We start from the raw sequence: 72,089 nt of genomic DNA on the forward strand, positions 1-72,089 counted from the left end.
ATCTTTCTGTACCTCCTTCGTTCATTAGCTCCCAACTGGAAAAATCCCGTCTGGGCGTGTCTTTAGGGGTGTTGGAAATGTACTTTATATATTACCATGTTGTCTGACTGGATTCCGCTTGAGTGTATGATGAAGAACTCGGTAATTTTCGCTCTCAGGGAATACTTACTAATATAATAAGAACTTGGCACAGACTCTGAAAATATGAAAAAGACATGTTTATTAAACACAATTAAGTGAGGCTACGTCACCCAACTGCCTTAGCAATTGAATGAGGCAGTCTGCTGAATGGTCTCAGCACAGACCTTTTATACCATTTATTATGCCCTAGGCACACATTTTCTCTTAGAAGTACATTATTGTTGGTCACTCCCAGGACGTGCACACAAAGCACGGTATGATGACAAACCCACTTTTCACTTTGTCAAACCCAAAATTAATCATCAAACAAACCCATAATAAACATTCTTCTTTAGACAAGCTGGACAAGACCCATAATGAAAGGGCCCGCAGCCCACATCATAAATAGACCATAAAGAAGGAACAGAAGCAGATAGGCGCAAGAAAAAGGGGTGTGTGCGTGTACAATAAACATTGCAATGTCCTGCTCTTTGATCTCTATCTGACCAGATGCCTAACAAGGAACTGGCTCAACAAGGTCAGCCTCGGGCAAGGGAGTCAGCTTTCGCCAGGTCATGCAGGAGTCAGCACAAACCCATGCTAAGGTTATGTACTTAAATACTTGTTCTGCCACAGTGAGGGCCTACTGTAAGGGCAATCCACAAAATGGCTGCCGTTCACAAAATGGAAGCCAAGGGTTCAGTACGAAAATGACGATTTCGAGGTGAAATCGTTACTGGAATATGACGAAAATGCTTGTACATAGTGTACTAGCCATTCTCGGTCTTTTGATATAAAAATCGTCATGCTAAGACAACGTTTATTACACGAGTCCAGAATTTTCAGTACCACAATGACTACTAAATCACTTTGGTTTGTATTCTCTACTGTCTGACGACTCTTCATTTGTGTGGAAGGCTGAGAGGTGGTCGTGAGTGACCCGGGTGGACCTAATCGGCCACTTCCTTCACCATATGCTTCATCTTTCAGGTTTTATTCCATGATTACAAATTTGATCACAGGCATAGTAACCAATCCTGGGCAACGTCTGAATTATAGGCACATAATCACACAACTTTCACGATTTTTGGATAACATAGATGAAGCATCGGTGTTCTAATAATTTCTGCACATCTTGCACAACTACACTGAGTGGCATGCTTGGCATAAGATCTATATTAATTCCATGTACTTAGGCATGCAGTTTCTGATATAGTGACCAAAATCAATGTAATTTGAATACGTTTCGGTTGATGTCTATATTTGACATTGTTATAATTCAAAGTCGCATGACTCACCAGCATGACGGCACTGAGCCACTTATGTTCCTCTCTCTTTTTCCATGATATCAGGCTCAACCATATTGGCTTTTGGTTGCTTATGGCACTTTTGGTCTCTGTCAATTGCATTTTTTTGTGAAATGCAACCATTGTTTGTGGTGTACCTTTATACATCAGTGACAAGGTGTTGCGTGTATTGATTGTTTTACTTTTAGGCTTTGGATCCTTTGTCTTCCTAGTCCTGAGGAGGCTTTGAATGGTTATAGGCTTAAACAAGTCGGCCTTTGTTTAGGAGGAGCCCCTCAAGATATAATGTGACATAACTAGTTCGGTGACAAGGAGCTAAAGATAGAAGCAGGTGCCCCAGGACTCTTTGTTTTGGCTTGCTTGTTACCTCCCAGTAGATTAAAAACGTGTACTTTTTATGTAACTAGCTTTCTGAAAGCAAAATGGAAGCAAGGAGGAATGAAAGGACAATGTGCTCCCCTGCAATATGCCAACTTGGGAAGCACATAGCACGTTCAAGTTGTACAATGTGTTGTTTATAATATGGTGCATATAATTGTATTTTTTTACCTCTATTTTGCGTGTTATGGACTAAAACAAAAAGACAATAACACGGAGTGTAGTCAAATGTGCAGACAGTTTATGAAATTGATTATAAATTGAGCAAGGTGTGATTTAATTCATAATCCAGTGACAATGTATTGTTTCATTGTAGATCAAATGTGTTGTACATGAATTTGTTCCTATGGTATAACACAGTTTCATATTTGACACATTATCCAAACAGCATTTAGGACTCTTCATGTTATTTTATGTTATGTTAAATTAAGTTTATATAGCGCACGGCTACTCTAAAAGAGTGTCCCGGCGCTTTCCACATGCAGCTCGAAGTAAAATAACACAACACGGAATAAACAGATACAAAGAAAAAAGAAAAAGAACCCACCAGAAAAACGCCTAAAGATTAAAAAGCCAGGTCTTCAGGCTCTTCCTGAACTGAAGCAGATTGGAGGTGCTGCGGAGCGCCAGCGGGAGCGAGTTCCATAGCTGGAGGGCCTTGAAGCTGAAGGAGCGCCCCCCAGTGCGGGCCTTCCTCACACGCGGAACCACAGCCTTAAAGAGAGATTCAGACCGCAGTGAGCGGACTGGGCGATAAAAGGCCAATCTTCGCCGCAAGTATCCAGCACCTAAACCAAACAGTGCTTTATGCATCAGCGTCAGGGAATTAAACATAATCCGCTTCCGGATAGGCAGCAAGTGAAGCGTGTGCAGCAACCCAGAAGCTCGTGCTCGCCTATGCAGGCCAAAAATGGCACGGGCAGCAGAGTTTTGTGCCACCGGCAGGCGCTGGACCAAGTAGTCCGGAAGGCCAAGGAAAAGGGCGTTGGCGTAATCCAACCTGGATCCGATGAGCGCCTGCACAGTAATCCGCCTATGCTCCACAGACAGCAGTGGTAAAAACTTGCGAAGCATCTTCAGAATACCGAAACAGGTGCCAGCCAGCCCCAGGACATGAGCTCTTAGTGAGAGCCTGTTATCCAGCTTAACACCAAGGTTTTTAGCAACCTGTGATGACTGTGCAGGAGGACACATATCAGAGGGCCACCATTGCCGCCAGTCAGGGTCAGTGGCACAACCAAAGAATAAGACCTCCGACTTGCTGGAGTTGGCCTTTAAACTGTTCCGCTGGAACCAGTCGAAGACCATTCCCAGACAGCCCCGAATACTCTCACCATCAAATGCCTGATCTTTACCGCAAGTGAAGAGGAGTTGCGTGTCGTCGGCGTAGGACACGATCTGGGCCCCATAAGCCTCCACCGCCGCCGCCAAAGGGGACATGAAGATGTTAAACAATGACGGGCTCAACACCGAACCCTGTGGAACCCCGACTCCCAATGGCGGCATCTCGGCGGAGCTCTGGGAGACCCAGATCGTCTGGCGGCGGCCTTCAAGAAAAGATGTAAACCATTTGAACACCGTCCCCCTAATGCCGATGTCATAAAGCCTGGCGAGGAGCGCCTCATGGGGGACGGTGTCAAAGGCCGCCGACAGGTCCAACATAACTAACATGGCCTTGCCGCCCACATCCAAAGTCTCCCTGATGATCTCCGAGACCTCCAACAACGCCGTTTCCGTGCTAAAATTAGGGCGGAATCCGGATTGGGATGGATGGAGCAGATTGTTGGCTTCTAAAAAGCTCGACAAGACGCCATGGACATGTTTCTCTGTGATCTTGGCCAGAGCCGGAAGAAGTGAGATTGGCCTATAATTGGCCAGAACCGTGGCATCAAGACCAGGCTTTTTCAGGAGGGGGATTACCATCGCCCTTTTCCAGGTGTGTGGGACACCCCCCTCCCTCAAGGAGGCATTGAGGATAGGGTTGACCAGGGGGTTCACCACCGCCGCCATCCCGGCCAAAAATTTGGCAGGGCATGGGTCCAGTGGCGAGCCTGATTTAAGACTGGCCAACAGCACCCGGGACGCGTCGCTGGGAACAGCTGAAAAGTCTGACAACACAGCGGCCGGCATGGATGGTAACCCATGACCCGTCCCGGGGCCGCAACAACCCTCCTCCGAGCTCTCCGAGAAGGAGGCCTGAATTGCCTTGATCTTGTTGGTACAAAAACTGGCAAGATCACACGCCCACGCATCCGATGATACTGGCAGGGGTGAGTGGGAGCTAGGGGTCGTGAACTCCTTCACGATCGTGAAGATCTCCTTACAGGAGTTCGCCGACGCCTCAATCCTCCTAGCAAGATATTCTTTCTTAGCGCCTAGGATGTCCCGGTGGTATGCCTTCACAACCGCCCTGTAGGCACTTTTAGCCTCCCCGTCGTACTGAAGGCGCCAGGCCCGCTCAGCAACCGTGCATTGGCTGCGAGCCACACGCAGCGCCTCCGTGAACCACGGCGCAGATTGCCGTATTACCGTGGACCGGGGGGCTGACTTAGGGGCGAGATCCTCCAACCTCTCAGACAGCCACAGCTGCAGAGCCTCGGTGTCTCTTTCCAGATCCCCCGAGAGGTGGCAGGGATGTTCCATAAGCGCCTGCTCCAACATATCAGGCGACACTCTATGCAACGCTCTCGAGGCTGGTGGCGCTGTTGTCCGGCCGCCCATTCTCCAGCACGGAGAACCTAATCAGCCTATGGTCCGTCCAGAGCACCGGCAAGGTTTCAATATCGGCAATCGGGACTGATGAAAACACTTGATCGAGGGTATGCCCTTTATCATGTGTAGGTCCCGACACAAACGGTACGAGGCCCAGCGGAGATGTAATATCCAGCAATTTAATAGCATCCGGGTCATCTATCACATCAAGGTGAAAATTAAAGTCACCTGCTACCACACAATGCTGTGTAGATAGCACCAGCTCAGAGATCGCGATCTGCAGATCCTCAAAAAAAGAGCCCATGGGGCCTGGTGGCCTATAAACCAGCAGCCCCTTGAACGCTTGGCCCGGGGATAATCTCAGTGTAAAAGCAAGAGACTCAGAGCCCCCAATTGGATTCAAGGGGAGAACAGAGCAGAAGACGTTTTTCTTCACCACCATAGCTACTCCGCCACCCCTTCCCTTGGCTCTGTCCTGCCGGAAAATGTTATACGTCGGAGGAATGGCAGAGAAAATGTCTGGATTGGACACCTCTCCCAACCAAGTTTCGGTCAGGAGGAGACATAGAGGATTTTCCCTAACAAGGAGATCATGTATGTGCAGAGCATGGCTGCCTAGTGACCTCGTATTGAGTAGCAGGCATAGATGTTTAGCGCGGGCCTCGACTAGCCTATGGGCATTGGCTGGTATCCAAGTAGGCGACCAACCGCAGCCCGGGCAGCGCCGTTTACCCTTGAAGCGCCCCGGAAAGACCACGCGACAGGAGCAGGAATAAAACTGCAGAGCGCGCAGCGTCGCCGAGGTGTAGCGAATCATCCTCACCCACGCCTGGCCGAGCCGTAGTATACCGCCGCCCCGCCGCCTCCGGGACGCTGACGGGCAGGACTCCGGCACGACTCAGGCTAAGCGAAGGCGTCCACCTGCGCGTCCCGCTGCACGTAGGGGAGCGACTCTAAATAGGCGCTCCAGTCAGCCCTGAGCGCGCGAGTCCGCTCCAAGATGGCTGCCGCCGCTGATGAAATGCCCCAATCTAAAATGGCGCCCAAAGTTGACCCCCAGGACCAGGACCCACCAAAGTGGTGGTGCTTTGTCAGCAGATGAAATGCCTTTTAAATGCGGTGAGGGGCGTGAGGGGCGCAAGCTGCAGGCAAGGAGACTAAAAGCAGGGGTAAGATGAAATAAAGAACAAACCAAAATACAAAACGAGGGGGTCTAAAAATACACAGCGCTAGTGCCAGCGCGAGCGCAGCAGTGTGGCAGGTAGTAGAGACCGCCGCCACACAAGGGATCGCCTTAAATAGGCGCTCCAGTCAGCCCTGAGCGCGCGAGTCCGCTCCAAGATGGCTGCCGCCGCTGATGAAATGCCCCAATCTAAAATGGCGCCCAAAGTTGACCCCCAGGACCAGGACCCACCAAAGTGGTGGTGCTTTGTCAGCAGATGAAATGCCTTTTAAATGCGGTGAGGGGCGTGAGGGGCGCGAGCTGCAGGCAAGGAGACTAAAAGCAGGGGTAAGATGAAATAAAGAACAAACCAAAATACAAAACGAGGAGATCTAAAAATACACAGCGCTAGTGCCAGCGCGAGCGCAGCAGTGTGGCAGGTAGTATTATGAAAATACATTGGGCCTTATTCAGAAGGGTGCACTTTTGGTGTAATGTTACTGTTTTTTTGCTATTCACAAACTATGAGTGTAGTTTTACGTATAGTATCTTTACAACAGAGGGAACACCACTGTAGGAGGTTGGCTTAGTGTATGGTGCTCACATATGTAAGTGTAGCACCCTGCATTAATCCAGACAACCCTTATGGTGATTTTAGTGGTCTTAGACAACCTACAAAGCTTTCTACGTGGTAGCTATGGAGAGCAGCCGCCAGGCTTAGTCCAGAAGGAGTGTAAAGCACCTTGTTTTACCAGAACACAATCTTATTGATATCGATTAAGTGAAAAAGAATCTCACAGTGTATTTATAGAAAATATGTATTTATTATAAGACACTCACTAACACATAAAAATATTTCCTACGTGGAATATATACAAAATGCACACACTACTTTGCAAAGAAAACAGGTAAGTAGCACAAATACACAGTGTTCGCCAGAGGGAGACCAAACCATATGCTAAAATAGTGGGATGCGAACCACGACTCAAATCAAGACTACACTCAGAAGATGTAGAAGTGCTGGGGACACAAGGAATCATCTGAGGTAAGTAACCAGCAACCCCACGGATACCGTGTGCAGAGTGGGAACACAACCGTGTGCTCAATTCAAGTCAATAGGTAAGTTGAGGTTGCAATTTTAAAGGCAAAGGTCCGTTCCCAGTGGACCCTGAAGAAACCCCATGGAAGGTAGAAGGCTGGACAGCCACCCCACTCATGGATACCCTAGGAACCAGGGTGCCTACACCAGGGAAGCCTGGTGCATAGGTGCGAAATGGCATCGGAAACCACCGTCAAACTCATTGGAGGACTTCAGGAAGATGTCGCTGGCAAAGAAGTTGAAAGTGTCCGGTCGAACCCATAGGTGGATTCAAGATGAGAAGTACCTGAAAGCAGAAGAGACAGAGTCTAGGTCACTCTGGAGTGACCAGGAGGCATGGAAGACAAATGCACACTGATGTCGGGTGTTGCAGGAGAGTTGACGGTGACCTTGGAGCTGCAGGTGTGTGGAGCCATTCACGAGCTGTCCCACATCGGATGTCGAGAGCTGAGGGGTCGGTGTTTGCCTGGAGCACCAACAAGCCTTGGCAACTGCAACCAACATGGAAAGCAAAAAAGGTGCAGTGTCAGGATCAGCAAGGTCCAGGTGACTCACCACAAGCAGGGGACTCAGAGCAGCCCCCGAGCAGTCAGGTAAAAGTAAAAGAAGACCCTTGAGAGGACCCACAGGCCAGAGGTACAGGATTCACAAAAAAACCTAGAGCAGCTCACCAAAGATGCGGGCTCACGGTGCAAGAGATGCAGTGAGGTCAAAGATCTTGGTCACAGGAGATGCTTGAGGTTGGGGCTATCTGGAGATCAAAGATCTCTGAGGAAGACAGCCAACAAGCCTTTGCAATGACAAGTAGACACTGTGCACAGGGGTACAGTTCCTGCGGTTCCGATGAGGGATACTGGCCTCAAACTTGGTGAGAAGACAGTGCAGGCGTGGAGGGAGATGAAGAACCACCACCTGTGTTGTTGAGTATTTCGGAGTATTTCTGAGTCTGTAGGATGCCCAGGATCAGCCGACTGGTCAGATGCAGGGAAATGACTTCTTCACTTCAAGGGAGAGTCCTTCAGGTGTCTTGGATGTCCACAGGCCTTGGAAAGATCCTGTATGGAGCACAGGCACATACGTCACAGCAGACTTGCGGATGACGAGACCAGGAGCAGCAAGAGTCTTTACAGTTGCAGTCTTGGTGTCCAGAGCAAAGGCCAGCGTAGTCCAGAGTGCCCAGACGGTCGATGATGAAGTGGTGTCTTGCTATGAATCTTGTACCACACCGAATCTTGGGACCCACCCATAGGGACGATTCAGGGGTCCCTCCCAGAGGAGGGGCAGGACAGTGGGGAGGATTCTCCCATGTCCTTTGCCCAGTTTCACACCAGAGCGGGAGCCAACGGCTCCCTGAGCTGGTATGATCTGGAGTATGCATGGAGGGCACCAAATGTGCCCTTCAAGCAGACTGTGTGGCACTGGTAAGGGACCCCACCCTGTCCTAATACACTAAGTCCTGTCTGGGAGGTGGTCCCACCTCCCTGTGACAGGATACCTATTGTCCAGCCTTCCTCTGCTCGAGCTTGGCTCAGCAGCAGGAGGGCAGAAGCGTGTCTCTGGTTGGCAGCAGCCATAGTTTGCTGTCCAGGTCTAGAAGACTGTTACCGGAAGCACTGAGGGCCTCCCAGAGGAGATTTACAGTGAATGGAATCCTACCTCCCACACCGTTTACGGTGTGGGAGGTAGGATTCCAACATGTTTTGCATTGTATCATACCTCCCATACCATGAGGGGTATGATTCAAACATGTTTGATGCCAAACACGACAGAGTTCGTTTCAGCTAGTTTAGAGATGGTCATCGCATAATGACGCATGGCCCCTCTATATATCGTAATGGCTGATGCACTTACAACCCAGGAGAATGGACTCCGAAGGTTATAGGGGTGTCCCGCTCATGCAGGGGCACCCTCACACTTAGAACCGAGCACCCTGCCTTCAGGATAGAAAGGTTTTATAGATTTTAAGAGCAGTGACCTCAGATATAAGCAAACTCGTATCTGTCATAAGTGGTCCTAGCACCAGCTTACACAGACTGTAATAGCAGGTCTGCAGTAACAGTTTGAGTGGTCTCCCATGGGTGGCATAATAAATGCTTCAGCTCATGGAGGACCCCTGGTGTACCTATGCTCTGGGTACCTCAGTACCGTATACTAGGGACTTACAAGGGTACACCAGTTGCCAATCTAGAATGTACCTAAGTACTCACCATTTCCAATTTAGGGGAGAAGGCACAGAGACTGGGGTCCTGATTATCAGGATCTCATTCAGACTAGTCAGAAACAGCTTAACACCAGGCAAAAAGTAAGGGTAACCATTAAAGCAGCTCTTACTTTCCTACATCTACACATAAAAAGATAGGTAAGTCTCTGCAGTCATGAAGATACCACACGTAAAACTACACTTGTTGTTTATGAATAGAAAAGAAATAGTAAACTTACATCAAAAGTGTTGGTTTACCTTTGTGAGAAAGGCCAGTTGATTTTAGCTGAAAAGATAGACTGTACATAATGAAAAGATTATGTTTCTTTAGATTCACTGGCAACTAAAAGTTCCGTAGCACTTAAGGGAAGCATCCTTTGTAGCTATAGGAGGCAGTATGAATCTTCCTGAAATGTTGCATAGTATTTCAAGGACCCTGTGACTAACAGAGGCTGATGTTACCATCATATTCCTATAAATCCCTCTTTAGATGTGATGTTCTTCCTTTCACAACCTTGCATAGGCAGACATCACATCTGAATATATTTAACCCAAATAAGACCTGTTGTAATTTGTATATGTTCTCAAGGCTTAATGCAGTTATCCCCAAATAAAAGACTCAATATGGTCCAATAATGGCATATAAATAACAGAAGAGAATACATGGTGAATGGTGGAGTGCACAAAGGCATACAACTGGAATAATAATGGGACAAATATTTGCTATCTACTACATTCCATAACTTAAAAAAATTCAGCATAAGCCATTTTACAGTTTTAGGACTAGATGGCGTAGACATCAAAGGCCCATTGTTCAAAAGTGAACACCACTGTCATTTTAGTAGTTTGACGGTAGACGATTCCCAGAACAAATGTCCAAAGATGGACCAATATAATCTAATTGATGTTCCCAGTGATAAAGTTGGAACTGAGGAGCGATAACTAAGCTTTTTCTGTGGGGAATGGGAGTGTCTAAAAGTTTCATTAGGGATTTCTTCCTGTCAAAAGAAAGGAGAATACATGATCGTCTATTTTAATATAAATGCATCTAATAAATGAATGAGATAGTGGCCAAAAGAAAATTAAAATTATGAAGAATTACCCATTTAATACCATTAACTTTCCCTGTCAAGGTTAATTGTATGGTGCACCACCTTTGGAAAATATTAGCATTTTTAACAATAGATTAAGGAAAATATTTAGGCAGCATTTAATTAAATCTGACAGTGAATGTTATCCATAAATACTTTTCGAAATATGGTAGGGAGGATGGTAGTTGTATCGTGCTAAGGGCTTTCTTCCAGACTATGATTTCACTGTTGGCATGGCTGATCTTGTATACTTTGCAAAAACCTGATTTGTGATGTTTCCTCACCAAAATACAAAATGATGTTATGAACCTACAGTTTAATACATAAGGGATTATGTATAACATACAATTGGATTATTTGATTGTCCTCCCTGCCCAGTCCAGATAGTAGCTTAGGATAAATATTAAATAATTGTGTCATCGCCAGGAAGGCATGCACAGGGATCCGTTTGCTAAAACAGCCCATGTGTTATTTAAAGGACTTGGACTGCATGAATAAAATTCATGCAAAACTGCATCATAACCTGTTGAATGCTTTCTGAACATCAATAGTTGCAATGATGACGAGTTATGCTTACCAATGTCTGTACAATTATGAGTTTTCAGTCATTTTGCTAGAATATAGCTATATAATTTATTTTCCTCAATGAGGAGTGAGATCAACCTGGATGAGTCACAGTCTCTCGGATCTTCCCAGGCCTCAAATGACCACATGGTGTTGGTTTTAAAGATAAATGAGAACTAACAGAGCTTAAAATATGATTATGGCCATTTTCCTGATGATGATTAAGAATTTTCATCAATAGCCTGTATTAATATCCATATAGTCCAGCCAGACCTGGAGACTTTACCCTGCTAATATTGTTAAGAGCTCTCACATCCCAGCGTATCCGCAAACACCTGAGGAAAATGTTCAAAACATTCCTCTCCACAAGTCACAAAGTCAACCAACATGACCTGATCTTTAGGGTCACTGGCACCAGGATTCAAAATAATACCTAAATCACGTTGATGCCTCCACCCCAACAAGTTTTCACAATTTTCAGCCATGTATACCTTCTCAATGGTATGTCTGCCTATATATTGAATTTAGGCTAGAACATATCCAAGAACATTAATGCATGAACCTCCATTACTAACTGGAATAATATTGGGAGGCAGAACAGTGGGGATTATTTGATAGATGTGAAAAACTTCCACATCTATAACACCTTGTTTTTTGAGAGTCATTGGTACCCTTGTCATGAAAATTACGATAAGAACTTCTCTGTCAGGTGTCACACTGAGGACATGATTGAGCATCCCTGTTAGAGTTGTGCACGGCACTTATGTCCTTCTCAGACCCTTTCCCTATTCATTGGAAGAAACTTTAGCAACATTGTATGAAAACACTTGACAATTGTCAAAGACTGACAAAGCATGAACGTCACCTTGACCTTCTTTCTTATCCTCAAGGTTTTTCCTCATTTCTTTTACCCAAGTAGTTGTGTTTTCCACTCCTTCAACAATACCTATAGCTTCTGCTAAAGACGGATTCTTAGATAGCAGCTACTCTTGTACCCTGGTGCTGTTGGTGCATCTCACCAGCTGATCTCTCACTAAGGAATCTGATAATTCACCAAACTCACACGTTCGCGCAAGAGTCTTTAGTGACATCACATAACTACCCACTCGATCACCTGGCCCTTGAACGCTGGTGAGAAATCTGTGACGTTCAAGGACTACACTAATGCAAGGACAAAAATACCTTTCCAGCATTGTCATTGACATTTCATAGACATCAGCAGGTTCTCCATCACCATTGCCAACAAGTATTAGATCCATACGGGCATACATGTTCCTCCCCTCTACACCTAAATTGTACAAAAGAATGGCCTGCTTTCTAAAAGCAGAAAATGTTTCCCCGCCAATTGCTACAATATATGAATCAAAGAGGTTCCTCCACCTCTTTCATGGAAGAATGGGATCCCCTTCTCTGAAAAGAATGAAGGGGGTTGCAAGCTGCTGGTTGTAGTGGCCATGATAGTAAAAAGGTATAAAGTGGGAAGTTATTTGGTAAAGTAAAGTGAAATGGCACCATACAATGTGTTTTAGTTGGGAAGTCTTGCCGTTGTAAAAACAAAGTATAAATCCTTTGTTTGTTTGAAGATATAATCCTTAGTTTACTGAAATGTCTCAGTCTCAGTCACAGTTAAAACAAACACAATCCTTGCTTGATTTGAAATGTTGCCAGTACAATCCATTGTTCAACGTTTTTTAAAATCTCACCGTATGAGTTAAAAAAAATGCCTTTCCGCCGACATCGGAGGTTAATCCAGTGTTTACTGTGTCAGCAGCCACCAAGATGGCCGAATATTGTGTAACACAATGACGTAATGACGTGTATGTTGGCGTTAGCGTACGTTGTGTGTCAAAGCCAGAGATGCCAGAGGACTTGAGAAACAGCCGCGTGAGCTTGCGAGCTGGCAGTTGAACAGAGGTAAGCCTCGCGCGAGTGAAAACAACAGTTATTTTCCAAGTACTCCCAAATATGAAGAAAAATATGTGATGAAGGACGGAAATCTGGCTCGTTCTTTGGCCCAATGGACGCAAGAAAAAATCCGGTTTACACAAACCTCAAATGCATTTTCCAGGTTAAAATCCATATGGTTGATCGGAATCTTCCAGGTTTCCGTTGTGGGTCCACATAAGCACGGGAATCGGTAGTCAGATCGCTTGTTCCCAATCAGGCAAAGTCACTCGTTGTCAGAATTAAATCCACGATATTGTAGGTTTCAAAATAGTTTTATTCATTAGAGAAAACCACCGACATGTCCGCTGGCCAGCTATGCATACAACGAATGATCCATGACATTCTCATGAGATCACTTCATTCCATTGCATGAGCTGCCATTCCAAATACGATCATGAACAAGTAGATTATAGCATAGGACATGTAGAAATGTAATGCTAGTTTGTCCTTATAGTGACTAGCACTAAAAAGCGATTTTTCTCTGTGATCGGCCTACCTGTCCTTTATAGAAAACCAGAGTACAGATTAAAAATCATAATACTGTATTTTGGGACTGGGACTAGCTAGAAAAATAATTTAACAACTATTTTTCATAGTTATTCAAAATCCAATTTAAAGGTGAATTTATGCCTTTAACCCCCTGGCTGCGGCCGGAATTCTGCGCCTGTGCTGCACATTCCGATCGCGGCGTGGTCATGACAGCTCCCGCCCGTCATCAGCACACGCCCACCGTAACTAATGACGACCGGGAGCCGTCATCAGCACCGAAGGGGTTAATAACTAATAGGAAAAAGTAACTTGTAGAAAGTTACCTTTTCCGTGCCTGAAGTTCTTGGAGACCAATTTACATTTGCTCTCAGACTTCACCCAGCCACTGATCAGCATTGGATTATGTATGACTCAAGAGTGAAATGCTTCCAAGGAGCAAACAATTGGCTGACCTGAATTATTAGTGATGACACTTCTGAACCTTGCAGAATATGCTGGGTGGGGGCTATGAGCATCCTTTTGCCATTGCAGTGTCAAATCCTGCTTGAGTGTCAAAGATTTCTTGATAGGTATGCTGTGTTTTACACATAACACTGGAGGCGCACTTGGAAGGACAGGAACAGGCTGGCAAGACAACTCATATGTATCCACTGTCTGGTTGCTGATAAACTCTGTTTTGTTCTACCAGAATTCTGTCTCTGAATGTATTGTGGATAAGTAAAATGGCTGTCCCAAACTGGATTTTTATGTTAGATGTGAGAGAAAAATAGGATAAATATAGTGCACTCCCCTCACACACCCCCAGCTCTCAGAGCCCAAATATTTTGATGTTCTCTGTTTTAGATTCAGCCTGCCCTTCCTCGTAATATGTTACCACTAGGCGGACCTGCGTGACATGGCTGTATGTCAATTTCATTTATAGGTTTTATACATTGGCTGGGATTTAAGGGATAAGGATACCCATAAGATCTTGATAAGAAAGTATAAATTGGAGGTTATCAGGGTAAAACAAGAATACTTTACTGACCTGACTTCCTCACTTTCTTCTCCTGAAGAGCTCTTTAGGATAGCGGATTCCCTTACCACTCTTCAGATCCCTGACCCGGTGATTGCGTCCCAGGAGCTCTGTAACAACATAGCGTCTTTTTTCCAGACTAAGATCCTGGACATTTATACTGCTTTAGAGTTACTGAGACCGGTTACCGCTAAGCCTGTTGTTCCTGTTGCTCCGGACCCTGCTCTTTCGGAGAGACCTCAGGCATTTTACCTGGAATCCTTCCCTTCCCTCTCCTTATATGATGCAGAGACACTTCTTGATAAAATTAAATCTGCCTCTCCTCTGGATGTTTGCCCGCTTAAGATTTTGAAGCAGTGTAGGAATTCTCTCTTACCCCCTCTGGTAGACATCATGAATAGGGCCATGAGGGAGGGTATTTTTCCTCAACAGTGGAAAAATGCAGTAGTAAGACCTCTGCTCAAGAAACCCTCTCTCGACCCTGGGGTACTAAAGAATTTCCGTCCCATCTCACTGCTCCAAGCCCCTGCGAAGATGCTAGAAATCCATTTGAACAAACATCTTGTTGCCTTCATGGAAAATTCTGGCTGTTTAGATCCTTCCCAGCATGGCTTCAGGAGGGAACATAGCGCCGAGTCTGCCCTCACCATAGTACTGGATAATATCCGTATGTGTGTGGATAGGGGACAGACCTCCCTCCTGATCCTTTTAGATCTTACAGCCGCCTTCGATACCCTTTCTCCCTCAGTCTTAACATCTCGTCTGAGGGAGATTGGGATTCAAGGGGAGGCACTAGCTCTTCTTACCTCTTTTCTCGATCAACGAGAGCAACGAGTGAAGCTGGGTTCCTTTCTATCTCCATCCCTGTCTGTGCAATGTGGGGTCCCTCAAGGGTCGGCGCTAAGTCCGACCCTTTTTAACATCTATGTGACCCCCCTTGCCAGACTAATTAGATCTTTTGGGATGGAGGTAGTCTCCTATGCGGATGACACCCAGATCCTCGTCTCTCTCTCCCAGCCAGGCTGTCGGACAGTGGATGATTCACAATTCGCTAAAACTGAATGGGGAGAAGACGGAGGTGATGGTGTTTGGAGGTAAGGAGGAGGTATGGTCAGCCGACTGGTGGCCAGACTCACTGGGAGCATGTCCTGTCCCTGCTGCATCTGCTAAAAATCTTGGGGTAGTGATTGACCCAACCCTCGGTATGTGCCAGCAGGTAAACAGGACCATCTCTACCTGTTGGGGCATCCTCCACATACTGAGGAAGATCAGGCACTATCTCTCGCAGCAGGCTAGGAAACAACTGGCAGTCGCTCTAGTGGGTTCTCGTCTGGACTACTGCAATGCGCTGTATGCGGGACTGAATAAAAGTCTGTTGCAGCGCTTGCAGGTGGTCCAGAACGCAGCGGCTAGGTTTGCTCTGGATTTACCTCGAGGCACCTCGGCCACCCTGGCCAGAAAACGACTCCATTGGCTCCCCATGGAAGACCGTATCGTGTTTAAGGTCTTGTGCCTTATTTACAAGGCCTTAGCTAAAAACAGCCTCTTAGGAATTGGATCTATCCTGTCGCGCTATAGTCCTTGTAGGACTCTACGCTCCTCAAGTAAGGCCTTTCTATCAGTTCCGCGCATTCGAAAAGCGAGATGGGGTGGCAAAGCCTTTTCCGCCTTGGCACCTAAGTGGTGGAATGCTCTCCCGGGGGAACTGAGGTCCCTCCCTACCCTGCAGTTATTTAGAAAGGCCCTGAAGACCCGTCTTTTTGCGCGCGCATACTTGTAGCTTGATTTGCCATTTTTTGATCTGTTTTGTTAGGCGCCTTGATACCTTAGGGTTTTAGTTGCGCGATATAAATTAATTTCATTTCATTTCATTTCATTGGAGCCTGGGTGAAATTGTCAGTCAGTTTTATATGGCCAAAGACTTTCACCAGCCATAACCATGTCATGGCACTATTTTCATTACTTTCGGTAACGTCATGTTGCCATGAACATGGCTTAAAGTAAATAAAAAAAGTCTTATGACACAGTCAATGCTGGACACGTCTTAGCACGTTTGTCATTACTTTAAACCCATGTTGCAAAGCAGCCAGCGCTGCTGTGCAGCATGTCTCAGAAATGCATTGGCAAAGCCAATTGATCTCGCATAGGTGAAATATATTTGTTTTGCCAATGCTTATTAATTGTTTTTGCATGACCCACTCTATGCATTTTCCTCACTGTCCTTGAACTCAAAGCACAGTGAGGCTGGTGGGGGCGGCAAGACTGGAAGTTTGCAAGTCACATCTGTCAGAAAGGCAGGTACCACAAATGAGCACTACAAAGTGTGGGAATGGTGACAAGTGAACCTTGACAGTTTTACTTTCATCACAGCTCCTGATTTGTGCTGGCAAAAAAACAACCATTTAAAAAATATTTTAAATAAATAATTTGGCCAAGGCTGCATTAGAGTCAGCGAGCACCGCCATCATAGCGCTTCGAGACAGGCATCAACACATGGGACATCAGGAGGAAGATGGAGTAGCAAGCAACACAATGGAGGTGTGGGGGAGTAGGGAGAGATCAGCAGCATAATGGATGGTGACGGAATGTGGAGGCATTCAAGGAGGGAGACTTCAGCAACATTACAGAGGGAAGGGTGAGTAATGCTGGGCAAGCAACACAAAGAAGGTGTGGGTGGGAGGGAGGGAGGGATTAGAAACGCAAGAGAGAGCACGACAGGTGTGGGGACAAGAGCACCAACTGCGGGAGGAGGAAGAGACTGGAGACACATGTTCTCTTACAGAGTGTGTGTAAGAAAGTGAAAAGAAGTACCTGCCGGAGATGGCGGTCAATGGAAGAACGATAGCCACAGAAAGGAAGCTGTCCGTGGTCCATGCTTCATGGCAGAGACAACATTGAAGCCCTGGGAGAAAGCAGGAATAAGAAGGAGGTGCTGACCAATTAATGAAACAAGGGTGAAGTGGAAGCCAATTAATGGTATGTAATGGTTAGTAGTGGGCAGTCTTGTTTTTAAGTATTTTTGCACACTGTTGAGGCAAAACCTAAAAATAAATGAAGTGTTAAGAAATTATCCTCTGTAATGCAGCACATTTGGTGATAGTGTTACTTTGCTATTTTGGAACTTGTGACTACTGTCTAGGCATTGGTTGCACATCGATAGTACCACTTTAACACTCAAATATAGCAATAAGCAACAGAAATGTGACCAGTCAACCTTTGCAAAGGGCCTTCCACTGTGCGGCAACAAATGTTGCTGCGTTCTTAGTAACCGTTCATGCTAAAAAAAATGTTTGTTAAAATCTGCAGGTTATGTAGCAAATTATGGATTATGTGGCAAATCTATAATTATGTAAAAATCTCTGTGTCCCAGAATCACATAATTCCAGTGGCCCAGGAAACACATTTTCTGAATTTTCTTTCAAATGTCTCAAACTCAGAAAAGCGCAGCAAAATCTTGCAAAGGGAAGCAATGAAACACTTCAGAAGTATATGGATCACCACAATTTACTTCATAACTTGTTTATATACTATAGATCCATGTGAGTGACAGTGGCTGCATCACCAAACTTGACAAAAGATTTCCTTTATTGCCAGAACCGGATTACTATGCAGAATTGATAGCCCAGATTTACATAGAAGTCATACAATGCAGGGCAGGAAGTAAAGTTGGTGCACTACATTGCTTCAATGGGAAAGAGCCAACAGCCCCATATCTAAAAAGATGTGGCACTGTTATGTCTGTGCTGATATACGTTTGGCTACCAGGTGCCAATGCAGTCACTCTTGTGCTATAGTGCAAGGGCGACTGCATTGGGGGAAACATAACATATGTTTCCTGATGGAAGTGGTGCCTTAATGTACAACTCTATGCTTTAAGGCATTTTCCACTTTGTACTAAACCCGGGTGGAACAGGCCTAGTGCCTCTACGCGGAGTTCCACGGAGTTGGAAAAAAACTCAGTGAAACTACGCTCCCTCACCCCTCACAAAGTAATTAGAATGTAGAAAAAAAAAAGGCACTTACCTGCAGTGGCTGTCTCCTCCTCGCGATGGCCGCTCTCCATCCTCGTCCTCGCCATCCTTTTTCTTTGATAACCCAATGTTGTACGGCCTGCGGGTTCCCTTAATGCAAAGTGATACAAGGCAGCACATTGCACAACTTTGCGTCAAACAAAAATCGCAAATTCGTAATTTGAATTGGATTTTAAATCCCACCACAACACATTATGTCATGTTTGCATTAAAAAAGCAATGTAAAGCTGATACAACTTGTTTGTTAATCTGGAACTTCAAATCTAAGCCCTCTCATTAACCAATCACACAATAGTTCACGGCAACTTGCTCGAAAAGCTAAAGAATTGGATGGGATCTTCAGGAATTGCCAAAGGATGGGTTTAGGGCAGATCTAATTATGGCACAAAACCATCACCAGCAGATCACAATGGAGCCATCTGTAACCCCTAATATGAGTTTTTGGGGGGATTCCCTTGCCATCACTTGAATCTTAAGGTGATTGTACTATATTCAACATTGTACGCCCCTTTTGGGGTGTTGATCACCACCTTTGAGAGAAGGCTGTATTTTCTCACCTGTTTTCATAAGAATAAGGGTACTTTTTTGTGGTTTCACATTTTCTACCTCATTTGAAAAAAAAATTACATAATGTGAGCAGCATATACTTTTCGAAGCAGCAGTTTTGCTGTGTTCTACGCAAACTTCACAACTGAGTTCTAATGAATAACTGGAATGCTAACAAACTGCAGTGTTATACGGCTTGCATTTGGCTTACATTTGACTTCTTCTGTTAACTTAGCCTCATTTTCTAATGGTGCTCTGTACATGTTTTTCCAATGCAAGAATGGCCTAATACACATTTCTTCCAGATAGGTATTGACACCAGGTAGTCTGCACAGTTGGTTCCAGGGTCACAAAATTCTGGACATGAGGCATTGTTTATTTTCTGTGCTTACAAAGAGACGACTCTTCTGCTTCAGTCTAATTAAAACGCTGTCCTGCACCTTTGACACAGTTTGATTAGCTTGCTGTTTTATTACATAAACCTCGTCCCTGATGAAGTCGATGAGAGGTTCAACTTCTGCCGAAGTCATCACTGTGTTGTGTGTCGATTTAGATACCGTATATAGATTTCCCAATATATGCCCTTACATAGGTACAATTCACATTGCCCTTATTTAGACATAGAAATCCAGCCCTTATTTTGGCATTGCTCATGCTAACCAAATACAGGCATGGTCAACTACATCCGATCCTCTTCGTCACAACGAGTTCTTGGAAAACCAGACTCTTAAGCCTTTAGGACTTCCCCTTGCCTGTATATTGATTTTTCCAAGAACTCATTTATTATGCATGAACATCTATTCTTTAGGGGTTCATTCATGACGTTCTTATGCCCGACTTTGTACATCAGTACATTCCTAAACACCTTCAAGGTATAAATATACCTTCACTTGCTATGGCAAGGCACGGTGCGGTTTAGCTACATACTTGCACGACGCGGCTCGCCACAGCAAGTCCCGAAGGAAGTCAACTCCCCAACTGACGCACTGACCAGACCCTGTCATCCTCCTCACCGAGAATCCAGCTCCAGTGTGTCTGACTCCTCTTGTGAGGTGTTAGAGATCAGGTCCTGGGAAAGAGATACCGACCTCTCTCATTCTAAGGTATGGAGCTGATTAGAACCTAGAGAAACTTTTGGCAACTCTTGGCACAACTAAACTAAACTATAGCTAAATAGCACCTACTTCTTCCCTCATACTACACTTAGGTTAGCTACACTGGGGTAGGATTATTTTAGAAGCACCAGTTTAGTATTTTAGCCTGTTTTATTTATGTATGTATTTTTATACATGTCATAGCTACAGACCATGCTATTGCAGTATTATTTTATATTACTGCTAACGCTGTACGCATTATACTTTGCATTCTGTCTTACGATTGTAAGTCTCTTACATGAGAAATGCCTGTCTCTCTATTTCTGTGCAACTCTGTAGAAACGAAGCATGCACGATTGACTGATTGAAACTGTAATCTATTGTTTCCACTGCATATATTTAACAAGGACCCCCTGAGTACACGGAAATGCAGTTCCTAGACCAGGGAAAAACAAATGAACGATATGTATCAATCTAGGCAACAAAAACAGTAAACATAGGAAGGGACTGAGCTACAACATTAGTTTTTGGTAAAAAATGTACAGTTTTATTCAAAGTTATTAACACACATATAATTTCATGTTACACAATCAATATCTATTATGGCAAATATAACACAATAAAGGTAAAAAATTCAGAGCATCATTAAAAAAAGTCACATCCAATTAGGAATATGGATATACATAAGATAGAAACAAAAATAAAAAGAAGAAAATGTGGCAAATTATATCTCTACGCGCGTTTCGGCGGACCAGCGCCTTCTTCTGGAGCAGCCACGATAATTTCTAAAAGGAAAATGCCATACAAGGAGAATTATACATAATATCATATATATTTTAAAAAAATTCTAGTTTTTAATACATGAAATTTCTATTTACTAATGTTTCAACAGTAGTCTCAATCTTTCCATGACATTTTGACATGTCTACATCTTTTGATTTCGTTTCCTTGCCTTACTGGCGGTCACAGATTATGAAATGCATTTTAGGATAAAAAGGTGGCAGAGTCTCGGGGACGTTGTGGAGGATCCAGTCCATACTCGCTATGGTATATAATCACATATTTGATATATTGTCTAGGGGTAGTGAGTCCACAGATTGGAAACACAGAACTTAAGAAAGAGAGGGGATGTATAATTCGAAGTTCCTAATATAAATCCCTCAGTTGTAGGCCACTTATGTAGAGATAGAAGATTATATACTTAAGGCCTAGATTGATAGAACTCGTAGGTGAAAGTTTATAGTCTCCACATTTTGACAATTACAGGACTTATATATTTGCTTCAATGTGTATATCCAATGATTAGGAACACTTACTTAAAAATTGAAGTATAATATGAATGGATGAATCTGGTGCTTATACAAAAAATTATTTCCTCTCTCGATTTCTGAAGATAGTACTATGGACCAAAAAAGAATAGGAGAACAAGGTAATATTGTAAATTGGTCCATAGTCACTGTTTCCAATTCCAAGTTTTTATAGTGTTGGTATTTACCTATTTTAATTTGGGTCCAGGGATGGATTTCCAAATGCAATCTATGCTGTCAGTTGATTCCTTTCTCTTTTTCTTTTTTGTTGTATATTTCCTATAGAATATAAGTAGAATTATTTTTTGGGGTTTTCGAAATTTATTATAACTGAAGATGTGCAAGATTCGACTTTTTGCAGGGTTGACTCAAGTCAAATTAAGTTACCTGAGAGGTGAAAAGGAGTTTCATTTAAGCCCGCCGGCCGGAAACAACGAATGAATCAGAGGAATACTCTTTTGCTTGATATAGCGAAAATGCAATCCTCCTGATGTGGGGATCTTTGTTAAAAATAGTTTCCTGTATATTAGGGGGAAATGTTTCATAGTAAGCGTTTGTTCAAATTTAGTGCTTAAGTGGCAGGTTAGCTAATTTTAATCCATGCAATAATAAGTAAGTAGTGGTTACCTTTTTGATTAGGTTCCAATGGGGTTGATTAAATGAGGTTAAAATAACTCCCTGTCTGCAAAAATAAAAACAAAAAGGGATAAAGATAAGAAGGACTTGTAATTATGAGTAGTTAGCGCTAAAAGTTACCAAGCTAAAGGTACTACACTAAGTGATTCTTTAATCTTACCCAATTGATATTAACAGAGCTCCTGGATTCCGGCGGCGGGATGCGGGGTTTCTGTATTCCTAATAAACACAACCCCAGGCACTTTCAGGTACTATCGTTCGTGCAGGAATACAGAAACCCCGCATCCCGCCGCCGGAATCCAGGAGCCCTGTTAATATCAATTGGGTAAGATTAAAGAATCACTTAGTGTAGTACCTTTAGCTTGGTAACTTTTAGCGCTAACTACTCATAATTACAAGTCCTTCTTATCTTTATCCCTTTTTGTTTTTATTTTTGCAGACAGGGAGTTATTTTAACCTCATTTAATCAACCCCATTGGAACCTAATGAAAAAGGTAACCACTACTTACTTATTATTGCATGGATTAAAATTAGCTAACCTGCCACATAACCACTAAATTTGAACAAACGCTTACTATGAAACATTTCCCCCTAATATACAGGAAACTATTTTTAACAAAGATCCCCACATCAGGAGGATTGCATTTTCGCTATATCAAGCAAAAGAGTATTCCTCTGATTCATTCGTTGTTTCCGGCCGGCGGGCTTAAATGAAACTCCTTTTCACCTCTCAGGTAACTTAATTTGACTTGAGTCAACCCTGCAAAAAGTCGAATCTTGCACATCTTCAGTTATAATAAATTTTGAAAACCCCAAAAAATAATTCTACTTATATTCTATAGGAAATATACAACAAAAAAGAAAAAGAGAAAGGAATCAACTGACAGCATAGATTGCATTTGGAAATTCATCCCTGGACCCAAATTAAAATAGGTAAATACCAACACTATAAAAACTTGGAATTGGAAACAGTGACTATGGACCAATTTACAATATTACCTTGTTCTCCTATTCTTTTTTGGTCCATAGTACTATCTTCAGAAATCGAGAGAGGAAATAATTTTTTGTATAAGCACCAGATTCATCCATTCATATTATACTTCAATTTTTAAGTAAGTGTTCCTAATCATTGGATCTACACATTGAAGCAAATATATAAGTCCTGTAATTGTCAAAATGTGGAGACTATAAACTTTCACCTACGAGTTCTATCAATCTAGGCCTTAAGTATATAATCTTCTATCTCTACATAAGTGGCCTACAACTGAGGGATTTATATTAGGAACTTCAAATTATACATCCCCTCTCTTTCTTAAGTTCTGTGTTTCCAATCTGTGGACTCACTACCCCTAGACAATATATCAAATATGTGATTATATACCATAGCGAGTATGGACTGGATCCTCCACAACGTCCCCGAGACTCTGCCACCTTTTTATCCTAAAATGCATTTCATAATCTGTGACCGCCAGTAAGGCAAGGAAACGAAATCAAAAGATGTAGACATGTCAAAATGTCATGGAAAGATTGAGACTACTGTTGAAACATTAGTAAATAGAAATTTCATGTATTAAAAACTAGAATTTTTTTTAAAATATATATGATATTATGTATAACTCTCCTTGTATGGCATTTTCCTTTTAGAAATTATCGTGGCTGCTCCAGAAGAAGGCGCTGGTCCGCCGAAACGCGCGTAGAGATATAATTTGCCACATTTTCTTCTTTTTATTTTTGTTTCTATCTTATGTATATCCATATTCCTAATTGGATGTGACTTTTTTTTAATGATGCTCTGAATTTTTTACCTTTATTGTGTTATATTTGCCATAATAGATATTGATTGTGTAACATGAAATTATATGTGTGTTAATAACTTTGAATAAAACTGTACATTTTTTACCAAAAACTAATGTTGTAGCTCAGTCCCTTTCTATGTTTACTGTTTTTGTTGCCTAGATTGATACATATCGTTCATCTATTGTTTCCACGATTCTCAAGATATTATTCAGACTCTAAGGGAAACAAAGTTGTCATGTTTATGCGGTTGTCAGAAACGAATCCCTTCTTGTTCATTCAAGAAAGTTTCTAGTGACCTCTGAGTTAGGTGGCACACACAAGTAATTAAGCTTAATGTACTCGATAGAAACATATTGACCTCAGTCCTATGTCAAATCTATAGTGTATAATATTCCAATGGGCAGAGCCTATCAGGGATATAGGAACTGCACTACAACGGGACACTGCTGAAAGATGTAGATCTGAGGTTCCCTACTTTCATCCTTAAAAAGAACATAGCTTTACACTCGGAGGTGCATCTGTGAATGCAATGATCCCGGGTTCCTGAGTCTGTTGCACTACCATATATATTTCACAGAACAGAGGACCCTAGTAATTTATGATCAGGGAAAAGATAAACATACACTAAATAGTTTGTATGTCCTTTGTCCAGCCGGACAGGAAATTTATTTCACACAAATATTTTGATCTGGCACATGTGGTGAACATTTAAATACAAGTGGGCACAGCCTGTGACCCACAGAAAACAAGACAAAACAGGTAAAAGCAACTTATGCAAGGGCGCACAAGGCGGTCTGTACTATTATTCAGTATTGCAGACTAGAATACAATTTGGCAACCATTGTAAAAGACATTATAGTGACTTTGTAGGAAACATATGGTGCACTTAGGTCGACGACGTTTCGATGCAATTATAAAATACATGCATCATCATCAGGACAAGGAATAAATCAAGTTTGTCTTGAGAACATATTCAAATTAACAAAACCTCTCCATGGAGAAAATTCGTGAATCCAAGGATGGAGGCGTGGTAATGGTCTTATTGGGGTTGGTTTTATGCGAGAATTTACTGGCAAAAACGGGCGCGTGGCGCAATCGATGAAAAGAATGGTTGTTAAAGCGGTATCCATGGGGACTTGCACGGCAGCGTGATGCTCCGGCGAGGGACTTTTTTAAGATGCCTTGCTCGATGGCAGGATGACTGGGTTCTGGCGGTGATCGCTCACAAAGTCACTATAATGTCTTTTACAATGGTTGCCAAATTGTATTCTAGTCTGCAATACTGAATAATAGTACAGACCGCCTTGTGCGCCCTTGCATAAGTTGCTTTTACCTGTTTTGTCTTGTTTTCTGTGGGTCACAGGCTGTGCCCACTTGTATTTAAATGTTCACCACATGTGCCAGATCAAAATATTCGTGTGAAATAAATTTCCTGTCCGGCTGGACAAAGGACATACAAACTATTTAGTGTATGTTTATCTTTTCCCTGATCCTAAATTACTAGGGTCCTCTGTTCTGTGAAATAGATTACTGCCCAAGGACCCTAGTGCTACTCCTTTTGGGTTTCCCTTGTCATGTTTAACAGCACTACCATATATGGCCATTCCAACAGACCGTGCAGATAGGTACTCCTGATATGCTCGCAATAGATAAGAGTAACATAGTTATGCTATGAACAATTACCTTGATTGAACTGTTTATATTTTTCTTATGAACAATTACCTTGATTGACTTGTTTGTATTTTTCAATATTCTAATAGTGCTGATTGCAATAATATGTCTCATCTTTCTTACAATCGCATTCCTGTTTTATTTGCAAAGATTAGAGGTTTTCAATAAATGTTTGTAAATGAAATATTGTATCTTTTCTTTGTGAAACTTTGGGCATGCATAAGTGACAAACAAAAGGGTTAGATTGGTTTCCATGATTTCCTTGGGAATCTGAGAGTTATGTTCTAGGTTACTGAAAACATCTATAACTCTGAGGGTTTAGGAGTTTGGATGCAGTACAGTAAGCTAGACAAATAGTCCCAAATGTACTGATTATATGAGAAGACTCAGTCTCTGTATTATGAAGTTGTGTTGTTCTAAATACACAAGTCTACGAGATTAGTAGGAACTGTATAACAGCAGCAATGAGCAGAGTGTAGAGAGTAATTGTGATATTTGTAATGCAAATTTCAAATTTGACATTTGATAGAAAGTTTATTTTGTCATGCCATTGTAGAATTCCCAAAGTCTAAAAATTTGTTAAAGTGTGTTTCCATAGATTCTCCTTTGTCTACAGTTTTAGTAAATAATGAAATTTATTTTCAGCCATCAATGCACTGACAGATTTTTGGAGGGGAATCAAGGAATTTACTCATAAATATCAGGTACGAAATGAAACGGTTATGAGTAAATGTGTGGTGAGAATCTCTAGGCAGTGTTTGAGATATGTCATTCTTCCCCTTATGTATCATCCATTATCTATCCTAGTTCTTCTATTTTGCACATCTGTTCTCAAAAATACACTGGCTCCAACCAATTTATCACGAGAAAAATGTAAAATATTACATTTCAAAATATATCGTCTATAGATAAATGTGTATCTATGTATACCTCATAAATAATATAATTGTTTAAAACAGTATTTTAAAATAAGAAACACACTACTGCAAACAGAGATGTTGGATCATGCAGAAAAACTGTTTTGCCTGGTTGGGTCACAGATTAAATGGGTTTAACATTTTGAACACAATCAGCCAAAAGACCCTCATCAAAATAAATTGCCCTAGTTTGCAAGCTGTGTTTAGTTTTTTTTTCCATAAGGTTAATGAAGTCAGTATGATTGCGGTTCAACTGAAGCAACTATCAGATGTATTCAAATCAAAATTTAGTGCTGTGATAAATAAAAGCTGTAAGAGCCAGATTACAAATGGTAACTGAAACCAATTTGAATGGAAACAGGAGATTCTCCTCAGAATGTTATAACGAGTCATGCAGTAAAACCACATGATGTATTACCGCATGCAATATTATCACTGGTGACCCGGGGACAATTTCTTCAGGATAAGCCTGGTCAACAGCCTGAAACTTGGGAATATTTGGGAAAATGAGTGCAGCAAGACCTAATTCTGCATTTGATTTCTAATTGGATAGAATACCTACATTGAATTACGTGTATTTGCACAGTAATATTTTAATCTGAAATTCCGAAGACTCATGATATCAGAAGTCGTGCTGAAACAATTTTAAGAGTGGGGGAGCTGCCATCAAGGTTACATCACTGAACTCATAGGGATTCTGTAAAATGCAAACATCACACATAGAACAAGTGTAGCAAATGAGCCACACCCATTCAGCAAGAGAGTGGTAAGAGCACTGTATGTATCTAGTGTTGCATTTTGGAGTACATTGTCACAAATATATTACTAAAGCAGGATGCAGTGCTGCACTGTCATTCCCAGACAGCACATTTGATCTTACATACAGTTTTACTGATAGAACTATACAGCACATTAACGGTAATGTGTAGAAACAGGTTCTGTGGAAGATTTGTCATTTGGTCATCACCAAGGAAACTGTCTTGAATTGGTATGATCCTATTAAAATAGTGTTTCAATGACACAACTTTTAATATGTTTTGAAATATTTGTACAGTTCATTTTATTGGCATTCACATTTTGCAGTGTGTTAGAACAAATTACATTCTACTACTTTTCCTTTCACATTCCCTGTACCCCGGTAAAGTTGTCAAATTGTTAACTTTCATATATTCTCTCAATCTGCAGTCAGAGAATAAACACTGATCTCTATGTTGAAAGAATAAGCAGCAATTTTTCAGAATTCTGACCAGACATTTACCTCTGTCTTTCCATGAAGAGCAAATGTGACAAGATAAAAATACATTTGAAAGTTATCTTTATTGCTAATTCACGTTCAAACTCCAGCATGATTATTTTGGGGTGTTGCAGAATCGCCACAACCTTACTTCCAGTACCTATTGGCAGTCACGGTTCCTCTTGGTAGTGCTGAGGGGCGGTGGGGCGGTAGAGGGACAGGGTGGGGGTAGTAAACTCTGGCATAAGGCCGAACGGAGTTCAGTTAATAAAAAAAAATAATAAGAAAACTTCATTGAGTGCGCTGCAATGCAGCGATGCAGCAATGCAATGCAGCGCGCGAAATGAAATTAGTTTAGTTTATTTATTTATTAACTGAACTCCTTTTGGCCTTATGCCAGAGTTTACTAGCCCACAACTTGCCCCTCCCCCACCCCGCAGCACTCCCACGAGAAGCCGCCACTGCCTATGGGTATCTGCAATACCATGTGCAATATTACAGACAAGCAATTACTGTAGAAACTAAGGCATAGGTGCATCAAGCGATATTGCGATCGAAATCGCTGCGAAACAGCGATTGCGAATGCCATTCCCACTTCCGCAATGCATCAAGTACGAAAGCAGAAAATAGCGAAATCGCAAAACAAAGAATCGCAAAACCATTTGGAAACCCCTATTGCGATTCCTTAACAGCGATTCCCCACACAATTAGCGAAATCAATAGCGAATTCGCAACTGAATCGCGAATTTGCTTATAAATCGCTATTCCCATTCATCAACATTCGCAAATAGCGAAAATACCATAAATCGCAAATTACGAGTCGCAAATTAAGGAGAAGCCAAACCGGGTGGTAACCATGAAGTCCAATTAGGGAGAAAAAAAAGTTGGCAAACAAGAAAGATGTGTTGGCTAAATCAAACACACTTAAGGAGACTCAGCAGGGGCATGCGGAAAGTCACAATGGCAGGTCTCTACATCGTGGCAAGGCGGCTGAAGCTCCAGGCTGCAGCCCAGAACCAACGCAGGATCCAGGAGTGCATCTTCCGGCTGCGGATTACACTCCTGGGACAGACTGAAGAGGAGATCTACTCCAAATACAGGCTCAATGGGGCAATGTATCAGAAGCTCATCAGAGACCTTGAACCCCTGATGCAGCACCCAACACGGCGGACCAATGCCGTGCCCACCCATGTCCCATGTCCAGGTCCTGTGCTGCCTGCACCTCCTGGCCTCCGGCAGCTTCCAGGGGATGGTCGCATATGCAGGAGGCATATCGCAGAGTACACTGTCAGGCTGCCTACAGAGTTTCCTTGACATCATGCTGAGCCGGATAAATCACTACATCACCTTCCCAACAACCCAACAGGACCTAATGCAAACAAAACTGGACTTCTACAACACCGCCCATTTCCCCCATGTAATTGGCTACATTGACTGCACCCACATTCACATCTGTCCACCCGCAGAGACCGAATACATGTACCGGAACCGCAAGTCCTACCACTCCCTCAACATTCAGATGGTCTGCAATGCGAAGACCATCATTACAGACATGTGGCACAATACCCGGGGAGCACGCATGATTCGTTTATCTTCCGGCACAGCGGCATACACACCCGCTTGGCCAGGGGTGATTTTGGCGAGGGACATCTCCTAGGTAAGTACACATGCCCACATACAGTATGTTAAGACCATGTTGCCGTGCATAACAGGCACTGACCCTCTGCTCCTTCATTCAGGGGACAGCGCCTACGGGCTCCGTGAATACCTCCTCACCCCATACCTCAACCCTGCAACACCACAGGAACGGCGGTACAATGCTGCGCATATACACCCCAGAAATGTGATAGAGCGGACATTTGGCATGTTAAGCATCCTCCACAAGACTGACGGGGCCCTCAAATACCGCCCTGAGATCTGCTGCCGCATCGTGGCCGTGTGCGCCATACTTCACAATATTGCCACCAAGCGGAGAATTTCTGTGGAGGTGTCTGGTAGTGGTCAGAGGGGGACAACCTGCCACCTGCACATGTGCATCATGCACACCGGGGAATCCTGCTGAAGGTCACAGGCGCTACGCCAACATCACACAGAACTATTTCTAATGCACCCATACCCCTCACACAACACAGCTCTCATGCAAGCCACATGAATGATTGACATGAGGAAGATTTGTTTTCAAAATAAATCTTTTGTTTAATTCACAAGCTCGCGATGTGCTTTAATCAGTAAACAATAGAGCAACTGTATTCAGACATACAGGCTCATGTAACCTGAGCAGGCGTGCATGGTTACCTCCCCACGGCACTGCCAGAAATGTAGAGTGACTAGCGCCTCCTACCGGATGCACCCTGTCGCCTCTCACTTTCCACGTTGGGTTGGTCTTGTCGTGATGCAGTGTTTGCCCGGGACCTGCGCCACCTTTCTGATTGCACCGGCACAGACAGACTGCTGAGGCTAGATGTCCCTTCGCTGGCATCGCCCCCCCCCCCTTGCATTGCCATGGTCAGCCGCCTGTTGGTTCTCCACAGCGGTGGTGACCTGCTCCAGGGCCCTTGCAACGTCAGCACAGCATTGAACCATCTGGATCTGCATGGCCAATGATCTGCGCGAAAGCTGGGAAGTGGCGTTCCCAATAAGGTGGTTTGAACGTGTGTAGGCTGATAGCCGTGTCAGCAGCTGCCTGTGGCGTCTGCGGGTGATGTCCTGCTGCGCCACCATCAGCTGGTTGCTCTCCTTCACCGCTGTGGTTAGTTCCTACACACTCTCAGTGAGGAGACTAATGTTGCGTGCAGTTTTATATAGCCGCAGCTGCATTGCTGCCATGTGCTGCGACTGTTTACGGTGTACAGCAAGCATCTGAGCCTCAATGCCCAGGCCCAAGTTGTGTGCCTGTTGCTCCATATCTGCTGTGGTGTGCACAGAGCGGTTCTGCCTCAACCTGCTGCTGGCGTGGGGCCGCACACTTGCTGCGCGTCGTGTCTGCCTCCTGGGTGGGGTTGGGATCTGCTCCACTGCCATGTGTGCCGAGTGGTGAGGTCGTGCTCCACCTGTAGCTGCAGTGGTGTCCCTGTGCCTTGGTGCAGGTCCAGGTGCTGGTCCAGGTGCTGGTCCAGGTGCTGGCGCTGGCTGGCTCTCTCCCTCCGTCTCATCAGGTGTCTCCACAATGTGGAGTGTCTCACTGTCAGACGTGTCATCATGTGCAGCACCTGTGATGTGGATGAGTGCATGATTACTGATATGATTCAGGCACCTGGGATGTAGCAACATGCATGCAGGCTCGCTATTGCTTGTTGTCTGCATTCCCTGACTGGCTTTAGCGGTCTGTTTTACTGGACTATTCTGACTGTGTGTGGCTATTAGGGCACATTGACACACTTCAGGTCCCACAATGCATTTGGGCATTTGGGAGGAGCAGGGATTGGATTACTGGGGTTACAAATATGGCTTGTACTGGGGGCATGGGCATTGTTAGGGTATGGGGTCACAGTAGCATGGCTCTTTCCTTGAGATTGGTGTGTGGGGAGGGAGGTGACAAGTTGAGTGACGCCCACGCAGGCTGCAGGATTGATGGAGTCCTCCATGGGTGTGTTCTCAGGGAGTGTGGGGTGTCCGCCTCCCGTAGCCAGTCTCTCCCCCAGTCTCTCCACAATGCGCTCCTTGGCACGGCCTCTGAGGTCGTACCACCTCTTTTTTAGGTCATCGATGGACCGGTGCGTGACTCCCACCGCGTTGACCTTAGCCTTGATGCGCACCCAGATGCGCCTCTTGGTAGCCTCGGGCACCTTCCGGGACAGCTTCCCAAACAGTTGGTCATGGTCCCTGCTCACTCCTTCAATGAGGTACTCCAGTTCCTTCTCACTGAATTTTATTTTCCTCTTGCGTGCTTTCTCACTTGGTCCTGCAGCTTCCTGGGACATTGTAGATGGATTTGCAATCCTGTATGAGCACTCAGGGTGTGCCTCCTGGAGCTCAGTTCTCTGCCTCCTCCTGTATCCAGCTCTGTGCTCTGAATGATGTTTGGAGCAGGCTACTTCCTGGTAGTGATGTCATCATTGTGCTCAAGATGCGACTTCACGTTTTTGCGATCTCGCAATCTGCGAGATCGCTAGTTGTGGTTTCGGTAATTGCGAAATCGCAATTTGGGGGATGGAAACAGCCGAATCTGCGAATTTGTAGTGATTTTTGCGGATTCGCATTTGGCGATTGTGGGCGGTAGCGATTAGCAAATGTTTACCGATTTTGGTGATGCATCCCATTCTGCGATTTCTAAATAGCGATTCAGTATTTTTCGCAATTTAGGATTCGCAGAGTGGGTGCTTAATGCATCTGGGGAATAATCTTTAGGTTTTTCTTAGTGCATATAAGTTTTAGTACTTTGCAAATAATGTCCATGAATAAGTTCCAGGCTCTTGAATGATGACCTGTGAGAAAGATAAATATCAAGCAGTTTTAACTCAATATTTTCAAGGTGCTCTCCAAGCATATTCATTTGGATTAGAGTGTCTATTAAGGACAGGGTGTACCGTTTGTGGTATTTCTTTATTTTTTCAGACTGAGTCAAAGGCCTTGTCCATGTCCTCCGTTAACAAGGCCGCTGGCCTGCCCAATCAGTTAACTGCTGCTATTGTACTATGGGCCCTTCTGATGTTATGATGGGTGGCTCGAGTTTGTGGTATTTATTTCGTAAGTTATTTGATTTCTTAGAGTTCTTTCATCCAGTTATCTTTATGTTATAACCAATAGAATTTCTCTTTGAAAATTCTACTTAAACATTGGTGCCTAGGCTAATATGTATGTAATGTGTGCTAGGTAAATACCACTGCAGCTTTTTGGTGATACTTCTAAAATAATTAAGTGTGTTTTCTTAACTTACTCTAAAACGACCTAATACTTACTAAAAGCAACTTTTTTAAAATTTAAAATTAAGTTGGAATATGTAGATATCTGTAGCTGATTTGTGGCTAAATTACTAGTACTAACGTTTATTTCTATAAGGGATCCCCGCAATACCCAAGGTATTCACAAACATGGACGTTATTTATGATTATTTACGTGACAGCTTCTAAGAACACTATACATTTATACATCTATAAGTATACATTTTGGATACCAAAGCAAATTTTCAAGGTCCTATCTCATAATAAACAGATGACCACTAGCAACATTACAAATGTAAGGCAAGTCGGTAGGTTCGTGTATTTTTGTGCTACAGTGCAAATTAATTAAAGGCATTAAAAAAAGAAAGCAGATTTCACATCAACTTACTTGCAGCCTTTCCTTCCCAATTTCTTCATCAGCAAGTCTGCTTGTTGTTGAATGGGAGCTGTTTGTTGTTTCCCTCAACTTATGGTAGAGGCAAACCTCAATATTGTTATCACTGACAAATGGGATCCCGGCCCGTATTATACAATGTGCTCCAGGTGTGCTACGGGCGCTTGCGCCCACTTTGCATGCTCCCGGGGCACTTTCACATTTAAGAAGAGACCACAGACACTTGTGTGGCCCCTTCTGAAATACAGATAGCACTGGTGCACATTGGGCAAGTGTTATCCTCAGAAGGTGGTTCATCATTTACATGGGGGGTTTCCCCCATGCAAATGAGGGAATCTCTTTGCCTCTTTACCCGCACTGTACTATAAATTCAGGTGCATAGGCAAAGAAGTTGTCAGGAGGCACACTGAGTGCACCACTTAAAAGGTGGTGCACTAGCAGTGCGCGCCCTGATGGCAGCCCTCTGAAGGGTGCCGACCCCCTAGACATCCCCTTGCAAGCGGGTTCAGTCACTCACTGCACCTGCCGCAAAGGGGACCTCTCCCCCATCATAAAAGTGCATGCAGGTTGCCACTTGCACAATGAAACAAGCATTTGCAATGCAATAGGTCTCGCATTAGGAAAGTTTGAGCTATTGGTATTGTAAATGGCAAAGTTTTTATTTATGTTTCTTTTTTTTTAATAGCTAAATTAATAGCTTCGTCATTTACAATGCCAATAGTTATAACTTTCGCAAATGTGATACCTATAGCATTTGTAATGCAATATGTTTTGTATTTACAAACCGCGAGAGGACAAAAAAAAGCTCCGGACCACTGCCTCCTCCCAGGCCTTCAAAAGGGACCTCAAAGTTCTCCTCCTCCAGAGACACCTCCAAAAGTAATTCACGTCCTCTTGCTATTTGTGAGGAAGACTTCCCACTACTGATAATTTCTACTTTCCATGACCATGGAAGTGCCTTCCCAGTGTATGCCTGTGATTGGAGGGTCTGCCTTTTTGCAGTATTTTCCATGTACTGGTGTTCGGTGCCCTTTTGTAACATGCACACACCACTCTGCCCTTGCAACACACGGCTGCTACCTCTCACATGTCTTTGCCTTTGATACTTGCACAAGTGCCACCTTGCCCATGTAACGCTTGTTCCTGAGCCTGAGTGTCTAGCACTTATTGCAGGACTATACCTCTAATTATACTCTGTTTTCTCTTATAACTGCACACTTGTCACTTTCATTTCCTCTTGTGCACTTTTGACTACCTCATGTATTTTGGTTGCTCACAATTTTTACTCAAGTATTTTGTTTACTCACGATTGTCACTATTACCTTTACTACCCATGTATTCTGGTTGCTCACAATTTTTACTCAAGTATTTTGTTTGCTCACGATTGTCACTATTACCTTTACTACCTCATGTATTTTTGGTTGCTCATAGTTTTTACTACCTCATGTATTTTGTTTGCTCACAATTGTCACTATTACCTTATGTAAGTAACGTATGTTTTTGCAACCTGTTCTTTTGTAATGTTTCTCATTATGTTTCATTTCTGTTCCTAATGTGAAGCGCTCTGACGCCTTCGGGTAAAGTCCGCGCTATATAAAAATGCATAAATACATAAATAAATAAATACCGCCTTCGGGTAAAGTCCGCGCTATATAAAAATGCATAAATACATAAATAAATAAATACCGCCTTCGGGTAAAGTCCGCGCTATATAAAAATGCATAAATAAATAAATAAATAAATACCGCAAATCAAACATCCTCGTCACTCTGCCGGCCTGCGACCAGGAAGTCAGGCAGGCCGGCGCGACAACAGGAAACAGGAAGTAGGAGGGCGGGAGCCTACCCCGCCTCCCACGGAAGAGCCGCGATTGTTTGGAGCACCGGAGCAGGCAGGAGCCTACCCTGCGCCCCGGTGCCGAAGGAGGGAAGAAGAGTCCTGCTGCTGGGCCCTGCAGCTGAGGAGAGCCGCCGCACGAAGGAAGCCGGTGAGTGGGTTTCTGAGCTGCGGGGGGAGCATGTGTGTGTGCGCGCGCGCGCGCGTGCGGGGGGGGGCGCGGGCGCGGGCTCTGTATGTGTGTGTGCGTGCGTGCGTGTGTGTGTGTATGTGTCTTGGAGTGCGTGTGTGTGACTGTGGGGGAGGGGTTGTGTGTGTGAGCGAGTGTCTGTCTGCGCGCGCATGTGTACGGCGCGGGACGCGACGTGCGCGTTCGCGCACACGAATCCAGGAGAGAAAAAGCTTGTACACCCTCTTGTCCTCCTTCCCCCAGACTGATCGCTATACGTCTCCAGCTGGACACATGCATCCTTGCAGGATGCATTGCCAGCGAGACCCAAAAAGGAACGGCAGCTCCAAAGCCGCTCCGTATTCCACTTGAATGTGCTACCCCCTGGGAAGCACGGCACTACGCCTGCGCTGTGGGCCGCATATTCAGTATAATGCAGCGTACTCTCCTTGTTTGCACGCGGTGCACTTTTTAAAAGGTGCTCCCAATGAATAGAAGGAAAATGAGCGGTATTGTGTAACATTGCCCCCGGTGATTAGTGATTGTTTTGAGTAATGTAGGTTTCTTATTTTGGTCTCGCCTATAAACAGTTTTAGCTGTTTGTTGTTGCAGAACTATTTTCCTCAATGTAATACAGAAAGTTGGCCTTAAATGGCTGATTGGATTGAATTATGAATTAGTTTGGATGGTTGATTGAATACCTTTATTGTCTATCTCATATTCAATGGCTTTCCTCTCTATTTTTCTTTTCGTCCCAACCCTTGATTTGTTTCCTTTGACTGCTTACAACTCTTTTTTATCTTCTCTTTAGTACTCGCTGGGTGCGCATTTCTTTGCTTCTTCTCTGTCCCAAGCTGTTTCTGTACTCCCTCTTAACCTCCCGTTGTCTGTGGTTCCCCATCCCAGTTTCATTTTTTGTTTTTGTTTTCTTCTTTTAATTATTTATTTTATTTACCAGACCCTGGGAAGGTCTGCTGCAAGGACACTGGTTCCTTTCTGTGTCACACTATATTATAGGTTATGGTAGAGAGCCCTCTACCAAGGCCAGGGGGTAAGAGAGGTATTTAAGGAAGTGGATACGTCCTCCCAAGTCGGATATTTCTAACCAAAAAGTATCCCAACCTGTTGGGGCTCAGCATTAGACTTACCTGGTGTGACCCGCTCAAGCGTGGGAAAGGAAGCAATTCCTTTTTGTTAGGTAACTCTCACACACCCTATTGTTGTCATGCTTCATCATAGGGTTCACCCTGACTCCTAAAAGTCAGGGTGGGCTCAACCGTATTTCAAGGAGCGCTTAGGAGAGGTAGGCCAGGGGGGTCTAAAGAGAAAAATCCCACTGTGTTCCCCAGGTATCCCTTTATTGGCAGGAACGTAGTGGATATTAAAAATATATATATACATCGTCAGGGGGTAATGCTCCTATGACCCTAATGACATGCCAACATGTATCAGCCCTTGACTGAGGCCTTGTAGGTCTCAGACTTTCTTCAGGGCAAGTAGAGATTCCCTTCCTGGATTTAAAAAAGAGATTTTCCTACATGTTTATGGTGACGGAGCAGAAAACTTCTCCCTCGTGAATTGAATGCAGGGTATACTTATCAATCCATCCGGTTTTTACGATATAGATCCACCTGTAAGACAAGAGTGAGAAGAAAGAAAACAGTTTTGAATTGTAATCATACTTGCACTCACAGCGTGCTCGATGTGCTCTCACTCCATTCACTAAGTGATCTCTGACCAAACAAATGAGCTCTTCATGGGCAGTCTTGTCCATCAGACTGTCATTTGCAGCATGCGGGCAATATTCGCATTATATTTATAAAACAGTGAATACCTTTTAAAAAACCTCCACAACACCGCCATAACTGTATTCTCACATGTCCAACAGACATCCACTTCGTTTGTCATCTCTAAGGTGAGTGTAGTGCTCACATTACTCAGCCTCATTCATGTAGGTGTTTGTGTCATATGGTTCTTACCCTATTTAGGAGTATAGTATGTATCTCAAGGGGAGAGGGAATGGGGTAGCCTTGTAGACATATGCTGCCGGGTAGTAAGGGTTAAAAAATGGGGAAAGAACAAGGTTAGCAATATGTGTCCCCAAGTTATCGTTAGCCTCAATGCCCCATCTCGCTCGTAGGTGGGTTCGTATTATCACTCACTTAGAAAAAGAGCAGCGCTGGGTCTATAGACTCCAGACAGACACTTGAGGATTGAATTATTCTATTCCTTGAAATATATTGAGCCGAAGATAGAGAGATAGTGTACAGCAATTAGTATACTCCCGACATTTGAGTGCCCCAGTAACAGTCTGGGTACCCCGAGCCAAGGAGATAAATATAGGCATTACCCAGACCGGCGAGGGAGTTACTATGTTCCATATGATAATGATTGAGCACTCTATGGGAGTAAAGAAAGACATGCCACTTAACCTATATGTTAATGCCTCCTAAGCTGATTATATGCCTGCATGGCCCAACTTAAGGGTGGGACGATCTGATAAGCACAGTGACTTCACCCCTACATTTAGGCCTCCTATGCTATATTTATGACCACCTTGACGTGAGGATGTTATGACTAGCGTGTAGTAACACACACTGTACCACAACTCCCATGATTCCATAGGACTGTGGTAGTTCTACTGAGGCTCCTCGTTGAATAACTTGTTGTTTACGCATTATGATCACGCCAGGGCTTTAATCCTAAACCCGTCCTCAGTTTCAGACTACAATTCCCATGAATGCGTGGGTTATTGTAGTCCAACAAAGTACTCGCATGAAGTGATGCGAGCTGTACGTGTCTGAGATGGGGATTGGCTCCCGTCTGGCACGTAGATACCTGGACTATAGTCTTTTTAAAGCTGTATCCCAGATGAATCGAGTGTTAATGCTGGGAGACATTGGACCCAAACAGGTGATATGTGGGGCAAGACCTCTGAAGAAGTGAGTGATAATACGAGCCCCCCTACGAGCGAGATGGGGCATTGAGGCTAACAATAACTTGGGGACACATATTGCTAACCTTGTTCATTCCCCATTTTTTTACCATGACTGCCCTGCAGCGTATGACTACAAGGCTACCCCATTCCCGCTCCCCTTGAGATACGTACTATCCTCCTACTTAGGTTAAGAACCGCATGACACAAACACCTTCATGAATGAGGCTGAGTAATATGGGCACCACACTAACCTTAGAGATGACAAACGAAGTGGATGCCTGTCGGACATTGATGTGAAAATACAGTTATGGCAGTGTAGTGGAGTGTTTTTAAATGGTATTCATGGTTTTATAAATATAATGCTAATATTGGCCACATGCTGCAATTGGCAGTCTGATGGAGGAGATTGCCCATGAAGAGCTCATTCGTTTGGTCACGGATCACTGAGTGAATGGAGGGAGAGCACATCGAGCACGCTGTGAGTGCAAGTAAAGTATGATTAAAATGCATAACTGGTTTGTTTCTTTTCACTCTTGTCTTACAGGCGGCTCTATATCGGGGAAAAACTGGATGGATAGATAAGTATATCCTTCATTCAAATCACGAGGGCGCAGCTTTCCGCTTCGTCACCATGCATATATAGGAAAATCCTTTATTTAAAAACCAGGGAGGGAATCTCTATTTGCCCTGAAGAAAGCCTGGGACCTAAGAGGCCTCAGTCAAGGGCTGAAACGGTGCACAGTCAAAATATCGAGTTTGAAATATCCACCTACAAAAATATAGAGTTGGAAATATCTAAGGTACAGAATATCGAGGTCAAGAATACCGTTAGACAAGATATCGACCCTAAGGTAAGTAATATCGATTTTTTTTATATCTATGTAAGTAATATCAAAGTTACTAATATCGATATTTGTATTATTGTTTTGTTTTTTATTATGTATGTGTAAAAGAAATATTGTTAAGTATTTTACTTGTTTTAAAATATATGTGTATTATTTTTATATATTAATAATGTTATTTTTAAGTAAATGTTATGTTTTAGTACCGGAGCGGGTTGTGGGTTTATAGGGGAATAGGGTGGAGAAAGTACTCTAAATATACTAAATTAATTATACATTTTTAGGAATTATAAATTAATTGTAATACATTTTTGTGTTTATTTCTGTAGCGGGTTGTGGGTTTATAGAGGATTGGGTGGGTAGTAATTTAATTTTAATTAATTAATGATTTTTTTTATTTATTGGTATGGATAATTACTTTATTTTAATTAATTATTAATTGGAAATTAATTATTTTAATTGATAATTAATTTTTTAATTGGTAATTAATGTTTTTATTTGGCAAAAACATTTTGTAATTGGTAATTATTTTTTTAATTGGTAATTCATTTTGTTAATTGCCAATTACTATTCCTAATTGGTAATTAATTTGTATTAATTGGAAAATATTTTAATTGATTGTTAATCAATGTTTCATAAAACGTATTATTTGGTATGAAAAATAATGTTATTGTTTAATATGTTTTAATTGAGAATTAATTTTAAATAATTAATATTGTTTTGTAATGAAAAATATTTTATTGTTCAATATTTATTATTTGGTGACTAATATTTGATAATTAATATGTATTGGTATTTATTGTTAATTTATTGTTAATTTATTGTTAATTAATTATTCAGTTGTAATTAGGTTTTTAATCATTATTAATGGGTATTTGTAAATGATGTAAAGTTATTAAAAAATGTAATTATTTATTATTTCAAATACAAAAATTATTTATAAGTATGTTATATTTAAATTCTACGCTATCCAACATTTTCCCTACTGTAGCACCCTCTGGAGCGGGAATAGTAATTTTTACCCCCACGCTATCCAACGTTTTACCTACTGTAGCACCCTCTGGAGCTGGAATAGTAATTTTTGCAACCACGCTATCCAACATTTTCCCTACTGTTGCACCCTCTGGAGTTGGAATAGTATTTTTTACCCCTACGCTATCCAATGCTTTCCCTACTGTTGCCCTCTCTGGAGTTGGAATATTAATTTTTACCCCTACGCTATCCAACGCTTTCCCTACTCTTGCCCCCTCTGGAGTTGGAATAGTAATTTTTACCACTACGCTATCCAATGCTTTCCCTACTGTTGCCCTCTCTCGAGTTGGAATAGTAATTCTAACCCCTACTCTATCCAACGCTTTCCCTACTGTAGCACCTTCTGGAGCTGGAATAGTAATTTTTACCCCCACGCTATCTAATATTTTCCCTACTGTTGCACCCTCTGGAGTTGGAATAGTAATTTTTACCCCTACGCAATCCAACGCTTTCCCTACTGTTGCCCTCTCTAGAGTAAGAATATTAATTTTTACCCCTACGCTATCCAACGCTCACCCTACTGTTGCCCTCTCTGGAGTTGGAATATTCATTTTTACCCCTACGCTATTCAACACCTTCCCTATTGTAGCACCCTCTGGAGTTGGAATATACATTTTTACCCCTACGCTATCCAACGCTTTCCCTACTGTTGCCTTTTCTGAAGTTGGAATAGTAATTTTAAGTGTTACGCTATCCAATGTTATCATTACTGTCGTTTTTTTGGGACTTTGAATAGTAGTTTTATTTATTAGCTATTTAATATTTTTATTATTATTTTTGATAATGTAGTATATTATTAATTTTTAAAATATTAAAAGTATATTTGTAATTTATAATACTTTTTAATAATTTATAAGTTATTAAAATATTTATTAAACCTTATTATTAAGTAAGTATATATTATAATTTCTATGTATATGTTTAATTAATGTTATACTATTGTATATATATTATTTATTAATTTTTAGACATTATTAAATATTTGTAACTATGTTTATTTGGTTCATAACTATTATTTACTTTATTTTACACTTTTTTTTTAAACGATATTTTTAATTACGATATATATATTTTTTTTTTTCAGTACATTTTTATTGAAAATTATATTTACATGGTGGCAACTGCACTCTCCCTACACCTTCAACTTAATTACAATATTTTTAACATCTATATTTTGGTTTCGATATTTTTGTACTTACCATGTTGTAGATAGGCTGTCGATATTCTTGTCTCCGATATTCCAACTTCGATTTCTTTGTAGGTCGATATGTTTTCAATCGATATTGTGTCAGTGATCCGGCTGAAACATGTTGGCATGATATTAAGGTCATAGGACCATTACCTCCTGACAACCCCTTGTATATATATTTTTTAACTATCCACCATGTCCCCGCCAATAAAGGGATACCTGGGGAACGCAGTAGGATTTTTCTCTTTAGACCCCCTGGCCTACCTCTCCTAAGCGCTCCCTGAAATACAGTTGAGCCCACCCTGAATTATAGGAGTCAGGGTGAACCCTATGATGAAAATGACACCAATAGAGTGTGTGAGGGTTACCTAACAAAAAGGAATTGCTTCCATTCCAGCGCTTGAGCGGGTCACACCACATAAGTCTAATCCTAAGCCTCAACAGGTTGGGATACTTTTTGGCTAGAAAACCTTTTAGTTATCACCCCACTCTTCTCCTCACCCCTAAAGATAGTTTTGTTTTGGGGAGGACCCACAGCTTCACTCTATTTCTGGGCTTTTAATCTTTTATTTTAGTACGCTGCACTGGCTTTATGGTAATTAATGTATTATTAAAAAGTGGAAGTTAGCCATCCCTGAAAATACATTTCCACCTACAAAGAAAAGCCGAAATGGCCATCTATGCACTACAAAGCACAGTATAAATGCTGTGACAATATGGCGCATGGATTCATGCTTGTGGCCATCTTGGAATCCTTTATCTTTCACCACACACATTCCAAGATGTCTGTACTCAAGTGCACATGCATCTTGACAAACCAGTGACCATCTTAGAATGAATTTACTGATGACTATCTGAGAAAGCGGTTTTCTCACCACTAGCCAAGTTCATGTGTTTTTTAAGTGATGCTTTACAAACAAGCATTGCCATCACCAGTAACTTACCTCTTACATTTTAAAGGTGAGACCTATTGATTTTACCAATCATTGTTACATTCAATGGACATCATTTGGCTTTCCTTAGCTTACAACAGCGATCACAATTCTCTCTACCCCCAACATTTTACCTCATTACAAATTCTCTATATTATAATTGTTAGCCTCCTGTTGGGGTAACAGATAAGGAAGCCAGTGAAACATGCGTTTCATGAATCTGGAGTGTGTTATGTTGGAGGAAGTGGCTTAGTCCATTCCATTTCCTCTGCAGGGGTGTTTGTTAGGCCACCCCTCCTCATCTGAGTCCCGATTGTCACGACCAGAAACGTAGGGAGGAAGGGGGTAAAAAAAAGTAGCTGCTGAGGCGTGACCATTGTTTAACCTCTTGCTTATTACATCATGGGGTAATATGAGCACATCTACCGACTCCCTTCCTGAGCTTCTGGTGAAGACAGCTGATGGTAATAAATGTTTACCACACAATCTGCCTGAAAATTCTCCAAACATCTCCTTTCATTTTGATAAGGAGAGCAGCAATGGCTTCCAGCCGGACACGAGTATCTTTATTATGGGGGATGTCCTTCCTCCAAGGTCCTAAGGTATCTGAGCTAGCAACGTCCTTGCACTAAACTTTCCTAGGATTTTTGTGGAGCGTTACCTGACTCCTGCAGGTTTTGGAAAGAGGTGGAATACAGGGTATAGCAAAGAAAATTAGAAAACAACTTCAGCAGTTAATGTATAACATTTCACCACAAATGTCACCATGAAGCCATTTTATGTGTGTCTGTCAGTCTTGCAATGGACATTACTAGAAAAACAGGCACTGTGCACACTCCATGGTGTCAGTGAGTAAGGACTTTGTCAGTAGTATGAACGTTTATCTGAAACTCCGAATCCTTCAAGAGAATGTCACATGCTTTTTTGCACAGCAGTTAATACTGACAAATTACCATTGCCAGCTGCAAAAATTTAGATTAACCAATAAAATGGCACTCGGCTGACCGACCTCGGAAAGATGGAAGGCAGAATTGGCCTAGCTAGTATAGAAACAGATGATCTGTATGTCACAAGCAACGTCATTAGCGCACGTTTAATTCGCTGAAACATCTTGTCCTCAATTCATCATACAACATCCAAGCATATACAGCATTAAAAAATGGATATCAATAATGTGACCACGTGAGCTCCGCTTTCCATACTTGTGGATTTCGTGGGCGGTTTTCCCCTCAATGTCACACATCACCCAGGGCTCCAAGCAAGACCCTAAGTGCTGTATGCATCTGCGCCCGAGTTTTAAACTCTATGGAACTGTCATCGGATTACTAAAAAAATAGGCAATTCATGCACTGCTAACTACATCTATTGGTAAAACTAATCCCGCAGGTGTGCTTTCCTCTGTGCTATCATGTAGAATAATGTACAACACTAATTATTACCTCTCTAGAGTTAATGCCTGAAAGAACTTTCCACTTCAAACAAGACAGTTCAACAAAGGTCTGTGCCATTCAAACTGACAGAAAGTCTATAGCAGCCTTTTACAGCTGACTAGTATATTGAGTGTTTGCTGTTGGCACTGCACAGTTCCCAGAGATGATGCTATGGGGGAGTTTTAAATAGAGTTCAAGGTCAAACAAGAATGGCGAGGTATTTTTTTCAAGATAAGAGCTTACACATTCTTGTGGAGGAGAAGGCTGTGTTTAATGTCACTCTGTATGGCCTAAATTACAGTAGGTTTATTAGAAATATGCCAGGGGTGCAGAGTTGGCAAGCAAACCCTCAGGATTTAGCCTGCCTTTCTAAAACTGATTGGCATAAATTGCTATGTGACAGCAAAAAACAATTAAGTTACAACATAAAATAGATTTCACACACATACAGAGCAGTAGTCTGCACAATGCACACAATTATGTTCAATCCCTACAAATGGATATAGTGTACAGGTGTTGCCTATTGTCAGAACCCCGTTCAGAGGGCCACAGGGCAAGCGGGGGTGAAGGGGTTAAGGCATTTTATTCATGATATTTCAGGGCCCGACCTACTATGGATCCTGAGCAACTGGGCCAAGGCTCCCTTCAGCACTGTACTCTTAGTGGTAGTCTGGGTCGAGCGGTCCAAGGCTTTTCAGGGGGAGGTAGACACAGGGGGGTGAACACAGGCTCACAACTACATAATATGTTTAGCAGCAGCAATAAAAGATTGTCCAATCAAATATTTGTTTGTTTTTAGGGGAAAAAAGGAAGTATTTATATACAAAAGCAAAGTAAAATATGACATTCACAAACAATGCACGCAGTATCCTGATGTCAGGGCACTGGTGCTTTATAGGCAGGTCCGAGAGTCCAAGTCCCCCCCTCACTTGCGGTAGTAGTGATTCTCTATTCACTATAGGTGACATTTAGTCAGGGATTGGGCCTGTCAGGTCACAATGGTGGCTCCCTGATCACGGTGATGGTTTTCTCTGGACCACAATATTTGCCCTGTCCTGGTGGCACCACGGCATTCAGAGTCATTGTCTCCACTCTGTACACAGGCTACAACCCATTTGGGACAGTAGTAATCATCATGGTAGCCCCACCTGCATAAAGGGTCACCAACTTAGCTCCACACATGTACTATGGTTTGATCAGCAAGGCAGCACTTGGCATATGCGGTCACCGACTTAGCTCAGCACACGGGCTATGGCCCGATCGGTATGACAGCACTCTTCACGAAGGTCTCACCTGGCATAGAGGGGTGCAGACTTACATCCTGCAAATGGGCAATGACCTGGTTGGTGCAGAAACAATCATGGCTCCTTTCTTGGAGGCCCTTCTTTGGCATTTGGAGGGTCACCAACTTTCCCCTGTGCATGGCCAATGACCCGATCGGTGCACCAGCCATCTCTTTACATCTCGTTTCAATCAACAAGATCTTCATAGGAAATTGCTCTTTCCTGTGCTCTCCTCATCCTCACATTGCACACTGGTATTGGCAAGCAGGCATGTACCGATGCCCCAGGCTCCAGGGGTAGGTGGCCTTGGAGTCCCTGGGCGATGGCCCCTTTACCAGTCGGAAGACTGGCAGGCCTTGGCCACCAGTCCTGGTCCCAAGCAGATATCTTGCATAACTTCTCCTCTTCACAAAGCCAGGCAGTTGACAATTGTGGGGGATCTAGCTCCACTTCTTATAGTCCCTTAACAGAAATCCAAAGTGATTCAAAATCCGAGTCCTTGAAGTTTATGTTGGGGGTCTGCTTCATTTTACTGTGCCCTCTCCTCTGCCCTGCCTTTCCTCCAGAAAGCAGTCTGATACCGCAGGATCAACTCCAAATCTGATTTCCCCACAACACAAGCCATGAAAGAGACTAGAGGTTTACACCTGCATGTCTGCCATAGTGATTTGTATCAAAAGGTTATACCAGGGTCTCTGCCCTACACTTTATGATTCTCTCATCAGCCCCATCTCCTTCCTGACATTCCCATTGACCTCTCTCTGAATCAAAAAGCACATTTTGAAGTGTACTAAAGAGCCTGGCTCTGGCTTCCTCCAGTGTGTCCCACCCAGCTCACAGAAATGCAACAATCCACATGTCTATCTGGGAGCTGCACTACACCTCCTCATGTTCGTCCAGTTATACCTGCATCTCCCAAAATTGACCCAGAATCTTCCATGTATTGTATTATTCACAGGCACACATTCACCCAGTACGTGCATTTAATATACACACATGACAAAGCATTACATCCTTCATGTATTGTACCATTCACAGAAACACATACATCCAGCACATGCATATAACATACACACAATGAACAGCACAGTACTATCAATTTTCTGTACCATTCACAGGCACACATACATGCAGCATATGTATAACACACATGCACTATGCAGCACTCCCCATCAAATATATGTAGGCCAAGGTCAAGCACCTAGCAGTGGAACTTCAAAATTGTGAGCTTGTAGGCTTCCCTCTAGTGACACAGGTAAAAGGACCTGTTAATTTCTTCTGATCACAACACAGTATGCTGCCACCTGCGCTCTTGTGCTGCTTAGTTCCTGAAAAAGGCTGTAGTCTTTCACCACTATGAGGGTAGCCCTTTGGGTGCCCCTCTTGGTCCCAAAAGACCGCAATCTCTGAGACAAGCCTATTTCTTGGCGCACATGCATAGTCCGTGTTCACCCATGACAACTAAAATCAGCATAAGGGAGCCAGACATCCTTACACTTAGGGCAGGAAGGCACGTCCATCCCCATGTGGGGGACTTTTCCCAACACCTATAGTCATTTCATTAATACATATGAAATGCATCACAGTTGTGTATTAAGTTGCTGTCCTTTTTCAATGGTGCACATTAATTGATAGTGTATGAAGAAAACAGTACAAAAACGTAATTCTGACGACTGGAAGAGGTAAATAGAGTACATATCGAAACCATTACTAGTATAAGGCTCCCCTAGAAGGTATGAAAATATTCTTTCATGATTTTGACCACTTGTGGACAGCAGCGGTCAGTAGAAACTGGTCCACTTGGCATCAGAGCATCTGCCTGCTCAGTTCACAGCAATAACAAGGGTCTTGGAAGTGTGCTAGTCACAGTTCTTTTTGCCGAAGTAGCAGAGTGCTAGCCCATAATAAACCATGCACTGTCCCTCATCATAGAAGGGCAGGACTGGGGAACCAAAAGCTGCCCAGGCAAAATGCCTGACCAGTCCCACTCCTTTCACCTCCTCACACAATCTCTCTCTTTCTATCCATTGTAGGAAAGTGGGTTATTAGTAAATGTAAATATGCATCTACCACTTGCAACAAGGCCACTAACACAGTATAGGGCTCAGAAAAGGTCTCAGTAAATTATTCCCATGCTAAACCCTTGGTAGCTTGGCTGCGAGCGGGCAGGATTAACTTGAAAGACAAGTATGTAAAGCATTTAAAAACACCAATTTTTTGAATAATTAAAACACAATACATAATAAAAATCCCACACCAGTTTGAAAAATAGGAAATATTTGTATCTTTAAAGTGACACCAAAATGACAAAAATCAGATGTAGGGAATTGGAATTTTTAAAGATTTAGCAGTATACAGCATTTAGTAACCTATAGCCCCACCTTGGGAAATCTGGTCATGCTTGACCAGGACAAAGTCAACGTTTCAGGCCGACCACCATGCAGCTCTGCTCAGATATCCTTTGCGGTAGGCCTCGGTTACGATCTTACCTTCAGACTTTCAAAGTTTTCTGGAGCTTTTTCTTCCGGAGTTCTTCTATGCTCTTCACCAGTCCGGGTTTGGTGAGGGTACACTGGCCTGCTTTCCAGGGAGCTCTTGGTCAAATTCTGGAAGCCGGACCTCCCTCCGGGAGTAGGCGAACCAGCAAGGCAGGCCAGCTTGCGATTGAAGGTGGCCGGCTTGATCTCGCAGTTAAGTAAACAACAGACAGCTTTTCTCTGGGTGATCCACTTATCACTTCATAAAAGCAGCCTGGCTAATCCTGTTAACTCTGACCAATCAGGGGAGACCACACGAAGGCTGAATTTTGGCTTACAGACAATAAATTCTTATAACGTTTTCTGTTTATTGCAGGGTAAATTCAACAATAGTTTACTGTTGGATTTATTAATACCATTCTCCTAAGTCCTTTAATTATATTTTCTATTAATTCCTAGCAATAGTTATGCAACAATAAACTATTACCATGTTATCCTCTGGGTATCAGTATCTACAATGGTATACAAAACATCTTTTATAAAGACCCTGCTTATACAGAACGTATGCACCTGGGACACCTAGGGGAGACCTTAAGGGTCCTGAATATGCAAATATAGTGTAGATCCTCACTCCACAGTGCTCATAGCACCAAAGATTTTGGAGTGCACTTTACTACAATGTAGGAAGTGAAATGTGCAGTGTCCCTATCTCCAGGGGATATAAAACCTTTTTTATAAGGATCCTCTTTATACCTGCTTGCCCCTCCCCTGGGACACCTAGGGAAGACCCTGTGGGTACCTAATAAGTCAAAATATTGTAGTTTATAACTTTTTAAGTGCCCCTACCAACAAAGTCGAGTTTTGACACAATTTACATTTAAAAGCAGGGCTGCAACACAATGGTGCTTTTAAAATGACCTCAGGATCTCAAAAGTTCACACATGCAAGTGCAGAAAGGGCTGCTGGCCTCTAAGCTTCCATGTCCTATTATATACTACAAACTTAAAGATAGTTTTAATCATCCTGCCCTATTATGTACTAGGGACTTATAGGGTATAAGAAGAAATTCTCTGAGCACTCAAAATTCTAAAGTTGAGATTGTGGTTTCGACATGTTCTTTATTGTAGCTATTTAATCCATTTCGCTCATTATGCCAACATTTTTTTTGTTTAGTGCTGTAACAGTAGCAGCAGACTTCATAAGGGCTAAAATCAATAGATATATTCACAGTAAGGGAGGAGAACCTGTATATATAAGAGTACACCACCAAGGTCAAAGACCCAACAGGCACCTCATGTTTCAGGAGATTGAATTTAAACGGTCCTATGTTAGTAAAGAGTAGTATTCTTTTGGGTCATGGGTGAGACAGTCATTAAGCAATCTAGTAGGGTATACAACTGTTACCACACATTTTTTACAACGTAATACCATAACCACGCATCTTTTACAACGCAAATACTTTTACCACGAATACCTTTACAACGCATTACACTACAACGCAGATACTATTACAACGCATACCGTTACAACGTAAGTATAGGTAAGTTTATCTTTTTTTTAAAACATTTATTAGGGGTATTGGGTTTGGGTTTTGGGGTACAGGGGTATTTTTAGGTTTCAGGGATGGGTTTGGGTTTTTGGGTAACGGGGTATTTTTAGGTTTCAGGGATGGGTTTGGGTTTTGGGGTACAGGGATATTTTTAGGTTTCAGGGCTGGGTTTGGGTTTTGGGATACAGGGGTATTTTTAGGTTTCAGGGTTGGGTTTGGGTTTTGGGGTACAGGGGTATTTTTAGGTTTCAGGGATGGGTTTGGGTTTTGGGGTACAGGGGTATTTTTAGGTTTCAGGGTTGGGTTTGGGTTTTGGGGTACAGGGGTATTTTTAGGTTTCAGGGATGGGTTTGGGTTTTGGGGTACAGGGGTATTTGTAGGTTTCAGGGTTGGGTTTGGGTTTTGGGGTACAGGGGTATTTTTAGGTTTCAGGGTTGGGTTTGGGTTTTGGGGTACAGGGCTATTTTTAGGTTTCAGGGTTGGGTTTTGGGGTACAGGGGTATTTTTAACATATATATTTACAAATTAATAAATAAAAATTAATATAATTAATTAAAAATATTTAATATGAACATAATAAATTAATAAATTAATAATTAAAAAAATATTAATAATAATTACATTATTTTAACATATGATATACTTACCTATACTTACGTTGTAATGGTATGCGTTGTAATAGTACCTGCATTGTAGTGTATTGCGTTGTAAAGGTATTCGTGGTAAAGGGTCCTGCGTTGTAAAAATTGCGTGGTAATGGTCTGCGTGCTAAAAGTATGCGTGTTATCATCATATATCCATCTAGCCAATTGATGTGGCATTAGTTGTAAACAGTCCATATTTATATAATATTGTATCCAGATGTTACTTAAGTCACCCTCTCACATGCACATGCTTGTAACGCCAATAGTAGTGACCTGCTATAGGAGATGAACTGTAGACTCACCTGGTCAGGCCCGGACTGGCCGTTGCGGGCACCGGGCAATCACCCGGTGCGCCGCAAGGGTGGGGGCCGGTTTTGGGTCCTGGGGGCCGTTTTTGTTACAGGGCCGTTTTTGCAGCATAGCTGCAAAATTGGCCCTGTAACAAAATCGGACGGAAACTGGCCCCGGCAAAGAGCTCGGTGGCACTCCCAGGGGGCCGGCAGAGCACTTTGCCAGGGCCGGTTTCGGTTCTCAGTCCGGCCCTGCACCTAGTCAAATGTAGTCATATTTAATCTGTGTAAAATAAGATAGAATTAGATATAAAAACCGGTAAGAGTGATCTCTGAAACAATAATGAGAGCAACTACTGGAACCCCCTTATTTGAATTATTATGCATCACATTGTGTCCAGGACATGAACATAGACTAGATTCTTACCTTAGGTTGCTCCACTAACATGTGTGAAGTCAGAGGCCTTGTAAGTTTCTCATACTGTTTTATCTGTAAATAATACATAAGTAACATCTGGATACAATATTTTCTATATATGGACTCTTCGCAACTAATGCTAACAAAATGGATTAAATGGATATACAATAAAGAACATGTGTTGAAACCACAATCTCAACTTTAACATTTTGAGTGCTTGGAGATTTTCTTCTTTGACATTTCTGCACAGGAAGACTTGGTGACTTTTCCTCCTAGAGCACCAGATACCTATGGACTCTTTAAAAAAACAGAACTGTCTAATTGTATTTTTTGTTTACTGTTGTAGTGTTAGACATCTTCCCCAGCCACCACATTTATATACTTTATCATCAACTTATAGGGCAGGGCAACCCAATTATAAGTGTACCATAATATATAGTGCACCATCATGTATGTATGTGTTTTCTCTTTGTTCTCAATATAGCACTGGCCCTGAACCTGGTTAGACAGAGCCCAGAACCAGTCAGATTCAGTTACTACCAGTCAGCAAAAAATGGGGGTGCACAGGGCACACAGGAAGACTTTTCAACATCCTCTCCTTCCCCTCCCCTCCCCACCCCAATCCTCTCCCTTTCTCTGTACCTTCCCTCACCCTCCCTCTCTCTCTCCCTCTCTCTCTCTCTCTCTCTCTCTCTCTCTCTCTCTCTCTCTCTCTCTCTCTATATATATATATATATATATATATATATATGTTGCACTTAACCTTAGACAGCTGTGGAAAGTGACGGAAGCACCAGGAGCAGCCATCTGCCCTAAAAACCCAGCCTACAGGGACTCCAGCCCACAGGGATAGCACCCAGTGGAATAAAAGTTGTGTCCAGCCCTGACCACAGTCCACATTCCAATGAAGAGGTTGCTTATCAGTTCTGCATGCTGGAAACTATTTCTGACTCTTACAGTTCTTGGCCAGCTGTTTTACTAGGTCATGTCATGGGTGACACTGTTTACCATTGCACTCATTTTTCATGGCAACCACCCTTTTTTGTGCTGGGTAGTAGGTCTTCTATTTGCATGACCACCTCCTTTGTATGAACTTCATTTAATATTTCTAATAAGTATGGACAATTAAGTGGTCCTTCTGACATACCTCTGTGCAGTATTCTAAATTGCGTCCTGTAAAACCACCCATCCACCGGCGGGAAATCTCCAAACACCCGAGAGCATCCATAGATGCCTTCCAGTCAGCGACGGTTCATTGCCGGCCCTTGCAGCCTTGATCAACAGACAGTCTGACTCAGCGTTAAGCATGGCTACCCTATCCCTTGACCAGTGCCTTCCTAAGTAAAGTAAATCTGCTCCAACTCAATACTAAGCATTCTTGGTGTTTTTTTATGTTGGAGCCTTTCTTTATGCTCTACCGCTTACTTATTATTTTTAGCACTTCCTCTGCTTTTAATATAACACCGTATCATTGCATATGGATACATTTAGAACTGAAATCGACTCACTTCTGTACTGTTAGTAGCATGACACACTTTTAGTATTTTTGTTTATTTAGTTTGGATTTTCGTCAGCGTATGCAATGTGTTTCTTGTGAGTACTCACGCATTTCACTCACTTTAGGTGTTGAACTTTGAGCCACACTAAATTATCTTTGGTCCTAAGATCAATCAATCAATCAATCAATCAATCAATCAATCAATCAATCACTGCATTTGTAAAGCGTGCTACTTACCCGTGAGGGTCTCAAGGTGCTGTGTGGGGGTGGGGGTGCTGCTACTGCTCGAAGAGCCAGGTCTTGAGGAGCCTTCTGAAGGTGAGCAGGTCTTGGGTCAGTCGCAGGTGAGTGGGGAGGGAGTTACAGGTCTTGGCGGCAAGGAAGGACAAGGATCTGCTTCCCTCCCCCCTTCCCTTGTACCCCAACTCTGGACCCTTCAGGAACGTGAGACTCTATTGAAGAATTGTACCTGACCTAGATGAATCTTCTTTGTCTGACATTTGCTTCCACTATAAAGAGACAATTTGAATTGACAAAACATTTAATTACTCTGTAAGATTTTCCTTTCTGGGCTAGCCCTTCAACATTTGCAAACTTTTCTGTTGGAGCTCCACTGACTTATTTTTTTCTCAGCCATTTGGTGTCCTGTTGAAGACATTTTGAATTATTGATAAAGTCAAAACGCTGTTAACACTATCTGGATATGTGTTTTTCTGCTCTTTGAAGCATTGTAGATGCTCTTTTGCTTGTGGCGTTAAGAAGTAACCTAATATACGTTAAATGAGGAGGTAAGAAGAAGGAGCTTTTATAAATCTTGCTGGCCCGCAGGTAAGTAAAGAAGGGCACAAGGCAATGCAACAAAGTGTCAAGAGCAAAACTTTCGATTTCAGAGTCAACGTCATGGGCACTCCTGTACAACACCAATATGTCTTAGTTGATCTTTCTTTGCAGAACATCTATTTATTGAAAGTTTGTGATAAAAAGACAATAACAAATGCCATGTTGAATTGGACGCAGCAAGGCCACAGTGAGTCAGTAGGCTAGGTAAACAGGCACCCCCAGAGCTAGGGAAAGCAGTTGTATATTTCACAGCTAGTAAGAAGGTGGGCGGTGTGCATATATATAGCGATAAAGTACCAGTGCCTCGTCGTCCCAACAATTGAACATAAAGGGGAAAGAAGGAGAACCAACAGAATGCATGCACAGTGCAAAAAGAGTATCGTTCTAGGTCAGGTACAATTCTTCAATAGAGTCTCACGTTCCTGAAGGGTCCAGAGTTGGGGTACAAGGGAAGGGGGGAGGGGAGCAAAAAGGCCAAAGTTACACTAAGGGCTGAGGCTCAGTCGAAAAACTGAAGAGATTTATGTCTAGGTGGTGTGAGGTAAGTCTATTCGGAACGGGAGAAATATTGTAGGAGAGGTTGCCAAATGCGGGTAAACTTCCCCTCCATGTGAGCTACTCTGTGGGAAAGTGATTCCATGGCCAGGACATGCTACAGGCGTATAAACCATAAGGTTGTGGGTGTGGGAGGCAACAGGTTGTTTCAAATGTAAAACAATAAGTTGCTTGGCTGCTACCAACATGTGAGAGATTACATGCCACTTCACGTGCATCATGCCCTGCAGGTGTTGGGGACGAATACCAAGTGACTGATATGACTAAGGATCTCTTTCCAGAAGGAGGTAATGCTGGGGTATGACCACCATTTGTGCAGAAGGTCTCCTGGTGCTGAGATATACCGCCAACACATGGAAGAGGTTAAGGGAAAAATAGTGTGTAGTCGGTTAGGGGTAAGGTTCCAGAGCGTCATGACCTTGTACACCATCTCTCGTTGGGGTATGCTTTTCAAGATCCATGGGATATCACACCATAGGCATTCCCATTTGGGGGCAGCTCATCCACAATGTCAGTATGCCATTGTGATTGATAGGATGTGAGTGGATGGGGGTGCAGTGTTGCAGGACCTGATACATGCATGAGATAAGGCCACAGGACCTTTTGTGTGACTTAACGAGTGTCTCCAAAGCTGTCAGTTGACAGGTGGCCTCCTGCATCTTTGATGGGGTTAGAGCCCAGTGGCAGAGCTGATAAAATTGAAGTCTAGAGGACTCATGAAGCGGAACTCCTGACGACATTGTTCGAATGATTTAAAGGATTTCCCCTTGAAGAGGTCCCTAAGAGTGCAGCCGTCGCTCTCTCTCCAATAGTTATAAGAATGGGGCTGTAGTGTATGGGTGAAATCAGGGTTATGCACCCAGAGAGTGTTGGGTGATGGAAAAGCAGTAAGACCTTGTCTCACCTCGTCTGGCCCTCGCGTATCTGGGTAGCCATGTCAGGTCCCAGAGAGGGCAACGGGCTACAGCACGGTCCATGTGGAACCAATATTTGTCACTTTCATGTACCACCCACTCTGAGAGGAAGCAATAGAAGGCCAATAGCTTTAGAGGAGGTTAGGGCATTCCAACTCTCCTTGGTCTAGAGGGAGCACCAGCACTGTATTGGAGAAGCAGGGGCTCTTTCCCCCCAAATAAAGGAGCGGATTTCCAGTTGGAAGCATAAGATCTCGTCTTGAGGGATTGGTGTAGGTAAGCATTGGTAGAGGTATATTATTTTTGGTAAGAGGAACATCTTGACCACATTTAAAAGACCCAACCATGAGACCTGCAGAGGCTTCCACCGGCGAAGGACTTCCAGTTTGGATTTCTGACACTTTGGCCGGTAGGCCATTGACCAGGAAGCTAGGGTTGGGGTGAGCTGAAGAACTAGGTATTGGATGAATCTAGGGGCCCAATGGAAGGTGGTGAGGGACTGAATCACTGGGAGGGATGCTTGGAGGATAATTCATTTCATAGCTTGGGACTTGGCCAGACTGATCTTGAAGCCAGATACAACCTCGAAAGCCTGGAAAATGTGAACCAGTGCTGGGAGATATTTCTCTTGTTAGATGAGAGTCAGAAGAAGGTCATCAGCAAGTAGAGCAAGCTTGTGGACGTGACCCCGAAAGGATAACCCTACGATATCCTACGATTGCTGAAAGTTGTCAACCAGGAGTTCCACCACTAGGGCAAACTGGAAGGACGAGAGAGGGCAACCCTGCCTAGTGCCCCTTGGAGGTAAATAGCCTGGGGTCGGCCTCCATTGACCCAAATTCATGCAGTAGGGAAGGCATAGGAAGCCCTGATCCCATCAATCATCACAGGGCCTGCTCCTATCTTTTGGAGTACGGCCTTTTAGAAGGTCCAACTGACCCTATCAAACACCTTGTCCGTACCAAGTGTGAGAAGGCAGGCTGGGATGCCGTGGCAATGAGATTTCTCCACCAGGTAGGCCAGGCGACGGATGTTGTCCACTATCTGCCTATTGTGGATGAAGCCAACCTGATACACATCTATAAGACCCAGGAGATACAGCTTGAACGTGTTAGCTAAGATTTTAGTATTATATTTTGATTTAGTGTTTAGGAGGGCTGTAAGACAGCATGAGGTAAATATCGACGAGTCCTTGCCCAGTTTCGGGATCAAGGGAATCTCCACTTTAGACATGATGGGAGTGTAAAAGTGTTAAACAGAGCCAGTAGTTGGTCTTGTAGTTGTGGAAGGAACTTCTGGTAAAAAGCTACTGGTAGGGGAACTGGCTATCGGGTCTTGTCAAGATGGAGACTTCTCAGGGCTCGCTGGAGCTCTTCCAAAGAAATGGGGGGGTTCAAGCAGTACTGCGTGGGAGATGTCAAGAGAGTCCCATTGACAACCTTCCAGATAGGTCACAATGGTACGGGGGCCTTCCTCACACGTGTATAGAGCCTGATAGAAATTGTGAACAGCCTGTTATATAGCCATGTTGTTGGTGGCCCAGACTCTTGGCACCATCTGGATCCTTAGGATGTGGGTGCAGGGCCCATTGTTGCCAGAGCCTTCACACCAGCAGGGTCCCTACTTTGTTACCCCTAATAGTACTTTTTTTGAGCGCAAGGAGAGTACGCTTGACTTGTTCATGCGGTGCATCCGCAGTTGAACCAGCAAACGGGCCAGCTGGCGGTTAGTGCACAGGGATGGGATGGCACAGTCCTAGCATTCAATGTCTTTGATCTCTACAGAAAGTTCTGCCTTAACCAACCTAGCTTCTTCTACCCCTGCGATGGAGAAAGAAGTAATCTCACCCCTGATGGTAGCTTTGAAACCATCCCAGAGTGCATGTGCCGGGATGTCCGGATGAGTGTTAGTCTCAAAATAGTTGGGTATCACAGTGCGAATTGCCTCAACAACCACTGGGTCCTGTAGGAGTTACAGGGGTAGGCACCAGCGTAGGGGGGGATGGGGTACATACTCCATCCTACTCCAAGTCAATGCTACCTGCACCTAATCAGAAGTCGAGATGTCAGATATGAGGGAGGAGTCAAGGTCTCGTAGGAGTGAGTGAAGAAGAAGTAGTCAATACATGAATATTATTGGTGGACATGGGAGAACAAAGAAAAGTCCCTAGTGTAAGAGTGACAGTTTCTCCGGGCGTCTAAAAACCCGATTCTGCTATTTTACGCTTAAGGGCCGTTGACATGGTGCTAGTTCCCTGGAAGGAGGCTGTGCTGTGATCTAAAGTGGGAGCCCAGACCAAATTGAAATCTCCTCCCAAGATTATATCACCCCCTTACCAGGCAGGTTTTCCCTGAGCAGAGATCGGAGGAAGGAGTCTTGTGCCTGACTGGGTGTGTATACAATCAGAAGTATGAGGGGGCATGAGCCGCACTGTATAGTAAGTTTCAAGAAGCAAACCTCCCCATCCTGAACCACCCGCCGGGTCCTAGGCTGTACAGAAAATCACAACTCCAGCTGTTTTGGTAGTTGCGGGGGCCCAGTGATGAATGGGATATTTGGGGTGCACCATAAGCAGGGTATCTTGTTGGAGGAGATGTGTATTCTGCAAGAAGATCACTTCAGCATCCTGCTGGAGAAACTATTGCCACACGTGTCCTTTTATTAGGCGAATTGAGGCCTTGCACATTGAAAGTAAGGAATTTGACCCCAGCGATTAAGGACATTGGGAACGGTTAAAGTTTAGCATGAAGCCAGACTGAAATATGTATGTGAGCAGACGGAAGAGGTGGAGTAGGGCATCACTGTACGTGACGACTGAGCCCGAACCCCGGCTCATGAAGAGGAGGGTAAAGGAGAGCAGGTGGGTTGGGACAGTGAGAGGCAGCCCATGTCCCTCTGGTTGGGAAAACTAATAAGGTAGGTCGAGCAGGCAGAAGGGTGAAAGTGCCCCCCTGCATGACATGCAACCTAGAAGGTGCACATTAAGCTAAGCAACAACATTTGGCCAACTGGGCCACAACCAATGATCCAGAGGTGTAGGGGGCCAGCGCATGGGAACGCTGGCCGGCCTGGGGAAGTCACTCCCCAAAATTCTGTATTTGAGGGACTGGTTGACAGCAAGAAACAGTCCAGGGCCTAACAGACCCCGATGCCTTCAATGGACAAAGTCTGCAGCACCTCACAAAGGCAAGCTGTAGACGTCTATGTCCGCTCTCACAGCTGAGGAAAGTTTGTCCACAGTGACAGGCATTGGTCGAGTCCATGGGCGGCGGGTTTGTTTTGTGCCACGGAGAGGTGACAGATGCCTTTAGCTATAGCTCCAGATGTGGTCCTGGTGGATCTACCACGGGGTATAACAGGGAGCTTGCGGCGGGTCAGGGGCCCCACCAGGCAGCCCACAGAATCTCAGGCCATAGTGTCCCCAAAAGGCAGGGGCCCAAGGTATGGGCAGGTATATAAGATCCTGCAGGCAGAAATCACAGAAAAGTAAGGTAGAGCCCGGGTGGGAGATGGGGGTGGGGTGAGCAGCATTCCAAGCTGCAGATCCAGGTGGTCAAGCAGGCCCAGGTGATCCAAAATTTGCCACAGGGGAAGCTACAAAGAGAGTCTGTAGGGGGCGGCCTCACTCCTTTACCTCTGTGTATGGCTCAGTGCAGCTCTAGGCCATCACCAGGTTCTGGGCCCCAAGCCCCCACCAAGGCCACCTGGTGAGGCACCTTCAGTCGAATTAGTCTGCACGGGCCGCTAAGGTGCTCTGCAGGCGATGTGTGAGGAGGGGGGCAGCCAAGATTCTCTCTGGGGGCTAACAGTGTCTCCCCTCATATAGCCAGTCATACCTCTTGTAGGCCCTCTCAGGAGCTTGGGGAAGGCACCAGGCCATCTGCCGGCCTCAGCACAGGGGCTGCCTTTAACGTCCTGCTCCGTGGTAAGTGTACAGGGAGGGGCATTAGCAAGTATACATCTCCAGGGCCTCTGCTCATCTGGAGCCCAGTGGAATCCCTTCAGTAGCTGTAGGGCCCGCCGAGGAGCAGCCAGGTCTCATCCTCAGGCACATCCCTGGAAAGTCGCACTCCCTTCCATAGGCCCAGTGGCCGCTATGGAGGCTTCCCAGTCAGAAGGGTGTCAGTGTCTTCGGGGACTCCACACAGCCAGTGTGGGGCCAGGTGGAGTACAGCCGAACCCAGGAGTGCCGGCAGTGTGTGAAGCCATGTCACAAATCTCAGGGCCCATATCACACCCAGATCCGAGCATCACCAGCACCTGGTCTCCAGGGGCCGTATTACAGAAGGTGCCCTGGGGGCGCAGCGGGCATTTGCGCCTGCTTTGTGCGCCCCCTCAGCACTTTGGTATTATAGAAGGGGGCACAGAGGCTTGTGCGTCCCCTTCTATACTACTGATAGCGCTATCAACAGAGGGTGTACCATCATTTGCATAGGGGTGTGCTTGATATAAACGCAGGAATTCCTTTCTCTCTGCACCCCGTCATATTACAGACGCGATGCAGAGTCAAGGAAGCCCTCAGGAGGCGCACTGAGAGTGCAACATTCTAAAGGTGGTGCACTGTCAGTGCGCCCCTGAGAGCAGCCCTCTGCAGGGGGTAGAGGGGGTCCCATGGACCCCCCCCAGACATCACCTTGTAGGCGGGTTGCTGCACCCACCTGCAAGGGGGTCTCTAATCACCTTTGAAAGTGCAAGCGGATGCCGCCTGCACTGTGAAATAATGGAGCTGCTGATCCGTGGTTTCACATGAATGTGCTGCCCCCAAGGCAGAGCGAGTTTGTGGCTGCCCTGAGGGCAGCGCCTACACCATAATGGGGTGCATTATCAATGTTTTGAAAGGTGTTGATTGTACCAACAGTGATAATGTGTAATACGGCCCCAGGTGCTCTTGATGTTTAAGTTATTCAGGGGCAGCGGGCACAGAGTCTCAAAGTGCTGGAGCTTAGGTAGGACACCAGTGCAGGTTTCACGGTGGCCGCAGCAGGTCCAGACCGGTCAGTCCCCGAAGTCTGGGGAATATTTTGGGCCCCATAAGGATAGTGGGCGGATCGTCCCCGCCGAGCATATTATAATGGCTGGGGAGTCCACGGCGGACGGAAACACGGTCCGCCGCTTTTCCAACCGGTCGACATGTCGACCGGGCAGAAAAGGGTTCTATATGGTGGTGGTGTCTAATAGACACCGCCAGCCATATTAGAATGTGTCTCAGCAGATGCCTTTCCGTGGTGGCATTGCCGCCACGAAAAGGCATGTGGAGTCTGCTTTGGGGGCCCATTGCGGGCCCTCAGGGACTCCGTGGGGGTGGGGTGTGCACATTGGGGGTACCTATGGTACCCCCCTGCAGTTCCATGCACAACATGGCAGGCACCTTGTGGTGCCTGCCATGTTGTGCATGGCGGTGGCCATATTGTGGCGGGTGGTGCTGAGTGCACCGCCCACCACAATGTTAGGGATGCAGGGTGCGCCCACGACTGTGGTGGGCGCATCCTCATGGCACATACAGGACCCCCGCCCTTATGGCGAGCGGTCCCGTGTTACGACAGTATGGCGGGCGGAAAAAGTCTGCCTGTCATCCTAATGTGCCCCTATGTATTTTAGTGTTTTTAATGAGAATTGTTTGTCATTTTATTATATGTTGTCGAACTTTACTAGTTATTAATTTATTTTAAGTTTAATTCTGCGTTTTTATTTCCGTAGCGGCTTATGGATTTATAGGGGAATAGGGTGGGAAGTAATTTAATTATATAGATTGAAATAATAATTTATTGTAGTTAATTTTGTTTTTTAAATTCGAATTTTACGTTTTTAGGTCCGTAGCGTGTTGTGGGTTTATATGGGAATAGGGTGGGAAGCAATTTACTTATACAAAATGTATTGAATAATTAATGTGTTAATTGATTAATTTATACTAGTTTAATAGTTAGTTGGTAATAAATTTCAATTAGTCAACTAATAATTAATTATGTTAATTATTCAATTAATTTTAGGTGTGTGTTGTGGTGTTTATATGTGTAAATGGTGTAAAGGGTGGTAATTAATTTTTTTATTGATTAATTATTAAATATTTTTAAATTACCATTAATTAATTAGTAATTATTAATTGTAATTGTGTAATTAATTTTAGGTGTGTGTTGTGGTGTTTATATGTGTAAATGGAGTGAAAGGTGGTAAGTAATTAATTCTTGTTTATTAATTATTAAATAATAATAAATTAATTTTCATTAATTAATTAGTAATTATTACATGTAATTGTGTAATTAATTTTAGGTGTGTGTTGTGGATATTATAGTGTTAAATAGGGGTCGATTCCGATTCGAGAAACTAATCCGTACGACGATTCGAATTCGTAGCCCTTTCCGTACGAATCGTACAAGTCCGTCCGAATCGCGTAGTACGATCCGTAGGAAAAAAATACGTCCGGATCTTTGCGAACCATACGAAAAGCAAGGGAAAATCCATACGATACGGACCCTCACAGTGAACCGTACGAATCGTAAGCATGCTGTACGACCCGACAAGTACGATTCGGACCGGGGAACGAGAAAGCGATTCGTGTGGAAAATGTTGTATGAGCAATTCGTACGGAGAGCCACACAATCACATACGCACCGTACCCCTGCAATCATGGGATACGCACCGTACCCCTATGCACCATACCCCTGCAATCATGGGGTTTACTCGTGTACCCGGGGGGGTCGTTTCGTACGCGGTTCGAATCGAAATCTGCTTTTACTGACGTTTTGAGCTCCCGTAGAAAAAGAGTCGTACGGAGTGTTGACGTGACGAATCGTACTTGCTGGGTTGGAAAAAGCCGCTTCAATCCGTACGGACGTCGCGTACTGCGTGTTCCGAATGCGACTTGTATGGATTTTTAAGCCATATGGTCTTTCGTACGATTCGTACGGAGATCTGCTTTGGTTTTGGATCGTACTTCATCGTACGTACGGAGACATTTATGGTGTACGATTTGTATGGGAAATATGCTCCGTACGGCTATTTGTAGGGGATTTTACCGAATCAGAATCGGCCCCTTAATGTGTAAGTTATTATTTTTTAATTATTTTCTATTATCTATGTTAATAATAATATATTTAAATTTATATATTAATTATGTTAATATTGGAAATTAAATGTAATAAAAATGTTGACGGTTTTGTTTCTTATTGTTTTGGGAACCAGCGCTTTCCCTACTGTTACACTCTTGGAGTGTGAATAGTAATTTTTACCCCTCCGCTATCCAACGCTTTCCCTACTGTTGCACTCACTGGAGTGGGAATAGTAATTTTTACCCCTATGCTAGCCAATGCTTTCCCTACTGTTGCACTCATTGGAGTGGGAATAGTACTTTTTACCCCTCCGCTATCCAGCGCTTTCCCTACTGTTGCACTCACTGGAGTGGGAATAGTAAATTTTACCCACCAGCTATCCACGCTTTCCTACTGTTGCACTCACTGAAGTGGGAATAGTAAATTGTACCCCTCCACTATCCAGCACTTTCACTACTGTTGCACTCACTGGAGTGGGAATAGTAATTTTTCCCCTACACTACCCAACGCTTTCCCTACTGTTGCACTCACTGGAGTGGGAATAGTAATTTTTACCCATCCGCTATCCAACGCTTTCCTTACTGTTGCACTTACTGGAGTTGGAATAGTAATATTTACCCCTCTGCTATCCAGCGCTTTCTCTACACTTGCACTCACTGGAGTGGGAATAGTAATTTTTACCCCTACGCAATCCAGCGCTTTCCCTATTGTTGCACTCATTGGAGTGGGAATAGTAATTTTTACCCCCTCGCTATTCAACGTTTTAACTACTAATGTTTTTATTTTGTTATTAAATGTGTGTATTCTTCTTCTTTAAATAGTTTAATGGGTTAATTAAATATAGAATATGTTATTTTATTTTAAATTATTTACATGTGTTTATTTTATTTTATATTTAAAAAAGTTTATAAATTAAATAAAGATAATAGTTAATAAAATGTATTTTAGTAAGTATATGTACACATTTTTTGTGTTTACAATCATTAAATTAAGTTTATTTCTTATAATTAGTACAAATATATAATAAAATTAATTAATTTTGTTAATAATATTAATATTATTGAATTAATTTTATTTAAGTTATGTTATTTTTTAAAGTAGATATTTTTTACATCGATATTTTTGAGTTGATATTATTGTACTTACCTGTTTAAGTATAGGGAGTCGATATTTTTATTACCGATATTTTTACCTCGATGTTTTTTTCATCGATATTTGTTACATCGGTATTTAAACATGGAACCCTTTTTTTAATGAAACGATATCTGTATACCTATTGTGTCATGTACCTAATATATTACGTGAATTATTATAGGAATGATGGAGGTGAATAACGTTTCTCAAGGATTGTCCTTTACAGGACAGGAAAATTCCTCCTTTCCCCCCACAATTGTTACCACAAAAATCATCAAGTCACCAGTTTGCTGTATGACTTTCGATTTAGAAACATACATATCTTTGAGTACTCAAAATAATTCTCTCCCTTCAAATGTATTCGGAACTCATGGGCGGTCCACTAAGTGACAGCACTCTGCACGAAAATGCCCTTTAATGGTACTTTATTGAACTGTAAAGTTGTCCCCTTCCCTGTTGGTCTGCTCTCTTGTTAGTCCAAAAAAGATGCACCTTTGTACCTCATAACGTGCAGTTGTATGTAACTTTAGTTTTCCCACAAATCATATTCTGCTGTCTATTTTGAATTGTGCATCAAACTCTACCTCACCGGTACGCTTGGTACCATACGTAGCTCCAATCTTCTTTATCACTCATATTGGTTTCCTTCTATTCCTTGTTTCTGCCTACCATTTCTGCTGTTGAACACCAGTCTGCATCATCCCCTCAACCTTTTCCTCCTTACAAATTTATGTTTTATCTATTACACTGCAACATTTGCTTCCATGCTTGCTGCCTTCCGCCTGTCTTCTCCTAGTTCACACTATAACCATGTGTTTCTCCCCTTATTGATTCTTCACACCTGATTCAGGTGATGAACCCCTGGCACATCTCTGCTTCCTACTATCACAATATTTTATTTTCCTATTCAACTGGTACTTTTTGTTTTCTCTCTTTCTGGTACCCTTTCCATCCTCTCTTACTCTATGTGAAACTAGAATATGGTGGCATAAATATCATCTGACAAAAATGTTATGTCATAAATATAGCTTGCAAAGATACTGCTCGATTGTAATTAGTGTTAGAAAAGCTACTCCCAGTGGAGTAATATTTTTGCAAACAATATTTAGGCCACAATATATGTGTCAGACAATATTTTTGTTATCACTGTTCTGACATAAAACCCTCTTTCCCTCTTGTTGATGGCCACTCATATGATATCCTTGCTCTTGCCTCATCTATCACCTTCAGGCTCGATTCAACTAGTGCTCTCACTTGACTCCATAATTACTGAGGTTTTGGGCATCTTTTGACTTTTTACTGGTCTCGACTCTCTCTACCCTCTCACTCCTTATGCTGCCCTCTACTAAACTCTCACCTCCGTTGGCTTCATCCTAATCCTTCCATTCTGCAAAACAATCTTCACCAATCTCAGAATAGATAAAAGGAATCTCCTATTTTTGTGAACTTGATACTTTATTATTACTTTGTTGGGTCTTGGGTCTTATGTTTCTTTAATTCATGTTTGTGTATTTATAAATGTAGCACATGCCACCATGATTTACGTTCCATCCTAGAATGGTGGCATGTGGAATGGTTGAGGGTCAGTTACTGTTTGCTGTCCCTGATAATAGGTTTATTCTGTGTAGAACCAGATCCATGATGTACAGGAACCGGCACATTTTGAGGTTCCGTGCTAGAGTTAACATGCAAATTCTGTTTTGACAATCTTTCCATGATCCACCATTTTCCATCCTTTAACATCACTGAACTCCCCCTAACAGAAACAATTTGTTTAGGACAAGAAAACTTGGAATTACCCTTGGCAATGTAACCAGGAAACTTAACTCTGACCCAATCTCCTTCTTTGAAACAAACTTGTTTCCTTCCTTTACTCGATTCCTTAGTAATGTATTTGCCCTGAGCAATCAGACAATTGGCCTTTACTAAATCAGAATCAATTTTGGGAGCACTCCAATCACGCAGCCAAGGCCTGACTAACTTTGAAGAAGCTGACCTCCCCTTCAATAAAGTGAAAGGAGAAACTTTGGTTGCAGCATTAGGAGTAGTTCGCAGTGGCCAAAGTAAATTAGAAAGCTCCTTCCTCCAATTCAAACCATTTACCACAGATAATTGTATGTTATCCTTAATAACTCTGTAACAGCGTTCTACAAGGCCATTACTACGAGGGTGATATAGCGAAGTAGTGATGTGTTTAACACCCCAATGAGACACAAATTCTTGAAATTCTTTAGCCATAAATTGTACCCCATTATCTGTTACTAGTTCAATAGGAGCACCTTCCCTTAAAAATAACTATTGAAGGAAAGAAACAATCTCAACAGTAGTTGCAGCTCTTACAAATTTTACTTCTGGCCACTTTGACCCATAGTCTATTAAGACTAAACCATATCTAGACCTCTCCTCCAACACATACATGGGACCTATGACATCCAACGCTAATTTGATCCAAGGTTTGTCTGGAACAGGAATGGCTTCAACTGGACTGGGAAAAGTCACCTGAGTTTTGTCACTGGTGGCGCACGAGATGCAATCCCTTACAAAATGCTCTACAGAACGGTCCAAACCAGGCCACCAAAATACCTCTCTAAGTTCCTTTTCATTGCTCTCATACCAATATGACCTTCGTGAGCAATCTCCAAAATTCTACTCTGAAGAGAAAATGGAACAACTAATAAATCTAGTCTCCTGAGTACACCACACTCAAAATTTAACTCTGGAAAAACATGTTTGAAAGCATCAGTTTCCTCACATTTGGATGCCCAACCTTTACTCAGCATTGAAATAATCTCTTTAAACACCACATCCTGATCAACCGCCAATTTCCACTCATCCTCTGAGATACATGCAAAATCCAAATTCGCTAAGGAGGCCACAATACAAAATTCTTCCTCTTCTAATTCATTATCGTGTTCTGTGTCTAGAGTCTAGAGAGACAATCAGCAAAAATATTCTTCGCTCCAGGAATATATTCTTAATGAAAATGAAATTCCATTAGTCTATAATGCCACTTAGCTATGCGTGGGGTAGCATTCCCAGCACCTTTGGTCGAAAACAGATTGGGAACAGTCCAGCCCAAACTGCCAAGCCAACTTTTGGCGAACAAAGCGGTACAAAGGGGGGTGGTGATGGATGCCATAAGTTGGCAGGGTATGCTCAGACGTGAGTCCCTTGCTCACTTTACCACTGGATTCAAGCAAGCCTGGCTGAAGAAGGCTGAAATGCCATAAACCGGTCCTAGGAAGCTTGTTTCCGGTCCAGGGAAGGCATGGCTTGGCAGTTCGGGTTGGACTGTTCCCATGAGGCACAGGGTCAGACAGATTTGCATATGGCCATGTCTGAACTGGGGTGGCAGAGTGGGCTAAAGAACGGTGATGGATTAAACCCAGATGTGTTGACTGGGTGTGAGTGTTTGATTGGTTCAGATGCTCTGTCCATCACCACCCCCTTTTGTACCGCTTTGTTCACCATAAGTTGGCAGGGTATGCTCAGACATGAGTCCCTTTCTAACTTTGCCACTGGATTCAAGCAAGCCTGGCTGAAGACGGCTGAAATGCCAGAAACCGGTCCTAGGAAGCTTATTTTCGGTCCAGGGAAGGCATGGCTTGGCAGTTCGGGCTGGACTGTTCCCATGAGGCACAGGGTCAGACTGATTTGCATATGGCCATGTCTGAACTGGGGTGGCAGAGTGGGCTATAGAACGGTGATGGATTAAACCCAGATCTGTGACTGGGTGTGAGTGTTTGATTAGTTCAGATGCTCCGTCCATCACCACCCCCTTTTGTACCGCTTTGTTCGCCATAGGTTGGCAGGGTATGCTCAGACGTGAGTCCCTTGCTCACTTTGCCACTGGATTCAAGCAAGCCAGGCTGAAGACTGCTGAAATGCCAGAAAACGGTCCTAGGAAGCTTGTTTCCGGTCCAGGGAAGGCATGGTTTGGCAGTTCGGGCTGGACTGTTCCCATGAGGCACAGAGTCAGACTGATTTGCATATGGCTATGTCTGAACTGGGGTGGCAGAGTGGGCTAAAGAACGGTGATGGATTAGACCCAGATCGGTTGACTGGGTGTGAGTGTTTGATTGGTTCAGATGCTCCGTCCATCACCACCCCCTTCTGTACTGCTTTGTTCGCCATAAGTTGGCAGGGTATGCTCAGACGTGAGTCCCTTGCTCACTTTGCCACTGGATTCAAGCAAGCCTGGCTGAAGATGGCTGAAATGCCAGAAACCGGTCCTAGGAAGCTTGTTTCCGGTCCAGGGAAGGCGTGGCTTGGCAGTTGGACTGGACTGTTCCCATGAGGCACAAGGTCAGACTGATTTGCATATGGCCATGTCTGAACTGGGGTGGCAGAGTGGGATAAAGAACGGTAATGGATTAAACCCAAATCTGTTGACTGGGTGTGAGTGTTTGATTGGTTCAGATGCTCCGTCCATCACCTCCCCCTTTTGTACAGCTCTGTTCGCCATATGTTGGCAGGGTATGCTCAGACGTGAGTCCCTTGCTCACTTTGCCACTGGATTCAAGCAAGCCTGGCTGAAGACGGCTGAAATGCCAGAAAACGGTCCTAGGAAGCTTGTTTCCGGTCCAGGGAAGGAATGGCTTGGCAGTTCGGGCTGGACTGTTCCCATGAGGCACAGGGTCAGACTGATTTGCATATGGCCATGTCTGAACTGGGGTGGCAGAGTGGGCTATAGAACGGTGATGGATTAAACCCAGATCTGTGACTGGGTGTGAGTGTTTGATTGGTTCAGATGCTCCGTCCATCACCACCCCCTTTTGTACCGCTTTGTTCGCCATAAGTTGGCAGGGTATGCTCAGACGTGAGTCCCTTGCTCACTTTGCCACTGGATTCAAGCAAGCCTGGCTGAAGACGGCTGAAATGCCAGAAAACGGTCCTAGGAAGCTTGTTTCCGGTCCAGGGAAGGCATGGTTTGGCAGTTCGGGCTGGACTGTTCCCATGAGGCACAGGGTCAGACTGATTTGCATATGGCCATGTCTGAACTGGGGTGGCAGAGTGGGCTAAAGAACGGTGATGGATTAAACCCAGATCTGTTGACTGGGTGTGAGTGTTTGATTGGTTCAGATGCTCCATCCATCACCACCCCCTTCTGTACTGCTTTGTTCGCCATAAGTTGGCAGGGTATGCTCAGACGTGAGTCCCTTGCTCACTTTGCCACTGGATTCAAGCAAGCCTGGCTGAAGACGGCTGAAATGCCAGAAACCGGTCCTAGGAAGCTTGTTTCCGGTCCAGGGAAGGCATGGCTTGGCAGTTCGGACTGGACTGTTCCCATGAGGCACAAGGTCAGACTGATTTGCATATGGCCATATCTGAACTGGGGTGGCAGAGTGGGATAAAGAACGGTAATGGATTAAACCCAAATCTGTTGACAGGGTGTGAGTGTTTGATTGGTTCAGATGCTCCGTCCATCACCTCCCCCTTTTGTACAGCTCTGTTCGCCATAAGTTGGCAGGGTATGCTCAGACGTGAGTCCCTTGCTCACTTTGCCACTGGATTCAAGCAAGCCTGGCTGAAGACGGCTGAAATGCCAGAAAACGGTCCTAGGAAGCTTGTTTCCGGTCCAGGGAAGGCATGGTTTGGCAGTTCGGGCTGGACTGTTCCCATGAGGCACAGGGTCAGACTGATTTGCATATGGCCATGTCTGAAATGGGGTGGCAGAGTGGGCTAAAGAACGGTGATGGATTAAACCCAGATCTGTTGACTGGGTGTGAGTGTTTGATTTGTTCAGATGCTCCGTCCATCACCACCCCCTTCTGTACTGCTTTGTTCACCATAAGTTGGCAGGGTATGCTCAGACGTGAGTCCCTTGCTCACTTTGCCACTGGATTCAAGCAAGCCTGGCTGAAGACGGCTGAAATGCCAGAAACCGGTCCTAGGAATCTTGTTTCCGGTCCAGGGAAGGCATGGCTTGGCAGTTAAGGCTGGACTGTTCCAATGAGGCACAGGGTCAGACTGATTTGCATATGGCCATGTCTGAACTGGGATGGCAGAGTGGGCTAAAGAAAGGTGATGGATTAAACCCAGATCTGTTGACTGGGTGTGAGTGTTTGATTAGTTCAGATGCTCCGTCCATCACCACCCCCTTTTGTACCATATCCTGAATACAGCATGTCTCGAAGAGACAGCTCAAGCGCTGCCTAGGCGAGACCTAAAAACAGACTCATATGCCTGCCCTGGTGTGCGGGCGCATACACACATCACACATAAAGTCACACACATGCATGCACACCTAGTTATTAGTTTAAAACTACATTTGTGGTTGTATATAAATATCTAAAAATACATAAATAAAATACATTCTAAAATGCTTTTCAGCTTCTCCATGTTTAAAATCTGCATATTTTTCCATTTGCTCTCCTTCTGCATTGTAAAATTAATTGTCTTATTCTCGACGAATAAATGAATGAATGAAGGATTTGGCTTGCTTAAATCAATTTAATGAGCTCTGATTTGAGATGAAAGTTTACAAAAGAATTTGACAGGGGAGCTTTTAAATTATTATTTTTTTTACACTTAGGTTACTGTTATTGGTGCAGACGTTACCTCAGTGCATTCCACCATTGCTTGGCTCATTGGACTTCAGGTTGTCTACCTAGAAGGGAGCTAATATTGTTACCAGGGGAACTCTACATATCTCTGAAATTAAAGGCACATTTACTCAACTGTTTACATAGCACGCAGGATAAACTTTCAGATGTCCAGTAACTTGGTGAAAAAAGTAGTGTATTTTAATGTTTTTAGTCCTGGATGCAGGCAGCTTTAGCTGTCACAAGATCACATGCCATTAATTCTTCAAAAAGCAGATTAATAGAAAGCACCAGAGGTGGGCTTTGGCTCAGTGCCCTTAGCCTCTAGCTTTCATGTGTTTTTAATGTTTCTGATTGATTGAATAAGTGTTCCATAAAGGCTATGGCATTCCATGGATGGCTACATTGTCCATGTGGACTTCCATGAGATTTTAATGATAGGGCATCGAGTACTCCTTTTAACTGTCTGCAGATGTGACGTGTAGCTTCAGATTGAAAGCTGATGTGTTCTTTAGAGTATTTACTTTGCTGACACAATGACATTTTAATTGCTCATTTTTTTCTGTTTAGGAAATATATGTGGCCTGTATGTCTTTTCATGTCATCAAGACACAATGCCCTTTACCCTTCCCTCTTGCACATTGATTTGTTTTACTATGCTGTCATAGCAACATACTTTTGACTTGCAGCTTTTTTTTGCTCAGAATTTAAATGCTTATGCAAACATAGGCTTTTCTAAGAATGCAATGAAAATACGGGCCTTTTGTCAAAAGTATTTGCCCTACTACATTTTACTGAATATCCTTCTAAAGTCACTACTTAAGATACCGAAACTTCCTTCTACTAATATAGTCTGTTCAGCAAAAGGCCCTACTTACAGCTTCCATATTGCTGAAGCCAAACAGAGTTTGCTTCTTTATTGGATTTCCTTCCTAGGACACCTATGGCAAAACCCACAAAGTCATCTATTACCAAACACTTCTTCTGACAGACCTATTGGCTTTGTCAGCACTTCTTTATGATTCGATCCCATGGGAAATCATGCAGAAAAGAGTAAAGAGAACACTGACATAAATTCATAAAGACATGACATTAGAACACCGGACATCTCCGCATGTAAAAAAAGTTAGTTTTTTTTTCAGTGCTCTGATGCAATCAGCACCTAACAACTGGTGTCCACGCAGAGGCTCAGTCAGTCCCCAGAGGCCAGAGGGAGGCAGTGGAATGGCGATACACCATCTGGTATCCAGAGGCCAGAGACAGGCAGGAGAAGGCTAACTACCCTCTGCCCTATCAGCGCGGGCCTTTGCAGATCTGCCTTGACAGGGCTTTCCAGTCCAGCCTGATGAACGTCTCACGCAGCCATTGTCGTTACGTTACTACGTGAAAGCATAGAGCGCGGCTTCAGGTGGGTCCAGGGAAAACATTGCAGAAGGGAGTTAGGAAGAGGGTAGAACACAGGTATTCATTTTTAAAGTATAAGTGCAGGGGGAGAAGGGAGATGTTGAAGGTCGTGGGCGAGAGTTGCATGACACCAACTAACAGGACAGTTATGGACAGTTCCCATTATATAATACTGTACATTCTGAATGTGTGACTGTTGGCGACAGAACTGTGCTGAAAATGAAGTTTTTTACAGCATGGAAAAGGATGCAGAGAGGAATCATGTGTTGTCGCTATTCATGCTCTAGGTATGACAAATATATCTGGCAAGAGTGGGAACTAAACACATTGATTAGGTCTGTTGACGATGCAATCTAATCAGCTTTTGTAAAGATCCGTGCATCATGTGCTCGCCAAATGCCTCACTCCTACTAATGTACTCACAGAAAAACAGGACTAATGTATGCATCGATCATATTTCACTCTGGTGGTAGAGCTAATTAAACATTGTGTAAGCAGTATTCTTCGATGCCTGCAGCTGACCTATCTGGCAAAAAAAGTCACAAAAATAAACTGCTAACTTGGTAATACACTGAGTCAATACTACTGTGTGTCTACAAATCCAAATTAAAGAGAGATGCACCTCAGAGCGTGAATGCAACCACATTATTATGTCATCCAACTCTTCTAATGTTAATATACTAAATTACTAAGAAGGATGTTGACATCAAAGCAGGATTGCCAGGAATCAACAGTCTTCTAATGCTCACCTCCACTTTAAAACTAAAGTTTCTTCTTAGTTTATGTCTATACTTATGCTTTTTTGGCAAGCATTGAGCCCTACTCTTCTTTGGTTCCTTTGTCTTCATCCCTTTGTAAACGTAGTGGCATAGTTTATTCACCATTCACTTGAAAATGCATCCTTATGTTTCCCCTAAGCAATTTCCTTCAGCTTCCTGTTCATTACACATAGCTCTGGGACCTACTATCATGGCTCTGTTCTCCTACAGTGAGTATTCTCTGGAGTAGATCTCTATCGTGACCTCCTCGTCTGTTTGCCCAAAGCCGTACTCCAGTCTCTGTATCTGAGCCTCTTGTTATTCAGTGTATGGACTGAAGCTTCTCCTGGTTGAAGCTCTCATCTCAACTGTTTGTATAATTATCATTCCAGAGGTATGTTCTCCAAGACAGAAGAAGATTATCTTCAAAGATTTCCTTAATGTAGTGTTCATCCAAACAAAAACTGGCAGAAAAAAAAAAAACAAGCATCACCACTGACAGTAGTTGTGTCTTTCGTACTCCTGAAGATGCCCTGGGGTTTGATTGAGTAACACAATGAAGAGGTAGCAGGATGACAGCAGTAGCAGGTGTTTGTGTTTTTTACACTCGGGGGATCCTTCACTGCCGCTTCAGAAAGAGGAGAATCCATTTTCAGGGGAGCCTAGACAAGGACCATCCAATGCTTCCACCTTATCGCTCCAAAAGCCAGGCTTGCAATGCCTACCCCTGCTATCCCTCCATCAAAAAAAGAAAAAAACCTTTGCTATGAGAGCAACGGGCACTGGCACTGAGGCTGCTGTGTGGGCAGAGGACAAAGGAGAAAGCATTGATGATTCATGCCTGGGCTCATTTTCCTTTACTGTGGAGACAAGAGCAGTTTAGTGTCTCATTCAGCATCATTTGCATAGCTTTAGTGCTGGACGGAGTGATGAGAGGGTGGAATGGGGTGGTGTGAGTGGCTTCTCCCCTTGGGAGGCTCATTGTTTGTTGTTGGGGGGGCAAGGGTAGGCTGGCAAGGTGTCTCAGGGCCTACCACTAGTGTCCCACTTTTTCTAACTCACAAGCGTAGTGGAGCGGGTGAGGAGTGCCTCAACATTTGGCACTAGACCTCTAGGAAGACTACATCTGGCCCTTCTTTTCTGGTTGGTCCTTTAGTGGAGGACCGCTAGTTGTCAGCAGCAATGTGGAGGATCCATGGTGTGACCACTTTTAGCTTCCTTGCATGTCAAGTGCTGTAGTGTAGGTCACTACCAACTGTGGGAAATAGTGTGAAGTTGGTGAGGTGGGAACAGCATGAGAAGACATGGGCAGATCCACTGTGTAAGTCTACCGTTTTACGGCAGTTCTGGGACTGGGCCTTGTTTTACTAAGGTGGGCTAACCTGAGTGATAGCTCCTCTGACCAGTCTCAGTCAGAGTTTGTGGCAGTGGTATTAAGGGTCATCTTGTGTGTGCCTGCTACCCATGATATCCATCTTTTCCAGGCTGTGGCACAACAATGGGCAGTGGGTATTATGACCTGAAAAAGTGGGCCGTCTTATTCCTCCTCTCACCTGCCAGGCAGTGCCTGTGCCTATGCTGTGACCGCAGATACCCAAAACCAAAACTTCTGCTGTGGCAGAAAGGGGCAGAGCAAGGAAGGGAAGTAGTGGGAGAAGGCAGAGAAGAATCATGGTTCCATACTGAGATTTATGAAAGAGGAGCAGGTCTTTGCAAAACAAACCCACACATGCACTTACCTCTGCTAACCGTATTGCCCATGAAGTGTTTCATAC

The sequence above is a fragment of the Lissotriton helveticus genome, chromosome 3_1, assembly GCF_964261635.1.
Source record: "Lissotriton helveticus chromosome 3_1, aLisHel1.1, whole genome shotgun sequence".
NCBI classification, from domain to species: domain Eukaryota; kingdom Metazoa; phylum Chordata; class Amphibia; order Caudata; family Salamandridae; genus Lissotriton; species Lissotriton helveticus.